General features: G+C 41.6%; 1 protein-coding gene and 3 long non-coding RNA genes across 6 annotated transcripts; 2 read left to right on the top strand and 2 right to left on the bottom strand.

Annotated features, from left to right (window-relative positions):
• The first annotated feature begins 4,554 nt into the window (after positions 1-4,554).
• On the top strand, positions 4,555-7,992 carry LOC131308173 (uncharacterized). 3 transcript variants are annotated; one of them, XR_009194359.1, is made up of 2 exons: positions 4,555-6,186; positions 7,752-7,992. It is a non-coding gene; the product is annotated as an uncharacterized LOC131308173 (long non-coding RNA). The 3 variants fall into 3 exon arrangements; XR_009194360.1 differs by having other exon boundaries at positions 7,031-7,992; XR_009194361.1 differs by having other exon boundaries at positions 4,555-6,210; positions 7,031-7,992.
• A 13,029-nt stretch (positions 7,993-21,021) lies between these two features.
• Positions 21,022-21,276, top strand: LOC131308172 (uncharacterized). Its single transcript, XR_009194358.1, has 2 exons — positions 21,022-21,079; positions 21,159-21,276. It is a non-coding gene; the product is annotated as an uncharacterized LOC131308172 (long non-coding RNA).
• A 17,677-nt stretch (positions 21,277-38,953) lies between these two features.
• On the bottom strand, positions 38,954-41,044 carry LOC131306792 (uncharacterized). Its single transcript, XM_058333221.1, has 4 exons — positions 40,706-41,044; positions 40,176-40,616; positions 39,756-40,076; positions 38,954-39,655 (listed from the first exon to the last, which is right to left on the bottom strand). Exons 1-4 carry the CDS (start codon positions 41,042-41,044, stop codon positions 38,954-38,956), a joined length of 1,803 nt encoding a protein of 600 aa, XP_058189204.1.
• A 13,937-nt stretch (positions 41,045-54,981) lies between these two features.
• Positions 54,982-57,830, bottom strand: LOC131308170 (uncharacterized). Its single transcript, XR_009194357.1, has 3 exons — positions 56,613-57,830; positions 55,522-55,598; positions 54,982-55,217 (listed from the first exon to the last, which is right to left on the bottom strand). It is a non-coding gene; the product is annotated as an uncharacterized LOC131308170 (long non-coding RNA).
• Positions 57,831-60,948: the final 3,118 nt, after the last annotated feature.

Below are 60,948 nucleotides of genomic sequence, written 5' to 3'. Positions count from 1 at the left end.
AACAAGAAGGTTTAAACCGAATAAGGAGTTTAACGCCCAATCGATACCATTTCTGCCTACGTTCCATCTTTTACATATGACTTTACGAACTTAACGAAACGACCCAACACATGACTTCGCTACTCATCTTTTTCTACTTCTATCGAAGTACCACTACATCAAGCATTTCGAATGTATCATACATCTCATTTTCGTATCCTTGTCATACAATTTTAATCCGAGCATTTGGGACCTCACGCTATCCCTTACCAAGCATTTGGGACCTTGGACTATCCCCATTTCATCATACACAATCTCATGTCCAGGCCTATTGACCTCATACCACCGGCGTATACCAACAAGTACTAAACATATAATAAAAGCTCAATGTATGAAACCCAAAGGACTACTTATCCCAAGCCATCACCCGTTTCATTCGTAATTCGCACTATTAGTCGTTTGCTATACACAACTTGTCTTAAAATCACATTTCTCTTGGCACGAATCCATTATCGTTGTCATACAATAAGTTAGTAGATAGTCTAATCATTCATCCATTTCAACCGTAATTCCCATTATTAACCCCTCATCGTTCATAAAGTGTTACTAGTTCACATAATAACCAATACAAGTTCGCAAACGCTATCAATACAACGAGTTGGTTTGTATTTTGAAAAGTGTTTTGAAAAATAGTAGGGGTAATAAGTGGAGAGAGATAGAGAGAGAAATGTTGGAAATAGGGGGGAATCTAGGAGGAATTTTTTGAAAAATTCTTTTTGAAAAGGGAAGAGAACAAGGCAGTGTTTCGAGTTTCTCAGACTGATTTCAAGCCCATTTTGGTCCACCAAACCTCAGAACCCGAAAGCAAGTATTCAAACAGAGTTGTAGAGGATCGAATCAGCTGTCCAACGCAATTTGAATCGAGTCTAACGGACATCGCATGTAAGAGTTATGCCCAAAATACAAACTGCTGTCTGGGAACAAAAACAGGACATCCAGATCTGGAATACAGATTGGATAATGGACGTTTCTGGTTTTAATTTATCAGTATGAATTTATGTTCATATTTTTCCTAGATTGTAGACTCAAACACGGAACTTTTGGCGCAAGAATCAACCAAAACGGAGCTTTGTAGAGTCCTAGGGAATTTCTGCAAGATCTGTCAAAAAAACTTGAGCCAGTCCGGCTAGGTGCAGAACAGTGACGAAAATAAGGGATTTTCAAGGCCAAACTTCAAACAATCAACAAGAGTAAGGTCAACCACAATATCCACACATTACACTAACTCAAAAACACATAAAAGTAGTTAGATTTCTCTACCTCAAGCTTGAGAGCAAATCCAAAGCTTCAAACCCAAACCCTAGCTTCAAGTCTTCCAACAAACCTCCTCCAAGCAAGATTAACAACCTCAATGACTAGAAATCAACCATTGGTGAAGGATATGTGAAGGATCTTCAAGGGTTTGAGGTGTGTGAGCAAGATTTTAGTGAGAGAGTGGGTGAAAGTGCAGGAGAGAGAGAGAGAGAGAGCCGAGAGAATAGAGGGATGGCATGAGAGAATGGGGAGTGAATCTTCTCCTGTACTCAACTCTCTCTCTATATACATGTATATTACACATTTCACCCTACAACACTTAAAGCATTAACTAATTTTTTTCTCAATCACCAATTCCTTCCACATTGGGCCCCAAAATACCACAACTTACGTCACTATTCATATTTGAAAGCATAATTCCACATAAAATTTATCAAATAAAGGAAATTTAAATTTACGGGTCTCTACAGCAGCATGGAGCCAGTGACTGGGGCGTGGAGCTTGAGAGAATCGAGGCGTAGAGCCGGTATCAATCATAAGGCAAGAGCCTGAGAGTCTGAGCTTGGAGCTTTGAAGCAATAGAACCGAGGTGTAGAGCCGGTTGTATGCAGTCGTAAGGCAAGAGCCTTGAAGTGATAGAACCGATGTGTAGAGCTGGTTGTATGCAGGAATGACCTGTTTCATGAGTGAGAAATAGATGCAAAACATGTATATGTATGATGATGGTTAGATGTGATGATGGTGATGCAGACTCAATGATGACAATGGTGATGCAATTGATGCTTACGTGCATGGGCCTGTGCATGTGTATTGTTTTTAAGAGTAGAGCTTCTTTCAAGTTCTAGACTTGAGCATTCCGAGTGTAGAGCTCAAGCATTCGGAGGGTAGAGTTCGAGCATTCAAAGTATAGGCTTTGAGCAACCAGTACACGATGGTTGGGCATTCAAGCATAGAGCTTAAGTATTCAAGTGTAAAACTTGAGCATCCAGTACACAGTGGTTGGGCATTCGAAGAGTTTCGAGCATTCAAAGTGTAGAACTTCGACCATTCAAGCATAGAGCTTAAGAACAGATGATGTCTTGTTGATTGTTATGACATAAACCCAGTTGAGATAATGAGTTTATGGGCGTAGAGCCGCTGAGATGGTGAGCTTGGAGCTGCTGATAGTGACTTGAAGTAGTAGGCGTAGAGCCGCTGAGTAGCTTATGGGTGTAGAGCATGGAACTATTGATTATGAACACAAAACTGTTGAGATAGTGAGCACAAGGCTACTGGGGTAATGGGGATGGAGCTTGAAATAGTGAGTTTACGGGCATAGAGCCAATGGGTAGCTTGATGGTAGTGAGCATGGAGATTTAGCATAGGATGTGACTGTTGTCGTACTTCCGGGGCATAGTAATTAGAGTGTAGAGCCTGAGTTTGAGGTATCAAGGATCCTTGGGTTCTACGAGCAAGAGCTTGGAATTCATATTCCTCAAAGGTCAAGTGACCAGTAATTGGTGAGCTTGTTGCTATAGAGAGAGCCACGAAAAAAGTCCCGAAGTGGGTCCAACACCAGCAGCTTGAGATTCAATATGCTCGGGGATGCCCCCAAGGCTAATTCTGATCATATTGTGTTTGCTAGGGATGCCCCCAAGTATATTTTACATGCTCGGGATTGTCCCCAAGGCTAGTTCTGGCCATATTCCACTTTGACTCCGTCGACTTGTTGACCCAAAATGCCATAAGGCTTCTTTGGGTAAGATTTGTTGGCTATTATTGCCTTCGGAGATTTCCATCGCCTCCTTCAACTTGGTGCGATGGAAAGTGACTGATGGGGTGATCCGCACATACGCTCTAGGAGATTTCCATGGCCTCCTTTGGCCAATTTAATTTGTTTGGAAGATTTCCATTGCCTCTACTAATAGGGTGCCTTCCGGAGGCTGAACGCTTTCTGGAAGCTGGCCATACAAATGCTTTCTGGAGGTTGAACACTTTTCTGTCAACACAAATGCCTTCTGGAGGATGTTAGCAACCAAAAATGCCTTCTGGAGGTGGAACTCTTTCTGGAACACAAATGCCAACATGGATGACTTCACACAAGCCTTCTGGAGGACTTTGGTAATACGGGTGCCTTTTGGAGGACTTTGGCTTCTTTGTAGTTTGCATTTCTAATCATGACAACTCTGAGTAGTACATAACATCCTCGAGCGATTGTGAAGACTGAGAGCCTACTTATCACTTGAATGTGGAGAACATTCAGAATTACCTGCAATTCCACATTCAAATAGTTTAGAAAATGATATGGATAAGAAAACAACATGTAACAAATTTGGAATCGAGCACGAGCCGAAATCCTTTTATGCTGACTGCTAGGGGCAAGGCCACAACACTTTTAAGGACCCTAGTTTAAACATTGAACCATTTTGGGTGACATAGTGCAACGCAACACATATGCATATTAATTTGAGTATTTTAAGAAGAAACATAAGCCCCCTGTTTAGGACATGAATGCTTGACCCTAGCTCAAACGTGCATGACGACAACAATCTAATTGCCCCTAGCATAGAAACATGCGATGTAAATAGCAATGAATGTGAGTGCAATGTTTCTCTTTCTGTTTGGCAGAGATTTTAGCATGCCCTTGACAATGCTGTGTGACAGCCATCCACAAAAGAGTTTAGGTGTTCTTCCAGGATATGACACCCTTTAGGCAGAACTTTCTCCTTCCTCTTTAAGTGTGTTGGCAGGGAGATAGACTTTAAAGTGCATCCCTTTGTTGCCCCTACAAAATTGTTAGTAAATCCAGTAATGAAGGTGGGTTAGCTATAGCAGGGAGCTTTCTCAACCTTGGGTCCACGGCTCGCTTCACTCCTTGCATTGATGAACCTACTTTGCTTGAAAATAAGAACACCTTATACTTGGAGTTAGCTTGTGCAACCGAGACAACTACTTTTGCTAAGCAACCATAAGGATCAATGCAAATGACAGGGTCACTACAACAATTATGAGTTTTAATAGCATTAGATAATAGCATTCTTGTAGGAATGCTGTTGTAGGGATACATTTATAGCGTTCTACTAGGAGGAAAAAAGAAAACGCTCGCACCTAATATATAATAGCGTTTCATTTGCTCTATAACAGCGTTCCACCAAAAATAAAAGGCGCCCTGATCACAAATGGAGGCATATCTCCTCTCTCTCTCTCTCCCCCCGTCAAATTTCAACCCCCGGCGACCAACAACTGCCATTGGGAGGAAGACCAAATAGGTGCTTTGAGGAAGACGAAATAGGTGCTTTGAAGATTGTTGAAGCTACCAGTCTCGAACCCTAGGAGGCGATTTTCCCCAATGCTCGAACCCTAGCCGTCGATCCATCTCGGGCGGCTCACGCCGTCGCCTTACACCGAGCCCTCTTCTCCGGCGTTCCCATATCCTTGTCCTTTCGCTTACCCTTTGCCGTGGATCGCCGGTCGACTTGGTTTTCCGATTGAGGGGGCTACTTCAGCTTTTGCTTTTGATTTCACCAGGTGCCAATCTCAATCATCGGGATTCTTTAACGTTTTCAACACTCACCGATCTGTCTAGATGAAGGTATGTGCATTGCTTTTTTCTTAGGCGGCTGGGCCCTTTTCTTTGCATGTGCTTTCTGTGTTCGGGTATTTGATCTGAGGTTGAAGGAGTAGACTGTTGTTTGGTTTATGGGTGTGTATATGCCTGGAGGATATCTCTTCTAGGGTAGACTGATTGCTCCATTGAAGAAATTACGTTTTGTTGTTCTATTTGTTTGTGTTGTTTGTTTGGCTGTTGTGGTGGTGATCTTGGTTTCGACAGATAGGTAGGAGGTATTTTGGTTTGTTATTAATGGTATAAGTTTCCAGTGTTCATGGCTGTGAGGGATCGTGATAGAAACAGTGGGGGCTGTGGATTCTTGTCCTTGATAAGCATAAGAAACAGGGGGGAGGGGGTTTCAAGTAATCAATTAGTGACTGTTTGTGGACAATTTTCCAAAGGGCGTAAGTATGAGATGGGTAAGGAGCCTTTTTCAACATTTTGGGGTAGTGAAGGATGTCTATATTCCTAGAAAAAGAAGTAAGGTTACATGTAGTATCTTTGGAGTTAAACCTGTAGTATCCAGGGTACTCTTAAGATGTTCCTTTAAGTTAATAAACCTGTTGAATGCCATTGTTATACAGTATACACTATGCGCCAAAGGTGTTTGACAAAATGCCTGATCTTTTTTTCATCGGCTTCTCCATTATCCCCTCGCGACAGCAAATAAGTTCTGCGGCCGCCATTACGGGTCGTTGCCTAGAATACTCTCCAACTGGACCTTTACAATTTTGCATGGTAAGCATTCCCAAAGGTAATAATGTGACGTCGAGTTCCAGATCATTATGCAATTGGTCATAACGAAAAATTGTTGCACTAAAGATGTTTGATGAATTGCTTCAATTGGCATTGTGTATGATCCAAACATGTTTGACATATCACTTATTTTCTTTTTCTGTCTCTTTGATGGTAAATCCACATTGACGATCTCACTGCAATGACAAACTGATGAAAGGCAAAAGAGGACCTAGCATTAGATGCTATGGGTGGTTAACTCCAGTTTGTTTTGGGCCAATAACCAAATCCCTACTTCACTGTGTAATTCCAGTTGAGTGCCTACTGTGTTCATTATCATGCTTTCTATTACTTTCTTGAAGTCGGTGTTCCTTTACTTAACAATTGTCCAAAGAACATATAAAATTGTGCATAATTCTTATGTTTAGCTTTGGTCACATTGGATGTCATCTGTTGACCTACTGTTTTTGGTAGATATTCCACATATTCATCCATCAAAATTGGAAGCCAAGAATAAAAAGAGATTGAAGGCAGAAATTCTTGGAAGGGAAACCCAAATGTGTTTGAAGGTCATATTCGAAGACCATAAAGTGGTACTTACATTTCCAATTGTTTACCAGCATGTACGATAAAAATTTGCACCCATTTTTCTTTCTTTCTTTCTTTCCTTCCTGTTTTTGTGTTTAAAGTAGTTAACTCCGTGATTAGCTTAGTGCCTTTCAGCTATATTACATTAGACTACCGGCTACTGGAAAAACTATTAGACTAGATCAAAAAAGTAGATTGATCATCAGCTGTAGGCCATAGCTACAGTATAAAAAGTAGCAGTTGGAGTTTGTTCTTCAACTGGTGCTTTTTCAAGCCCACCTTCATGTTGATTCGAGGCATTTTCCTACTTCTAGGTAAAAAAAGAAATGGTTGGTCATAGATCAGGTCTTTTTATCCCCAATTTGGTAGGATACCAAAAGGTTAGCGAGTTAATGTTCCAAATATTACGTTCCTCCATTAGTTTGAGAGTGTTGGTTTTTGAAAAGCGTCTGACACTGGGTCATGGACTACGATGAAGAGTCCATGCTACATAGGCTACATTGGATCACTTTGAGTGTACTTTCTTCCAACTTGTGCAATCACAAAAATTCATTAAACAAAGTATTCAAGTTTAAAGATAACAATCTTTGAAATGCTCAATCAAGAACAAGGACTTACTATGTCTACTAACTTTGTTGGTCGATCAATTTCAGTCATCTGTTTTTACTGGGAATTTATCGTCTTCCTAAAGGTGGGGATTCTAATTGTTAAGGTTTAAATCTCACGTAATGTCACCATGTCATTGGTAATGGTTGTGTTCCGTAGCCTGAATGATGTCTTTTCTAACTGTATTGCTTCTGATGTTTTTTTGATGGACCATTCTAGGGCAAGTTGTTGGGTTAAAGCATACGATGGATACACTATTTTCCTTGTTGATGAAGCTGAACCAGCTAGAATCGGGTGATGTTCAGTCCACTCACAATTGATGTTAAACCAATTCTGAATTCTTAGTGAAGTTGGTCCATAGCTTCATTCTTAGACAAGCTATTGGTGCAACTGTAACAAGTCCTCGGTTTCCTTGTAAACATACCAAGTTTCTTTTTCTTTTGGGATAGATAAGCAGATGATGTTTCAAGGTAGTTGGAAATGATTGATCATGCGAGATTGTGTATTCATTTATTGGCGCGAAAAATAGATTGCCACATTCAGCATTTGTTGCGAATTTTTAGGTTCTAATACCATGTAAAAACATAAGCTGGATTTTACTTAAACTTTGGAATGATATGAATAGGGATTATCCCTCAAATTATCAGTCTCTAAATCTTAGAAACATTGATGCATACTTACCGACTCATTTGCAATCTGAATTTGAAGAATTCCACGTGCCTTGCACGTGCAATCTTACTAGTTATCGCTAAATGGGTGAATGTTGATCTTTGTTGTCTGTTTATGCTGCTATATCCTTGTTAACTACTGGTATATTTGAGATTTCAGTGCATACTTGCCAAAATCGAAGTTCTACTGTTCTAGTCTTCAATTCATATTGATGGTTGGTTGGCTATTTGTAATTTCAATTCATATTGATGTTGTCTTCCACTCTATGTAGGTCTGCGGCTTGAAAGAGAAATTGATGGTTCGTGACTTTTTGTCGGAGATGTAGATACGATCTTGCCAGTGCTCGTTGGAACGTCGAAGCCTATCGTTCTTATGATACATGTTCTCGTACTGATATTCTTGTATATAAGTTTAGCATAGTACTTGATGCTGGATCAACTTTTGTTATTTTGGAGATGTAATGCTTTGAACATATTGCTAAGGAATGAGTAATAAATTGTGTCCTTCAGTTTTTGAGTAAATTTGTATGAGCTTGCTATGAAATGCCATTCAAGTTTTGAGTGTTAGCTATGGAATTAATGCTATTAATTTGAGTTTAAAGAGCTACAGAAATAGCTTCAAGATATACTTGATTCACAAAAACCAACCATAGCATTCCAAACATGCTATCAAAGGCAAATTAAATACAGCAGGCTAAAAATGCTATGGAAGGTAGCTTAAAGACAGCATGCCAAAAACGCTATGAAAGGTCACATATAGATAGCGTTCCAAGAACGCTATTGAAAGCAAGGACTTTTAATTGCATCGGCTAATAAGGCGTTCTTTGGAATGCTATGTATATCAAGCTATAGCATTTTTGGCACGCTATAAAAGGCCTTATTTGTTGTAGTGGGTGCATGTAAATCTGCAATGCATTCTGGATATCTCAACTTTGGCGTATTTGATCCAATGCTTCCCAAAGTGACTCACTACTGACAAAACTTCACACCAGCCAAGCAGCTATGACAAGATAATATTTAAAACGTCACGACGTTCTAATGATAATACTGCTTCGCCAAGAGACCATCTTGCTACATTCTTTATAAAATGGGAAACTCATGTTATCTCCTCAAAAGTTTGCAGACAATAATTATGCTCGTGTTGCTGTGTCAAGAATGCTTAGGATAAAATTTAATTTTGAAAACTTTTCCTCGAGGATTTCAAAATCATTCCATTCCATCAATCATGCTCCATATCCATACCACTCAATTTGCCATGAGACATAGCTTTACAAACCCATGGCCCTAGTCATTTTAGGTGAGTTCGTTGTTTTCAGTCGATCATCATGAGTTGAATTGTTGAGTGGCTATCCTCACGGGAGGTTAGATACTTCTGAGAGGAGAATAGAGGAGGGCGTAGTCGTGCCCCTTATCCCATATGATTCTTCATGATGTGTACTTTGCCAAAGTGATACGCACCCCAAGATGTTTGCTTATCACGTCACTTTTCCACACTGGTTATGCCCCTAGTGCCTAGGACCCTACTGCTAAGTCGTGTTCCTCAATCTGAAAGGACTTTGTTATGAACCATAATGTAGGTTTGGGGTTTCGGCTTAAGAAAAGAAGCGGATGTAAAGGCTCAAACCTAACTTCTACTCACGCTTGGGTTTTAAAAGCTAGCAGCCATAGTCAACATTCTTGTCGCCTTTTGTCTCACTTTGTGTGAAAGAGTTATTTTCTTCAAAATATCCTTTGTATGGATTGGAAGAAATGTTTCCATCAAAATGCCCTATGTATGACGGGGTGCTTATTTTTTTTATTCATTTTTCCTTGTACTTTTTGTTTGCCCCAGCATAGGGGATGGCTGCCTAGCAGGCTTTTTAAAGGAATTATCCAGAGGCTCAACGTGGTTAGCAAGAGATAAGTGTTTGGATAGATGAAATGAATGCTTCTCTTCATTTTGAATCATACGACGAAGTGATAGGGATCCTAGCTAAGAGATTAAGAGCTTTGATGTTTAACCAAGTGGATTTTCTATGATTGAGGACAATCCTTTGAGACACATAGTGGATGCATGGAGACATGGCTAATTTCTCACTTTGTTCGTGCTCTAACTTTTGCCTAGACCTCCCTTGCGGGTTTTCAATCCAGCGAGCTCATCTTTTTTTTTTTCTCTTCATTTTTCCTCTCTTTTCTTCTTTCTCCTCTTTTACTCTTCATATTCAACAGCGGTCCCACAAGTGTAAAGAAATATTTTCCAATTCCTCAACTCAACAGAAATGACATGGGTCATAGTTTTGAAAACTCATTCTTTGCATTGAAAACTCATTCTTTGCATTTGACAACTCGAGTGATTTATGATGTGTTTCAAAAGATATCACGAGATCACTTTGAAATCCCTAAGGATTGTTTTCAACATTTAACGTTATCATGAACATTCTATAGCAGCAACTTAGCACAAGAGAAAATATTTTCAAAAAATGTGGCTGACCCTAAGGTGTCTATGTATCTCTAAAGAGAATCAGGCCATTCGTAGGTAATGTCTAAGGAGATTCACATTTCGGAAGAGATTCACATTTCATGTTGAGCGCAAAGAGTTGGTCAAAAACTATGTTGAACAAAATGACTTTAATTTCAAGAGAAAATAAACTCAAGACTCAAACTCCTAAAAGAAAATAAACTCAAGACTTCAAATTGTAAAAAGAAGCTAAAAAAAAACATTGACTCAACACTAAGACGAAGACATGACAGACTTGGCTATTGCTGCTCAAACATTCAACTTGGCCGGATCAAAACACCTCTTGATCAATGAGTTCTTGGATATCACGTGGGCCTAATGGTGGGCAGGGTGACTGAGTTTCTAAAGGTTCGAGGAGTCCTTGTTCGACAAGGGTAGCCAAGGCTTGAGATGGGGATGAGTTAAGATTTCGGTGGTGGCGGAGTGCATGACGTTTGGGATTTCTTGAAGTGGGGTTCTGGTGAGCAGGGGTGTGTTGGGATGGATTTAGTGGAAACATGGCACTGCTAGCATTGATGACAACGGTATGGTTGGGAAGGCTTCTTTTTGGTTGGGTGATTTTTCCCTCGACTTGTTCCATATGTTGAGGCTGCAGGTTCAACATTGTTCTTCCTTGTCTTTTCTTGGCAAAATGAATTTCCGCTTGTACTGCTTTCTCTGTCCATCTACTAGGGGGAGGTGGAGGTGGAGCTTGTGGAGAACTTCTTTGCAAACTGTGAACAATGGTGGCTAGGGCAGCCACTAATTCAACCAATGCATTAACTTTAGCGGCCAGAGCTTCAATCTTCTTGTCAGCCATCGCAGTCACGTCTTAGACCAAACCCAAAATTTAGGAGAAGCAAAAACCCGATTACACTCAAGCGGAGATATCCAAAATTAATTATCTATGCAATGCACACATCAGACACACTTATTGCCCTTAATATGCAAATCTAGTATGATGGGGTGGCTAAACCAAATGATACTCGATGTTGACATGTGATCATGCAATGTGCTATGAGAAGAAATGAGGGTGATGGACTCCTCTTTTGGTTTAGTCCCTTGCATGGTTAGAGAAAGGCGAACAAAATAATATACATAGCACCATAGTTACTTGTACAGATTATGGATGAGTCATGCATAGCAATTTGTGTTGATGCATGAGTTTATCGGATAACATGGATAGCCAACAATTTTTGATATGGATGATTTTTAAGACTCGTTGCTTATAAATACTGCATGCCACTTAAAATCCTACTTCCAAGACAATCCACACAATAAAATAGACCGAAAAAGCTAAGCAGATGACTACAACGGAGAGTAGACTCAGAGTCCACCACTGTGCTAGCGGCTATTTGAATGTTCCACCTTACATAATTTTTGGTTTTAAGAAAAACTTGTTGTTTGAGGATTTGATCATCATTAGCCATTTTCACTAAGAAAAGTTTCAAAAGTTTTTCTCTTTTTCAATTCTTGGTTAGGGAAGATTCATTCACTCCAAACAATGCTAACGTGATTTTCTACAAGCTTCAGGTTATTCTTTCAGCAAGTGTCTATCAAAACTCATTTTTACCAAAGCACATCGGGGTTGGTCTTTCATAAACTCATTCAACAAGTTTTTCCTCTTTTTTCTTTCTCAGAACATGATTGATGTAACTAGGATCCACATGATTACTTACTAGCACATTGATAAACTCCTAAATCTTACCGGCTTGTTGCAGTAAGCATACTCAAAATTTTGAATGTTAAAAGATGGGTTGCTAGGCCGATATGGAAATATGAATCAAAGTCCTAAACTTGTCATGTTGAATCATCCATTTGAATATTGCCACTTCTATCAATAATATCATCAATTTTGCATGCCATCACCTACTCTTCAACTTTACACTTCTCCTTTCTCTTGGCCTTTCAAAGCAGCGATTGCTAGAGCAACCTCAATTTAATTTCCAGCGGTCGACTTACGCTACTGCCATTGTTTGATGTTGCTTTATAGAAATCTATGCTTCATGTTGCTTCAAGTGAAGTAGGAGTAGGAAGTAAGCAGTGGTGCTTTCAACTTACCAAAAACACACTTGCAGGCAATGCTATGCCTCAGTGCTCAACTATAAAGACTTAGAAATAGGGCTCTTAGTTCAAGCCCCAACCCTTCTGCACAGAAAGCGATGTTACAATAACATATACAAGGTGTGAGGAAGAACTTCTAGAAAAGATGCAAGTAGATTCCTAACCTGTGGGATCTTGTCTTATTTTGATAGGTTTTATGGCTTTCTAACACATGTAAGGTTTGGGTAGTCTCAAGGGTGCTCTGTTGTCAAAGGGCACCAGTCCTCTCATCAGCCCATCATAGGCAACAATTGGGTGATCCCCTCTTTGATATGCCACTAGGTACAAGTGACTATGGAGTTTGCCGAAACCCCTAACATAGCCTGTGACATGCCAGTTTATTAGGTGAACTCAACGAGGTTGCCAGTTTGATGCATATGATAAAAGAACTAAATAAAGCAAATATTAATTTTATGTTGAATTTTTTGGTTATGGCTCTCAAGTTCCCCAGCGGAGTCGCCAAAAACTATATACACCTCCCAAGCGGGGCATTGCCATATAGATGATCCTCTTCTGTTTAATTCCACTTCATAAACCAAGATCGTGGATATTCCCATGGCGAGGAACATCTTCACACGATAGCAGTTATCATCAAAATAGAGTCGCCACCTAGTTTATAAAAACTAGAAAAAAATAGATAGAGATTCCGGGTACGAGAGCCAAAAGTAGAGTAAGGGGAAGGTGTTAGGCACTCCTCTTTGCCCAGTTGTAAGACTAGCCCATAATCATTTAGAATACGATTAATGTATAGAGATATCCCCGAACAGACACAATTGATGGCTGAACACATACTATCTAGGAAACACGTGGTAGATGAGACAAGTCGTATTGCTGATGAGGACGGTGGTTGGCTGAAGGAACAGATGACATAAAGAGGTCACATGAAGGATCCGTTTGTTTGGCTAGGAGATGACCAAACAGAGGGAGATCCTGTAAAATGATGACCCTAAGCAATAAGGCGGAATGAGTATTCCAGAAGAGAAAAGACATCTTGTAGGAAGGGGAACCGAATATCCAATCAAGATAAATAAGGAAGCAACACTAATTTGGGAGGGGCTCCATAAGGAGAAGAATCCCTACGAGTATCGGATCGCAGCTGATTGGGAGAGAGGATCCTCGGAAGGCTAGGTCTTTTGTATGAGACAGGAGACCAAGGGCAACAAGGGTGCTTGGAAATTAAGCAAATATGTGCCTATATAAACAGGTTAGCCTAAGGGCAAAATGTACGCAATACACTGCATTCATACTTTGAGGATCCCCGGAAGGCTAGGTTTCCTATATGAGGCAAGAGACCTAGGGCAACAAGGGTGCTTGGAAAGCAAGCAAACATGTGCCTATATAAACAATGTTAGCCTAAGGGCAAAACGTACGCAATACACTGCATTCATACTTTCATACTGATAATTAGGGTTTTCAACAAGTATGAGATACTAACTTAGGCATCGAAGGGCCTTTGCCACAAGAGGCAAAGGTGAGCTCACCCTTTGTCTGTTTTGCAGATTAGGATTTCGACAAGAAATTAGGGTTCCGAGCAGAAGGCCTACGGTATCTGTCGCGTTACTCTAGCAGCTAAAAGCACCATTAGATTTTTCCCACCTACAATTAATACATGCTTTATTTAATTCTAAACACAGAACCTGTTTTTATCCTTTAAGGAGTTAATGGTGAGCTAGACAGTAATTAAAGCATGCATAAAAAATAAGTTGAAAACAAACAGGCTGTCCTAGAGAATGGATCCCACAGTCGGTGAATGGATGTCACGGCCGAGGGATCCTTCTGGACTGATATACCGGCCGTGGGAACGATGTCCCAGCCGGTGTTCTTCCTCACACCAGAATACGAACAATTAATCAAAAATTCAAGATACTTATGATTAAAATACAGAGACTAAGAGTAATTCAAACCATAGGCCCTTGGGTCTCACCACCTTAATCCTTCAGTGCACAATTGCTTGGGATTGAGGGTGATTGATTGTCCTTCTTCTCGAAACCCTAGGGTTAGAGTTTGTACTTCGGGTTTGATTGCTCGGATTACGGCTGCCTTCAGGATGTTAGGGCTTTTGTAGAGGGAGTATGAGGGAGTATTTCTGCGGGGTTTCGTGGTTGACAAGGGTGAATTATGTTCTGAATTTTGGAACCCTAAGGCCCCTTTATATAGGCATGGGGTGACTCACTCCAACCAATCACAATGCACGAATTAATGGGAAGTATATGATCACAAGATTTCTTCTTAAAATCTCCTTTCATAGCCCTAAAGAATTGAAAAATGCCTGCTAGGGTTTTGAGCATCAGATCAAACGATTGACAAAACATTCCAGAATCTGGAAAAAGGACGATCTGGTGGCCAAGGAATGGTTCTCGCGGGTGAGAGATCAATCTCTTAGGGAGATTTTCAAACAACATGTTTCACAAGTGAAAGAATGATGTGGAGGCCGAGAGATCAATCTTGCGGCCGATAGATGTATTTTCCTAGGATGCTGTATTTCTGTCTGAGAGGTTATTTGGCTCTGAATTAGGTCCTCTAAGTGTCTAAAAGTACTCACCAGAAGTCCATGGGTTTACGAGAAATGAGTCAGCAATCACATGTATCCATTCATCATCGGGATGGTCCCCAAGGTGGGACTTGAAATAATCGTTAGGCCAAATTGGGGTGTCTACAATTGCCCCCAAGGCTAGATTCAGGCATATTCCACTTGCTAGATTCAGGCACATTCCACTTGCTCGGGAGTGTCCCCAAGGCTAGATTCCACATGCTTGGGCTGCCCCAAAGGCTAATCTTGATTATTTTCCACATGCTTGGGAGTGCCTCCAAGGCTAGTTTTGACTATATGCCATAAGACTTGTTAAATGCTTTGGGTAAAATTTGTTGCCCGTTATTGCCTTTGGAGATTTTCATCACCTCTTTCAACTTGGTGTTTTTAAGGAAAGTTCCATTGCCTCCATTGATGAAGTGATCCACACGTACACTTTAGGAGATTCTCATTGCCTCCTTTGGCAATTTCATCTTGTCAGGGAGATTTCCATCACCTCCATTGCTGGGAGTGCCTTCCGGAGGCTGAACAGTTTCTAGCGACACACAAATGTCTTCTGGTGGCTAAATGCTTTCTGCAAGCTGGCAACACAAACGCTTTCTGAAAGCTAGCAACATAAGCACCTTCTGTAGGGCTTTAGCAACACAAATGCCCTTTTTTTTGTGTGGAGGATTTTAGCCACACAAATGCCTTCTGAAGGACTTCAACAACACAGATGCCTTTTGAAGGGCTGAAGTGTGCACTAGGTTATTGTAAGCTTTATGCAGGTGTTTTTTTTTTTCTTGTTGGCTATTGACTCAGAACTGTATAAATGTTCACTCAATGCATTAAGTGGAAGCTGCAGGATTGTTTCGCTGGCCTAGAAGTGGCGAGGCTGCTTAGCTTCAAGATGTGAGCTCGGGTAGCTAAAGTAAGCCCTGCACTATTGAAATGGAACCTGCTGAGCGCGAGGCTGTGCACATGGTAAGGCCTAAATGTAGAGTTGCTTGGAGTTCTACAATAAGCTAGACAAGGTTGCGAATATGACGAGGCATGTGCACGGGGCTGCTGAAGAGCGAATGCGAGGCTTCTAAGTTATGATGGCATAGCTGCTGACATGGAAATTGAAGCGTGAAGTAAGTATCTATGGAGATGCAAGTGTGAAGCCACTTAAGATGCAAGCTCGGAACTGCTGACATGGTACTAATTGTAGAGTTTGCTCAAAGCCACTTAAGGTGCATTCATCAGACATGTCTATCACCCTTAATATGCAAACTGCCCCCCGTATGATATGGTGGCTCAACCAAATGAGGGTGATAAACTCCACTTTTGGTTTTGTCCCCTGCATGGTTAGAGTAAGGCAAACAAAATGATAAACATAGCGCCACAGCTACTTGCACAGATTATGGATGAGTCATGTATAGCAAATCGTGTGCATGCATGAGTTCATCAGATACCATAGACAGCCAGCAATTTTTGATATAGATGATTCTTAAGACTCGTTGCTTACAAATTCTGCATGCCACTTAAGATCCTACTTCCAAGCCAATCCACACTAAAAATAGACCGAAAAAGCTGAGTAAATGACCACAATAGAGAGTAGACTCGGAGTCGACTGTTATGCTAGTAGCTATCTGAATGTCCCACCTTACACAACTTTTGGTTTCAAGAAAAACATGTCATTTGAAGATATCATCAGGCAAAATGTTTTGAACGTTTTCTCTCTTTCGATTCTTGGTTATGAAAGATTCCTTCACTCCAAGCAATGTTAACACGACCTTTTACTAGCTTCGAATTACTCTTTCAGCAAGTGTCTATCAAAACTTATTTTTACCAAAGCACATTGGCGTTGGTCTTTCAGAAACTCATTCAACAAGGTTTTTCTTTTTTCCTCCTTCTCAGAACATGATTGAGGTAATTGGATTCCACATGATTATCTGCAAGCACATTGATAAACTCTTATATCTTACCTGCTCGTTGCAGTAAGCATGCTCAAAATTTTGAATTTAAAAGATGGGTTGCTAGGCCGATTTGGAAATAGGAATCAAAGTCCTAAACTTGTCATGTTGAATCATCCATTGAAAAATAAGTAGTGCAATCCTCATTTGAATAGTTTAAAAAGAAATACTCAATAGGAAAAACATCATGCAATGAATGTGGAATTAGCCACGGGTTGATAATCCTTTTATACTATTTGCTAGGGCCATGACCACCATACTTTGAGAACCCTAGTCCATGTGTTAAACCACTTTGGGTGATATGGTTTGCAACCATGACACATATGCATATTGAATTTGAACTTTTGGAAAGAAATAGAAGCCCCCTGTTTAGGCAATGGATGCTTGATCCTACTTCAACTGTGCATGACAACAATTTAATTGCCTCTAGCATATGAATAATGAACATGAATGCAATGCTTCTCTTGTTGCTCGGCGAAGGTTTTGGCATGCTCTTGACGATGTTGTAGGACAGCATTCCATAGAAATGTTTGAAGCATTAGTGACTTTCGAAGATATGGCACCCTTTAAGCTAGACTATGCTCCTCGAAGGCCAAGTATGTTGGCAGAGAATGATGGTGAGGCAGCCTGGGCTAATATAAAAAGCTTGTCCAACTTATGGCTTCATGCTTGTTTCCTTTGCTTTACTCCACCTAGATGCTCATGCCGAGGATAGATGAATTCTACCAGAAATCAATTTGCTACTAATAGCAATACTCTGGCTTGGAATAAGAACATCTCATATTTGGACTTAGCCCATTTATGTAATCAAGAGACAACTACTCATCACAGAATGTTAAGGTCAAGAGATTAATGCAAATGCCCAAACCAAATCATAGGGTGATGCAAACAAATCCACAATGCATTCTGAACATCTCAACTTTTGCGTATTCAAGCCAATGCTTCTCCGATAACGACTTATTGCCCACAAAGCTTCCTACTAGCCAGGTGATTTTGAGAGACCGCAATACTCTAGCGGCACCATTGAAAAAAAATTTGTTTGGCCAAGGGACAATCTAGCTACACTCATGAAATGGGAAACTCTCTGCGAAGGTTTGCAAATAATAACTGTGCTTCATTTTTATTGTGTCAAGAATGCTCAGGATAAAATCAACTTTGAAAACTTTTCCTTGAGGATTTCAAAATCATATCATTTCATCTATATGTTCCACCCTCGCGTCATTCAATCATCAAAGGACACAAAACTATTTTGCAAACTCATGCCCTTAGTCAATTAGGTGAGTTTGTTGCTTCAAGTTTGATTTGGTTGACTTGAGTTAGATTGATAATCACTTACTGAGACCCACATAAGAGGTTGGATACTTTCAAGAGAAATGCATAAAGGGGGACATAGTCATGCCCCTTGTCTCACGTAACTCTCCATGTTGTGTGATTTGCCAAGATGATGCATACTCCAGGATTCTTGCCCTTCGTGTTAAGTCCCACGTTGGTGATGCCCCTAGTGTCTAGGACCTTGCTACTAAGTCGTGTTCCCCAGTCTGAGAGGACTTTGTTATGGACCATAATGTAGGCTAAAGTTGTTGGTTTGACAAAGAAAGGGATATAATGGCTCAAACCTAACTTCTACTTATGCTTAGGTTCAAAAAGCTAGCGGCCATCTCATCACTTTTATTATCTTTGTCCCTGCCTTCATTTTGTATGAAAGAATTGTTTCCTCAAAAAGGCCCATTTGCCTACTTGTTTGGATTGGAAGAGATGTTTTCTTCAAAATGCCCCTCACATGGCGGGCTGCTTATCCTTAATTTGATTTTGCTTTCATCCCTCTTTTCATTATTATTTTTTCCCTTTTACCCTGTTGTGGGGGATAGCTATCTAGAAGGCTTTTTCAAAAGAATTATCCAGAGGCTAAACGTGGCTAGCAAGGGAGTAAATGTTTGGTTAGAGAAATGAATGCCTTTCTTCATCTTGAAACACAAGACAAAGCGGCAAGGATCCTAACCAAGAGATTAGGGGCTTCAATGTTTAACCAAGTGGATTTTCTTTGATTGGGGATAAGCCTTTCAGACACATAGTGGATGCATGGAGACAAGGCTGATTTCTCATCTTTTCTTTGTTCATGCCCTAACTTTTGCCTAGACTGCCCTTGCGGGTTTTCAATCTAGCGAGCTCATCATTTTTTCCTCTTCATTTTTCCTCTCTTTTCTTCTTTCTCCTCTTTCATACTCTTCATCTTCAACAGCATGTTTTGCTTATGAGTGATCTCTGTGTGGGTGCAGAAATGTTTCAACTCATTCTCTACTCAACAGACACTACAACAAAATACACAATTCCCGACTAAAATTTCCCGACTAAACAATGTTTAGTCGGAAAATATAAGCAAATCACCGACTAAATAATTTGTAGTCGGTAAAATATAAAACAATTGCCGACTAAATTATTTTGGTCGGCCAAAACATATATTTTTCCGACTAAAGATAAATTTAGTCGTTAAATATCATTTTTCGAATTTGATAGAATAGAAAATTAAGTCCAACTAAACAAATTTAGTCGGTAATTTCTTTTTTGCCGACTAAAGTGGAATTTAGTCGTGAAATATTATTTATTTGAATTTAATAAAATACAAAATTAATTCCGACTAAAAAAATTTAGTCGGTAATTTCTTTTTTTGCCGACTAAAGTGGAATTTAGTCGTGAACTATTATTTATTTGAATTTAATAAAATACAAAATTAATTCCGACTAAAAGAATTTAGTCGGTAATTTCTTTGTTTGCCGACTAAAGTGGAATTTAGTCGTGAAATATTATTTATTTGAATTTAATAAAATAAAAAATTAATTCCGACTAAACAAATTTAGTCGGTAATGTCTTTTTTGGCCGACTAAAGTGAAATTTAGTCGTGAAATATGATTTTTTGAATTTCAAAAAAAAGAAAATTAATTCCGACTAAACAAATTTTGGTTGGTAATTGCTTTTTTTGCCGACTAAATTTAAATTTAGTCGGAAAATATCATTTTTCGAATTTAATAAAAAAGAAAACGAAATTACATTTTCTGACCAAATATATTTAAGTAGGGTAATATAATTTAATCCGAATTAAAAAATTAAATACATTTCCCAACTAATAGATTTAGTCATGGAATATCAACTTTTTCCCCTTTTTAAAAATTTCAAAGAAAGAAAATATTTGTTCCAACGACATTAATCACGATGCAACCTTTTCGGTCACTACCACTCATTTTTTCCAACGACATTAATCCGAATTAAAAAATCAAATACATTTCCCAACTAATAGATTTAGCCACACGATTGCAAGACAATCATGACAATCGAGACCGTTGATTTTGTTGCACTTCTTGAATTATTTATTCTCAAAAATTTGCAACTTGGTCAGATTTAGAAAACCCTTTATCAAGACATGAACTCATTAGAAAAATAGGATTTTCCTTTCGATCAATTGTCCAACGAAAAGTTATCAACTATAATCTCGGTAAGAAAGATACAACCCGTAAAAAATTAAAGATATATTGTTTTGATCGGGTCAAAAGACCTCAAGTGGGGCTCGGGTGGTGTGCAATAAGACTTTAGTTTTTTAGATAACATAATAATAATAATAGAATGAAAACAAAAGCAACGGGAAAAAAAAACCAAAAAAACTTGCCTTTGCAAATGGTCAAGATGAGTCCGATGACTCAAACCCATGTGGTTTTGGTTGGGGCATCAAAGCTTTGCCACCGTACCCAAGCATGAGTTTGTGTCAGCTTGTTCACATATATCATATATATCACCTCTAAGTTTATATAAGTAAACTTTTAATATCTGATTAAGTATGTAAGGATGAGCAATTTACTTCATTCTTGGCATGAATGATCTAACCTCTCTCACGTAAAAGTTAGACGGTTTTGATTTTGAAAAAATAACTCAGACGTCCATCAAATGGTGCATTATAGCGCTTTAATGCCTTTGGGAGCACCGAATATGTTTCGATCATATGGTTTTTGACATTCGATTATCACCTATTCAGGGGAGAATGATAAATTTGATAAGACATTAAATCGTAACGGTTTAGATCAAATATTTGAAAAAATGAGTCTGCAATTACCTTTTAAATCTATACATTAAACTTACTTGGTTCTAAACCAAGGTATTCTACTATAGTCTAATGGACTCTAACCACACGATCATGACAAATTTATGACGATCCATACCGTTCATTTTGTTGTTATTGGTGTTTTAGTCATTCTCACTATCTTTTTGGTCTATCGGATTTTGGAAGTCCCTTTATCGGGACGTAGATTCATTAATAGAAAATGTTATTATGTACGATCAAGTATATAACGATAACCAATTTACTTCAATTTTAGCACGTACGATAGAATCTCTCTCACATAAAGGATAGACAGATCCGATTTTCAAAAAAAAGCTCAGGCGGCCCTCGAGTGATGCTTATAGGACTTTACGAGAATTTTTTGTTATTTGGTGCATGGATCATGGTGTGACTGATGCCCTATTTCGAAGGAGCTCACGAGGGATCCCGTTATTGTCGCCACCGGTCAGGTTAGGGCTCATCTAGTAATCTGGATTTTCCTTTGATACGTCACAGAATTTATTCTTCCTTTTTCTTGTTTCTTCAAAGAGGTACACTGAAGCACCTAGGACGAAGCACCACGAACAAAGTTCCAAGGACAAAGCAGACGCCACCACTGAAGCCACTCCTTTTCTCCCCGACTCCGATCTCTCGCTCTTTCATAAGGTCAGTGTTCCAATTCCAGCCCTTCTTTGGGTCAAGTGTCTCAATTTGTATTCGAAGCACTTGGCTTGGTTCGAGTACAAATAGGATGCGAAATTTGAACTTTGTTGCTGGAAAATGAATTTTGAGTTGCTGAAATTGTGATTAAGTGCTGAAAATGTAGTTTTAAGATTAAAAAAACCCAGTGTAAGTGTTCGAATTAGGTGCTGAGAGCTGGTATGTGCTGAGATTGAGATACAGATGCTGAAATTACGTTCTTGAATGCAGAAACTAAGAGTTGTGCATAAATTGAAATTTTAAGTTGGATTTTGTGTTTTAAATTGAAATTTTAAGTTGGATTTTGTGTTTTAAGTGGTGGAACAATAAAATTAAGAGCCTTAGCTTGACTATTGTGTTACAAAGGGGATTGTGTGTTTGGTTTTGGTGATACCGAGTGATATAAAGATATCTTGGTGCTTTATAGTTCACAGAATCTTTGTGCATTAAAATCTCTGTTGTGTACATGAATCTCATTTAGAAGAACACCCAATGTTTTGGATGGCTAGTTAAAATGGGCAGGGTCAAATATGCAGGAAAGAGTCGAAAGACCAAATTTCTTAGTTACTCTATTACTTTTACTGCTTTTATGCTAATTTTTTTGGTCCTATTTTCGTATGTAAAATTTGGTCCTAGGAAATTAAGTTGGTTGTTTGATCTGAAGTTTTGGGATCCAGGAGGATTCTCTTTCGGAAAAATATCATTTCAGGTTGGTAGGTGCAACGTGTTTGATAAAATTTCTGACCCATATGTGGTGATTCACATGTTCAGCTTCCTATCCATATTGTGTCAAGTTCTTCCACTTCTCATCATATTTGGTGCACCTTTTTCATTAGACTTAGTTTTGCAACTATTGATTTGCCTCCAAGTCTTTGGCAACCAAAATATTGTGGTTATGCAATCTGGTTTTGAAAATGACCCACAAGAGGAAAGGGGTTTAATATACGAGAATGTTGAATTGAGGCTTACAAATTACCCATGCGAAGTGTTTGATAAAACTGCTCATCCATATTGGATGACTCAAATTGAGATTGATTTTCTTATTGATGGTGTTAGGTTTGTATGGGTTGTGTTTGATAAAATGCTTGATCCATATGGTGTGACTCAGATTGCAAAACTTGCATAACATCCATGTGTATCTACTGTAGAAATTGAAAGATTAGTTATCAACCAAATATTCTCCAAATTTTAAAAGAACAAGCTGTTCTACAGAAAAACAGGGCAGCCAAACATGTTTTAGTAGAAAATCCATAACTAATTCATTTCAACTCCAAAAATGTTGAAACCAGCTTTCAAAGTTGCGAAACGTAAAGTATTATTCTCAGTAAAAATATCAAGTTCATAAATTAATAGGATAGTTCCCAGAAATCAAAAGAAGATGGCTTTGCCCAGATTTCGAAACATGTGTATCAGTCCATATTCCAAAAAGCATAACTAATTCTGTGTTGACAGAAATACAGCATCATAGGAAATAGACTTTTAGACAGAAATACAGCATCATAGGAAATACAGATGGCTTTTGGTGAGTACTTTTAGCCACTTAGAAGACCCAATTAAGAGCCAAATAGACTTTTAGATAGAAATACAACATCATAGGAAAATACATCTGTCGGCCGCAAGATTGATCTCACGTCCTCCACTTCATTCTTTAACCCGTGAAACATGTTGTTTGAAAATCTCCCCGAGAGATCGATTCCTCGCCCTCAATCCAAAGCAATCAAGCAACTGAGGGATCAAGGTGGTGAGGCCCAGGCGCCTATGGTTTGAATCACTTTATGTTTCTGTACTTTAATCGTAGTATTTTGATTTCTTGATTAATCGTTTGTTCTGGTGTGAGGAAGAACGCCGGCTGGGGCATCGTTCCCACGGCTGGTATATCAATCCAGTGGGATTCCACGGTCGTGACATCCATTCACCGGCCGTTGAATCCATCTATTGGGACAGTCCATCTTTCCTGTTTATTTTGATACATGTACTGTTTAGCGATCTGGCTCACCTTACTAATTGTTAAAGGGTAATAATCAGATTATGTGTTTAGAATTAAATAAAGCAAATACTAATTGTATGTCAAATGATTATGGGATAGTCTCACGACTGGGCAAAGAGGGGTGCCTAACACCTTCCCCTTATTGTACTTTTGGCTCCCATATCCAGAATCTCTATCTGTTTTTCCTAGTTTTTATAAACTAGGTGGCGACTCTATTTTGATGATAACCGTTATCGTGTGGAGATGTTCCTAGCCATTGAAATGTCCACGGTTCCGGTTTATGAAGTGGAATCAAACAAAAAGGATATCTGTATGGCAATGCCCCATTTGGGAGGTGTCTACAATTTTTGGCGACTCTACTAGGGACTTGAGAGCCATAACCAGAAAGTTCAACATAGGATTAATGCTTGCTTTATTTAATTCTTATATCATATGCATCAAGCGGGCAACCTCGTTGAGTTCACCTAATATCCTGGCATGTCAGGGGCTATGTTAGGAGTTCCAACAAACTCCAAAGTCACTTGTACCTAGTGGTATATCCAAAAGGGGATCACCTGATTGCCGCCTGTGATGGGCTGGTGAGAAGACTGGTGCCCTTTGACAATGGAGCACCTTTGAGACTACCCAAACCTTACATGTGCTAGAAAGCCATAGAACTTATCAAAATAGGGCAAGAACCTGCAAGCTAGGAATCTACTTGTATATAACTTTGAAGTTCTTCCTCACACCTTGTATAAATTTTTATTGTAATATTTCTTTCTGTGCAGAAGGGTAGGGATTTTCAGCCCAAATCCTAACCCTATACAGCAAAGTACTGACTTGCAAGTATTCTATTTTTAAGCAGGCACGATAGGTAGTTCAAGGAAGCAACCACATACAGTTTTATACTCTTACAACACCCGAAGCCCCAAACAAAAGTCTTTGCAGCCATCCCGCCTGTCATCCTCGCCTGTCAAAACACCCCCATCGCAAAGGTCTCAATCACTTTTTGGGTCTTCGCGGTCATCCTCTTAGCAAACCCGATCATCTACCAATCCTTGAGTTTCACCAAGCTCCTATCCCACTCTCATTTCAAAAATGTCAGACAACGACGCCATCATTGTCGAGCTCCAAGCTCAAATTGCCACTTTGCTAACCGAGAAAGTAGCAAGAGATGCTGAAGACAAGGAGGATGAGGAGGAAGACGAGAATCCTCACAAAGTGGTACTGGCGGAAAATCCTAAATTAGCCAAGCAAGTCAAAGAGATCAAGCATGCTCTGGCCCATTCATAAGGGGATCAAATTCTAGACTTTGAAGGACTCTGCCTTTTCCCAGACTCTCGACTGCCCAAAAAGTTCAAGATGTCAAACATCGAGAAGTTAAATGGGACTGGTAACCCTACTAGCCATGTTCGCCATGTTATCAACACCCTGAAGCTGATGGGCTTGAGTGATGAGCTCATCGATCAATTGTTTCAAGATGCCTTCGGCAGTCTAATAGCGTAGGAAAGACTTTACTATGCTCGAATACTAGCTAAGAAACCTAAGCCTGCTCTGAAGCACTAAATGAACCGAATGATTTTGAACTTTCTGAACGAATGCTTTGAGCCACAATGATTCTGAACGAGTTGAAACCTATGGAGGTAAGGGTTTTATGTAGGGTGAATTTGTGGAGGAAAAACGCTGAGTTTTCGATGTGGGACTGCGGAAAAATACGGTAAACATCAATCCCAAGGTGGCAGAACACAAAAGGACGCCGTGACATCACATCAAGGCCGGCCTAGCCTTCGTGGAAAGCTGGCCTGGCCACAGCTCATGCTTATGGGTTTCGGGTAGGCCTCCTGTGCTCCAGGCCCGTTCCGGGTCCGTTTCGATGCTTTCCGGACTGATTTTTGGGGAAAAACAACGACTATTCTGGCTAAAAACAGAACTTTTGTGGGCTATAAATGATTTTTTTTATGGATTAAAAGGCTCAACATTTTTGAAAAGAATATTTTAAAATGAAACGTAACACAATTTAAAAGAACGTTTGGAACTTGATAGAAAACACTTTGAAAGAAACAACAAAAGGCTATCTCCGAATATCAATGCATCAAGATCACTTCTCTAGGATAATCATAATCAAAAGCAACATTCTCATCATTGCGTGACTGCTTGGCGGGAGGCCTAAGCGTTACGGACTACCAAATGAGGTGTCTACAAACGTATGACCCAAAGGGTGAGGTCACAAAGAGATTCGTGGTTTGCCACAACGAATTGGATTTAGAATTTTCCATCCGTGTGAAAAAAAGCAGAGAACATCATATAATAAAGACAAACTTTATTATGTCGGAATAATAAAGTTGGGTACAAGAAAGAGTAAAAACTCGAACTACTTGATGAAGTAATTGAGTTGGGTACAAGAAAAGTAAAATAGATGCTTCGCTGAGAAGATTTTAGTTTAAGCCCTGGGCTTTGAGGTGTTGTACCCCTTTTTCTCCTTCGGATCTTTTATTTATAGCCGAAATCCCACACCAGCCGAGCCCTGGAAATCAACTGCCTCCTTCGAACTGGACAAGTGTCCCATGCACGTTGCAGCAGTTCATGGCCGTTAATTGAGATCATGGGTAGCAGTTGGTGGAAAACCAATTGGACGTGGTTTATGAGAATAAGCTTGCCACTTTCTTTTCTAATTAAACCCCATATTGGTTTCCACTTTGGAGGGATATTCCAACTGCATGTTAGCTATATTGGTGGCCCACTCCCATCTTTGTAGCAATAAACTGAACATGCTCGAGTCATTTCCAGTATTTTCATATGTGCACATCTCTGAATAAATCACCATGAAGAAAAAGTATTCGGCGTATCTCGCACCACTTGAATTTTAATTAATCGGGCCTTGTTTCAAGTCACAAAATTAACGTGGCCCATTAATTTTTAGCCCAAGAAACTCATAAAAATCGGCCCGATTTAATTAAGAATTTAATTAAATGGCCCTCCAGCGCTAGTTCAAGGTTTGGTGCCAAAAACAGATGTTAACACCTCCACAACCAACATATCGATACCGAAGGGCATAGCAAAGTTTCAGATGCAAGGGTATAGATATGTCCATAACCAAGGTATCAATACCAACAGCTTTCGAGCAGCGATTTTTCAGATTTTGATAGAGCTCACTAAGGCATGAACGGGACGATCAAGCACGAATTTAAGCACCAAATCAACACATAAACACATAATAGGAGTGAGAATTCCCTACCTCAAAGATCAAAGGCCGAAATAAAAAATTCCAACCGAGCCCTAGCTCCAAAAGCTTTAATCAACCGAAATACACCACTCCAAGCTTAACCCACTGAGATACAAATGGATGATCACGAATAGAAGGTGGGTTGGAGGTTGATCTTCATGGGTTTTGAGTTCTTAGGTGATATTTTGTGGATGGAGAGAGAGAGAGAAAGAGAGAGAAATGTGAGAGTGGAGAGAGAGAGAAGAGTTGGGTCTTTTTATTCCCTACACTCACACACAACTATTTATATTAGCACCAAGACAAATCAAACTTACACCCCTCCACTAACAATCTTATCACATTAACCTCAAATCACATAACCACATCATATTTCACATTTTTCTCAAATTCCAGCATTTATATAACCTTTAATTAATTAAAATTATATACGGATCTCTACATGGTTAATCATAAAAGAATTAACGAAAAACCTAAACAAAAGATCATTAGAAGTAAATAGTACGAACTGCTTTTTATCACAAATTAATTTAGATCAAACACACATATTCACTACAAGAAAAATTACATTGGGTGACGAACGAAAATCATCACAAATTGCATGTTTTTTGTCACAAATAATATAGGTGACGAAAAAAAATTTGTCAACTAAAAGTTGTCGAGGATTCCTACCTTCGTCACCTATGGTGCCTTTTGATGACGAAATATTTTGTCACCAAAAAGTGAATAATTGGTGACGAATTTTTTTTCCTTGCTTATCGTGGTTTTTGGCGATGAAAAAATTCGTCACCGATGGGTCACATCGGTGACGAAAATTTTCATCACCAATATAAGAAATTGGTGACGAAATTTTTCGTTGCAAAAACCATTTTCATATGGAAAAAAAATCCTTCTTTCTTGCTCCTGTTAGGTTTCGAACCCAAGTCCCTTGAGTTTTTCACGCAAGTTCTGACAAACCACAGCACACACACTTTTCAATTAATATTTGAAATATCTAACATATAACACAAACTTTTTGTAACAACTCCGATTTTTCGTTCAATAAAAATCTCGTTGTTATTTGAAATTCCTTAATTTCTCTTAATTGCTCGTTGATTTTCTTATTTGATTTCCTTGTGGTTTGTATTTAAGCAATCGATCGCCTTATCATCGTATTTCTCGACTAGAAACCCTAATTGCACTTTAGCCCTCAAAGATCGTTTCTTGACTATTAAGTCCGACTTAGCAAGCCTAGTTAGCTTCTAACCGGCTTGATGGAGTAACCAAACTAGGAAGTCACCTAGTTACTTTCCCTAACCAAAGATGGACCGTTTTGCCCATCTTGAACCTCTTGAACCTTTTGAACCCTAGACTAGAAATGGTTTAATTATTTTTCTTTTATTGTTTTAGTTTTATTCTTTATCCATTGGACGATAAATGTTAGGGGAACTATTATCCATTGGATAATAGAAACCCATTTCTTTATATTAAAAGGATTTTGAAAGATTTGAACAAGTACTTTGATCTTTTAAAGAAATGACATTTGAAAAGTACTTTTGATTATTTTTTCTAATAAAAGTACCCAAGTAACTTTGGACCATTGGACAATAACCATTAGGGTAATCTTTACCCATTGGACAAAAGCCTTTTCTTTATTTTATTTGGTAAGTACATATATATATATATATATATATATATATATATATATATATATATCACATGTGTATTTTCAAAAAGGACATGTAGTCTTTTCCAAAAACTTAGTTTAGTATTTAAAGTACCCGTACTTTATTATCCCTTGGATAATAACCGTTAGGGATTCTATTAACCATTGGGTAATAGGCTCATCTTTCAAACAAGGTACTTATCCCATTAAACTAATATTTTGTTAAGATTCCCGGGAGTACAAAAGTACATTATTTTATTAATTAAGTACGGTACCTTTTGTATTGGTTTAAAGGGTGAATCTTGACCCTTAAAGACTAAACTGCCCTTTTGTACAAAAGTACCTATTGTTTATTTGTATTCTTACATGTTTGTACATACTTATACATATATATATAGCTAGGACATGAGAGAGAGAGAGAGGAGAGAGGAGAGAGGAGAGAGAGAGAGCCATGAGAGAGGAGAGAGACAGAGGCCGAAAGAGAGAAAGAGGGAGAGGGAGAGAGAGAGAAGGAAGAAGAAGAAAGATGGGACTTGTACTTGGTGATTCTTCATCTTTTCAAACTTGGAAGATGTATATCTTCCATATCTACCACCATTGTCCTCCTTTGTACCAATTCCAATTGTTTAAACCATGAATCTTGTACCCATGTCTCCCCCTTTCCAACATATCTTCCAAAGATCATATCCAAGGACCAAAGTAGCCATGCAAGCCTACCATTTAGCCATTGATCTTCCAACCAAGCCTTAACTTCACCCATCAAGCTTTCAATCAAGCTTGACAAGTGAAAGAAATCAAAGATGTAGAGAGAGAGAGAGAGATTCGGTTGAGAGAGGGAGAGGAGAAGCCCTTGCCTATAAATAGAAGCTCATTCCAAGCTTAAACTCACACCTTCAACCAGTGCTCCAACTTCTCTCTAGAAATTCCAAAAGTTCTTGCTTTCCAAGTTCTAGTTTTCTTGTGTTCTTGAGTGTTCTTGAGAGAAACCACCAAACCACCTCCCAAAACCACCGTTAGATCTTTTAAAGTAGCTTAGTTAGTTAGAAAGTTGTTTCTAGGAAAAGAAAGTACAACTCTTTTCCTTTCGAAGCAAAATCGACGCCGTTACGCCGTCGAAATCCAAAACCGACGACCGAATCTTCTTAGCCGACTACTACCACCAAGAAACAAGGTAGGATTTCCTTAACTTCCATCCCGGTAGAAATTCCTTATCCCTATTCCTAAGTATAACGTAGTTTTGTATCATAACCCTAAAATAAGTTCATTTGAAAGTAACTTTGATCATTAAGATTATGTAGATAAGGTTATCTTTGTTTAAGAATGTATGAGATGCATGATGTTGTTATTATTCAAGCATGTTATGTGATCAAGAGTTGGATAATATTGTTGTATTCATTTTGGAAATTTATAAATGCTTGTTTATGTGGAAAGTCCTACACCACGGAGTCTATGCATGATAAACGTGACACGAGAAACAAGATAGTAGAGACATGGCACCTAGGGTGTGTTAACAAAGATAAAAATGTGTATCCGAGGGAGGAAATATTTTGGAAACTACATAATGACCGGTTTTAGGTGCATTATGTGAGTTATGTGTGTGTATGCCAATGGGAACCTGGCGCGGCGGAACCATTGTGAGGATACTCGGGAAACCGGCGCGGCGGAACCGAGGTTGGGTGTGTGCTTGGTTATCCGCGGTATGGAGCCAATGCGGTTGTGTGCCAATGGGAACCCGGCGCGGCGGAACCATTGTGAGGATACTCGGGAAACCGGCGCGGCGGAACCGAGGTTGGGTGAGTTAAAAAGGAGTTTTTGGGTAAAAAGGAAAGTGAAGTAAAAACATGGTCTACGATGAGTCTAAGTAATGAACACAACGTTAGTCAAGTAAGGATTGTGGATTTGAATACTTGTTTGAACTATATGCATGATCTAAAGTAGAATTGTTGTTATGATCTTTCATCATAAGTTAAGGGTTAGAGGGTTTGGATAGTTCTATTGAGCGTTATGGCTCACGGCGTTGCCTTTTTGGTGACCCTGGCCTATTATATTGGTGGCGACGCTAGTATAATATGTCAGACTTCATAGACGAACAGGGTGAACTTTACACCTTGGAAGCCTTCGGAGCAGAGGAGCTAGCTGTGATGGAAGAACAAGCGGAGCTGTAGTTAGGAGCCTTAGTTTCCTTCCGTTTGTAATAAAAGTACTCCTTTTATGTTTTGATGTAATAAAAGAGCCGGACTCAGCTTTTATTTCAATTAAATGTTTTATTTAACGTACCCAAAATTCGGGGCGTTACACTTTTAACATAAAAATATATTTCGAATGTAATTTTGAACATTTAAACATTAAAATTAGTAATTTTGATAAACATGAAAGTGGTAGACAATTGAGTTATTGTTCAAACCCAATTTGAATTATCTCAATCGGAGTTTTTAGTAAAGAGTTATGTCCGAAATACATTTAGTGACAAAACGCAATTCATAAATTTTGTCACGAAAGGTACCCATTTAACGACGAAATATATTTTTCGTCGCTGAAAGTGTTAAAATGGTGTTCGTCACCAAAGTTTAAGCATTTGGTGACGAAAGAACTATTTTGTTACTAAATTGGTCTCATTTGGCGATGAAATATATCTTTTGTCACCAAATGCTTAACTTTGGAGACGAAAAATAATTTCATCACCTTTTTTAAGCTTTCGGAGACGAAAAATGTATTTCGTCTCCAAATGGGTACCTATGGTGACGAAAATATTTTTTTCGTCACTAAACATGTATAATTGGTGATGAAATTATTTTATCATGGAAGTTGTCAAAATAGTGATGAATTTATTTTTTCGTCGCCAAATATACTCATTTAGTGACAAAATTAAATTTCACCGCCACTTTTTCGTCACCAATTTTCATTTTTCTTGTAGTGATTCCTACTACTTTTTTTCTTGTACTAACCGTACAATTTTCTTTTCATAATAATTAAATGTCGATTCTTAATACTATCATACTCTATCTCCTCTCTTGTACGTTATATAGTGTAAGGGATTAAAAAACAAGATTTTATACAAGTTGCGCACATCAATAATTACAAAGGAACAAATAGACATAAAAAAATTCAAAATTCAAATAGTTATTAAATATAAATAAGTATTTTGTGCTTTAAACTTAGTAATATATATTGTGATATCAGAATCGTTGGGTGGTTTTTGAGTTTATTTTCTTCTGGATTTTATTTACATCAACAAAACGTTGTAATTATGGAGGGACATACGTCTCCTCATCATGGTTCAGTGCATTGTATCTAGAAACTAAATAGCCATAGAACTGCGCTAGCTAGGAACATTATTTTTTTTGGTAATCCCCAACGTATCATTTTATTGGTTCTAGTGATAGAATGGGTAAGGATTTACTTTAAATAATTATTTGTGTTTGTAAAGAAGCTGTAATATATAAGAGTCACCGTAACGCCCCGATTTTTTGGGAACGTTAATTTAATAAATTTCTAACATTTATTAAATAGAAATGAATATATGGTCATTACAAACTCAAAATCCTTAATTTCAAATCACATATATTTAACAGATAGAGGTGGGCATTAGGGTAATCTACTTTTGGTATATCCTTCTTCCTCCTCTGTAAGTCTCTAATCAACACCGTACTCTTCTGACGGATAGTAATATACCTGTACATCTCTAAACTCTGGCATAAGATGCCAGAGCCACAAACATCCTGTATTCTATCGAGTGATAATTGATCCCTTTGATTGCCTGTCCTTTCGATCAATCTAGTTCCATTCTTTGTGGCCTATTCTATTCTAAGTCTTTTCGGAGGATAGTCTCAATGCTATCTTCAAAAGTCTTGGCCGCGATAGCCCTTTCTTTTCCAAATTGGATCTTTCTAAAAGAAACCACCGCCCTTGATCTGGGACCTACCTACCCACTCATCAATCACGGTGTTCAGCTGACTATCAAAATCTACTAATGACAACCTCTCTTTCTTACTGATTGAAACCACTTTTCGAATCACTAAAGAGAGTTAGGAAAGGGCACCCCTTACTCTATTCCCTACTCGATCAAGTCAGGAATGTAGGGTGGAAAAGAACATGAACTAAAGAAAGATTTTCAGATGACCACTCCTTTTCAGAAAGGGAACACTCAAAAGAAATGAAAAAAAGCATGACTTCCGGGAATCGATAAGAGTCAAAGAAGGTCTTTACCTTAGGATAAAAGTCAAAGAGGACAGTCCAATCAAGTCCGTAGAATAGTGTCGCGCTTGCACGCCCTTACTTATAGAGGTAAGGGTTCTGTGGTTCGGCGGGTAGAAGAGATCACTATGCCCCCCGCACCTTGTCCCAATCGTTCCACCCCTTACAATTGCCCAACCATTTTAGGTGCACATTTACGCGAGGTCAAATCAACCTCCATAGTGTTAGTGAATCTTCATTGTTAGTGAATCTTCATTCATGTTGGGCCCCTTTCCTTACGGAATGAAATAATCAAACCCTAACTTTTCCATTCACAAACTCAACCTTGCCCAAAACTTGAACTACGTTGAGGTTGGGACTGAGAAATTCCTTTTAGGTGTGTAAGGCGGTGTAGGAGGAGGTGTTGGCACATACTAAAGATTGTGCCTAGTATGTGGCGCCACCCGTTACCGATAAAGACCTCTGGGAAGCAAAGCTGAGCTCAATAGCTAACTCCTAACCCTATGTCCCATACTTTAACAAAAATAATATATAACTTTGCAAAGTAAAACACAAAGATTTAACAGTTCAACATATAAATACCAATTCAACAAAAAGTGTCAATGCCTTTTTAGAGTCAACATAGCGTATCGTAATTCGTGTCATCATTTTATCAGTATCGATTTCACTTTTCATTTTATTTTCTCGAGCACTAGTTTCGCTAACCGTCTTTCAGATTCCATCGGGCTTCCAAGCTAATTTGTTCCACCCAAAAGCATTGATTCCGCTAACCGTCTCTTTCAAATTCCATCGGGCTCTCAATCTTATTCATTTCATTGGCTTTTTCACCATTTTCACATGACACTAGTTTTACTAACCATCTTTTCAGATTCCATCGGGCTCCTAGGTCACACACACCCAAGTCATGATTCCACTAACTATCCTTTCAGATTCCATCAGGCTCTCATACTCACACACGCACACCAAGCCATGAATCTGCTAACCATTCTTTCAAATTCCACTGGGCTCTCATGCTCACACAATTATTAATCCTATCACATTCCGTTTTCTCGTTACTATTTCTCATTTCTCGTGTCTCATAAACATGCATCATTTTCTCGCGTTCACATTATTCTTTCAAAGCTTGCTTAAGTCATGCGATATTATGTAAATCATATTCTCATGCTTTTGTGATTTTCAATCAAAAACATGACAACATATAATCTAGAACATGCAACGTTACTAATTTTTCATTGATAGCCATACTTAATCCATTCATTGTAAGATTTATCGTGCCAAATCAGTGACTTCATTTCCAATAGTTAAATCCTAGCCATGCGGGGGAAGACTACAATAATACACACCTCTTATTTGGGTGTGAATCATATGCACCCCCCAAAATATTACGAATTGTAGAGAAAATGTTACGAATCATATTGCTTGTGTGGCCCATAATCCTTGATCTGAATCCTTTTTCCGCTGGTTAGGGGATCGTCTAGCCTCCTTGCCCTATCCTGCACAGTGAACGCAGGACTAAAGACCTGGCCGGGGTAGCCCGGCAAGGCCCTCTGACGAGAGGATGAGAATGTGCTGAGAGTAAGGCCAGAGACTAAGGTTTAGGTGTGTAGAAGCTTACCTTTTAGGGTTGTGAACCTTTGATATTTATAGAGTCCCCTTAGCTTGCTCCCCAAGCACGGGCATGTGTCCTGCCCGAGCTGAGTGACGCTGCCGTGACGTCACTGAGCAGATTTGATAACCATTCTAGTATGAGTTGGCACTCCCATGGGCACTCATCATTATCCTTTGGCGTAACCACCTCAGCACGTGATGAGATACATGTGCATTTAAGTAGCCAAGCCCAATGCCTGGACGAGCCCATTAAGCGATTTGTGAGGAGAATACGCCGATGAGACTTTTTCACTGTCGGTGGCTGAACATGAGCTGTCTCCCATGCCGAGCTTGGAATAGGCATAGCGTCGACGGATGTGCCTTGGTTATTAGCCGAGCTCAACTTTCAAGTACAGTCATGACGGCCAGTTGCGAACGGTAACGTTCGGCCTACTACAATAGCCCCTCAATCTCTGCCAACGCCGAACGTGTGGTAGAGATTGATGTGAATTTTGGCCGAACTCGCCAGTTGCCGATCGTGAATCGACGATGAGATTTGGTCAAGCATCGATCGTTTTTCCATTGACCGTCATAAACAAATCCCGAGAGGGGGGCGCCAGGTGTCCTTCTATGGTTGAGTACGGTTGGTGGGGCGACGGCTGGCACGCGTGAAAACTTGCAAGGCCATCCTATCATTGCCACGTATCGATTGTTGAATGGCCGTTAGTTCGGCGGTGTAGTACTGGGCGGGAGTTTTGAAACCCTAACCCACCCCTATATAAAGAACCTCCATTGCAGAGCCCTTCTCTCCTCTTCCTTGCTCCAGATTTGCCCCAAAATCCAGCTTTGCGGCGAATCTTGCTCTGAGATCACCAGGTATGCTTCGTTCCATGCCTCTCTTCACATTTCTGTTGTTTCGAAGCTTTTCAATATTGTTTTTCTAGAGTTTTTTTGGGAGTTTTTGTTCTGAGTGAACAGTGCAATGCTGGGGATGAACAGTCTGTTCATCTTCATCTTCAATCTGTTCTTCCGAGCCCTAGTTTTGATGCTGGTGGTTTGGCCGACACTGATGTTGGCTGAGCCTCATGACTCGAGTTTCTCACGTTTCCTGAGCTTGAGTCTTTATAGGATGAATTCAGGGTGGGCCAGTAGGGTTGCCAAGCATAGCGAGATCCTCGTTCGTTGCCAACGATAAGGTTTCTCATTACTTTCTTTTGTTGATAGGTCTGGCTCACCCGGTTATTGTCATTTCTTTCGACTTTGAAAGCTCAGGGGACGACTCTGGGGATTTAGTTATTCGAGAGTACTTGGAGAAGCACAAGAGCCAACGTCAGACTTCTTCAATTGCTTCGAATATGTCAGGCACCTGTGATTCTAACGCCGAACGTGACTATGAGTACGACGGCGGGTTCAACACCGAGCCTAAAATATCCTTCACCCCTTCTACTTATTCCGATGCCGAACATGAGCTGGGGCCCGAAGCAGAATCCAGGTTTCGTTCGCGGGCTGAAGCCACTAATTCTTCTTGGTCCAGGCCTAGTGAAACCCCATCCGAGAACAACGAGGTCGTCGACCTTTATGAGAGGGGCCGGGTTGGTCCTTATGCCCACTATTTTAGTGGGAACCCCAGAGAATATGAGAATTTTTGCCGAGAGTACAACATCCCTGATGATGTTGTTGTCAGTCAGGTGGCTAGCAATTGCATACGAGATAAGCGACAAGACTGCCTCGAGCACATTACTGTTCCCTTAATGGCCATTTGTGAAGCCGAGCTCCGGTTCCCTCTTCACCCATTTCTGAGGGAATTGCTTGCTCGGTTTGACCTGGTGCCTCATTATTTTGCCATTAATAGCTATAGGATAGTAATGGCCGTGATTAAGTTGAAGGAACTCCACAACCTTGAGTTCACGGTGGCCGACCTTTTTGATACATACATAATGTCTAGGCACAACAAGACTGAGCGTAGGTATCTGTCGATGCGTAGTAACAAGGAGCCGTTGACAGAGGGGTTGCCCGATACTGATAAATGGGCCAATTTTTACGTCAAAGTTAGTGGTAACTACGAGTTCGGCGATCAGACGATGCGGTTATACAGCGTGCCGAAGATAAAACATTTTCGAGGTTGTCTATCTTCCTGTACTCCGCCGAGCCCGACTTTCACTTTGTATTTTCTGAGTCTTCAATATTGATTGGTTTGATACTTCTCACAGATCATCGTGCAATAACTAAGAGAGAGCAATCGCTGGCCGTTGAGCAGAATGTTGAAATTTTGAAAGCTCAAATCTGTCATGATGCGCCGACTCTGTTGGGCTACATTCCTTCGTACAAAGGGAAGTTGAAGAGGAAGGAGAAGGAAAGTGTGCCGAGCACAAGGGCCGGAGGTAGCAAGAGAGTTGCTGAACAACATTCAGGAAAACCTAAGCGACCGAAGCTGAGAGATAAGGTAAAGGAGCCTAGGGTAAGATTCCCTACTTTCAGGAAGCCTGCCGAATTTTGGTTTCAAGAAAGTCAAAAGGCCGACCTCCTAGGTATCAACGTCCCTCTCCAGACACTTGTACCTGAATTTGCCAAAGACATGTCTCGACGGAACGTGGTCTGTATGAACATCAGGGATGGTGCCGCAGCCCGACAGAAAGTGGCTGATCCAACTAACTCCACCGAGCTTGCCGATAAGAGGCAAAAAATAACCCACGAATTTTTCCCGAGCAGACCACCAACGCTTGTTACAAGGGAGAAAGAGCAGACCGAGTCGTCTGCTGCCGGTGGCTCGAAGGCTGTGGAGAAGCCCGGTGGTTCGGTCAGCCGAGCGATGGCCCAGGAGTTCGCACCCTCTTTTGCTCTGGCCAATGGTAGGGTGGTTTCCGTTGAAGATAGTGTTAAGCTGGAGCCTAGGTTGGCCGTTACCATGCTCCACGGCCTTGCTCTACCGAACGACATGATGAAGGTTCCGGACGATCTCCAGCTGAGCCTTGTCCATGGTCCAAGTACTTCCCAACCTGGCTTGTTTGAACTCTTTTTCTTTATGTTCATTTCCGAGCCTGTCTGTATTTGATAGTTTCCTTGATTGAATTTTTTTTTTTAGGCTGGGCAAGCCTTGCTTCGGGCATCTAACAAGGCTGAGCTTGTGACGGCCGAGAGATCTCGCTATCATGATGACCTCAAAGGCCGAGCATGACAAAGTGAAGACGTTGAAGTCTAGTTTGAAAGCGGCGAAGGCTCGGTTGGTGGAGATGGAGAATGAGAGGGATAAGGCTGAAGGCAAAGTAAAAGTCGCCGAATGCGAGCTTGGAACGGTGCTGAGAAAAGAGAAGAGGAAGATGAAAGAGGTGGATGGGAAGGCCTATCAGGCTGGTTTCGACCGAGCCGGTGCCGAGTACATCAGAGATGCTCGGAAGATGGTGAATGAGGAAGTGGAGAAGAGGATGCCTATTGCTTATAGTAAGGGTTACAAGGATGGCGTGGCTGCTGCTGCTAACGCACTTCAACTGGAATCTGACTCCAACTTGTACAAGTCGATTCCTGCACCTGTTGTTTCTAAGCTCGTCCTGCCATATACAGAAGAGGAATGTGCGCCGCTTCCTCCCGAGGAATTCCCAAAAAGTGAAGAAGAGATTGAAGACATCTCTGGTGATGATGTCGAAGGTGGAGATGGGGTTGTTGGGCACAAGATTGGCGAGGTTGAAGGTGGGAAGGCAGCCGAGGATGTAGGGTGTGAGACGATGAATGTCAATAAAAATGCCGAGGGCAAGGCTGATGTAGTTGCTGAGGACACTGCTCAAGTTTAAATAGTCTGTCAACTTTCTTGGATTGTTAGTTTGAATTTGGAACCTTTTGGACTGGACGGATCCGAGCTTGGATTTTGTCGTACCTAATGTAATAGTTTGTCAGAGTTCGGTACTGAATGATTTACCATGCCATACCTCCTAGCTTTAGGGTTTTTCTTCAACACTTGCTTCCTTTGAATATATGAATGGTTTGTTTACCTTTTCTCGATGTTTCAATGTTGCCGAACTTGATTGATCTATTCTGGCTCTTGGGACAATTTTGTAGGTTTGCTAGTCTGGGTGGTAGTTGTCTGTAGCCCCCAGTTTGGTCTGGGTTCGGTTGAGTAGTTGGTCGTGGATATAAAGTAGGAACTTGTCGGACTTTTGTTGTTGGATTGTAGGCGAGCCTTGACCAAAGTAGGAAGGTTAAGCTAAGTTGATAGGTGGCCGAGCTTGGCATTGCCTTAGGCTATTTTGCCAGGTTATTATATAATGCATAGGTTGGTAACCAAAAGTTGTGGGTGCCATTACTTGCTGTTGGGCTTCGGGCACGGTGCCAGCCCCTAGTCAAGGTGTTTAATGCTTGAGATGTGGGACGTTTATGAGTGGTTTGCTCACCAAAGCGTGAGTATAACCTGGCGTTGGCCGACCTTACTGTCTTGCCAAACCGAACCAAAGTCTAAGTTCCAGCCGTAATGTGTGCCTTAGGTTTGGTGGACCATATGTCCTATTTTTGCTTCTTTGGGTAGCGATTATGGCCAAACTGGGGGCGTAAAAGCCGTTTGTGGGTGTGACCGAAGTCAATGTTTGTTTGTGGTAGAGTTTGCCGAGAGTGAATTGTGTTAGTGAAATCAAGCCAAAAATGCAGAAGACATCAATTACCAAACAAGATTCTTCTTTGTATTGATAAATGTGGGGAGTACATGAGAGAAAAAAACTGAGGGGCCGAAGCCATACTAAAATTGAAGTAAAGTAGAAAATGGCGCCGAAGCCATTCTTGGAAAATGTTTGTCACATGTATGCCTTTTTCAAGTTTTGTGCATTCCATGGGTTGGTGAGGATCTTTCCATTCATGTCTTCTAGTACGTAAGCACTTTCACTAGCAATTTTGACAACACGAAAGGGACCCTCCTAGTTGGGCTTGAATTTCTGCTTCTTGCTAGCTTGCTCCACCTTTCGCCGAACTAAGTCATCTGGCTTGAACGTCTTGGTTCGGACACTTCAGTTGTAGCCTTTTGCCACTTGCTGTTGGTACTCGGTGAGCTTTAGCTAAGCATCGTCGCGCTTCTCTTCTGCCAAGACCAGTTCCTGCTCTACGGCTTCATCATTAGTCTTTGGATCAAAGTTCTCTATTCTCAGAGTGGGGAACCTGGACTCTAGTGGGATTACGGCCTCCATGCCGAATGCCATTGAGAAGGGCGTTTGGCCTGTTGAGCGCCTCGGGGTAGAACGGTAAGCCCAAAGAACACGTGGCAGTTCCTCAGCCCATTTTCCTCTTTTGGAGTTTAGCCGATGCTTGATCTCGGCACAGACAGTCTTGTTTGTGGCCTCAACTTGGCAATTTCCTTGTGGGTAAGCTGGAGTAGAGTTGAAGAAGCGTATACCAAATTTGGCACAGAGAATGGTTAAGTCTTTGCCGACGAATTGGCTTCCATTGTCTGAGACAATTTCGTAGGGGGCACCGAATCTAGTGACGATGTTTCTCCAGACGAATCTTCTTATGTCGGCTTCAGTGATTGTTGCCAGAGGTTCAGCCTCTACCCATTTTGAGAAGTAATCTGTTGCTGTGATCAGAAATTTGAAGCCTCTAGGGGCCGTTGGTAGCTTTCCCACAATATCAAGCCCCCATTGTGCAAAGGGCCAAGGACTTATGATGGGGGAAAGATTCTGGGCTGGTTGCTTTGGGATAGGGGAGAAAAGTTGGCATGGTCGGCATTTGTGGGCGACTTCCCCGCAGTCTTTCTTCATGTTCTTCCAAAAGTATCCTTGACTTATTGCGTGTTGGCAGAGTGAACGGGCCAGAGTGGCAACCACAGCTACCTGAGTGAAGTTCGGTGAGAATTTTCGGTACCTGGGTTAGGTGGACAACGAGGAGATAAGAGCTCGAGAAAGATTTCCTATAGAGTTGGCCACTTTCGGAGAGCCAGTAGTAAGCGGCTTTGTTCCTGATGCGGTAAGCTTCCTTCTTGTCTACTGGTAAAGTGTCATGCTTGAGAAACGTAATGATCTCGTCCATCCAGCTTGGACCGAGTTCGACATTGAGGACCTCTGGAGTGGTGTCAAAGCTTGGGTGGTCGATACTGCCGAAGTTGATAGTCCTAAATTCAGAGGCCTTAGAAGCTGAGGCAAGGCCGGCAAGTGCGTCTGCATGCGCGTTGTGTTCACGGTTGATCTATTCGATTTTGAAATTCTTGAAGTGCGTGAGGAGTTCGGTTGCCGTTGCCTGGTATTTTGACATTTGCGGGTCCCGAGCCTCATAGTCCCCAAGTACTTGGTTAACTGTGAGTTGGGAGTCACAATGGACAACAAGATCGGAAACTTTCATCGCAACTGCGGAGCATAAGCCAGCAAGGATGGCTTCGTATTTAGCTTCATTATTGGTGGTGGGGAAGTCGATGCTTAGAGAGCTTTCATGAAGTGTGCCACAAGGGGAAACTAAGACAACTCCTGCTCCGGCCCCATTGCTGTTGGAAGCCCCGTCGACATGTAGTCGCCAGCTGTCACCATGAAAGAGTTGCCAAGGCATTGGTACTTTTGTTGATTCTGTGATAGGTTGAGGAGTGGGAGTGTTGAGAGTATCCGTACCTTTCGGTGTTAATTCTGCGATGAAGTCAGCGAGAATTTGACCCTTAATTGTCGTTCGTGGCTCGAAACGGATGTCGAAGTTTGCTAATTCGACTGTCCATTTAGAGACCCTATTGGAGAGATCAGCCTTGTGGAAGAGGCTTTTTAGAGGTGCTCTGTTAAAACAGTTATGGTGTGGGATTGGAAGTAAGGGAGGAGTTTCCTGGCTGCCGAGACGAGAGCGAGTGCCAATTTCTCAAGTGGTAGATATCGTGTTTGCACTGGGAGGAGTGTTTTGCTTGTGAAGTAGATGGGCAAGTCATCTGTGCCCACTCGCCGTACCAAAGCTGAACTGACTGTGTGGGCGGAGACGACAAGGTATAGGTACAAGGTCTCGTACTCCTTTGGTTTCACAAGTAGAGGGGCCGAGCTTAAGTATTCTTTAAGTTCGGTCAAGGCGGAGTCGCAATCCATGGTCCATTTAAAACTGTGTCGACTCTTGCCTTTCAAGGCATGGAAGAATGCGTAGCATTTGTCTGAGGATTTGCTGATAAACCGGTTCAGAGCCGCTGCCATCCCAGTGAGCCTTTGTACTTCCTTGATTGTCCTTGGTGGGCACAAGTCTTTAACGGCCTTTATCTGGTTAGGGTCGGCTTCAATACCATGTCGGGTGACTAGGTGTCCAAGGAATTTCCAAGCGCTCACGTCGAACACGCACTTTTCAGGGTTTAGTCATAGCTTGTGTAGTTTAAGGATTTCAAAGACTTCCGCTAAATCTTGGAGGTCGTTAGATTCCTTCTGGCTCTTGACAACGAGGTCGTCAATGTAGGCTTCCACGGTGTGGCCAATTTGTTCTTGCAACATATTGAATATGGCTCTGTTGAATGTGGCGCCTGAATTCTTGAGCCCAAAGGGCATGACTCGATAGCAAAAGATGCCATATGGTGTGATAAAAGCAATTTTTTTCATGTCATCCGGGTCCATGGCAATTTGGTGGTAGCCACGGTAGGCGTCTAGGAAGCTTAACCGAGCATGCCCTGCCGTTGCATCCACAAGTTGATCAATCTTGGGGAGTGGGAACCAATCCTTTGGACAAGCATCGTTGAGATTGGTATAATCCATGCAAACTCGCCATTTTCCATTTTTCTTCTTAACGACCACTGTGTTGGACAACCATGTTGGGTATTGTACTTCTTGGATGGCGTTGGCTTCCAGCAAACGTTTGACTTCTTCAACGATGGCGTCGGCGTGTTCGGCTGCAGAACGCCGCGACTTCTAGATGACATGCTTGGCATTTTTCTTGATGTTGAGAGAGTGACTGATAAAATTGGGGTCGACCCCTGGCATTTCGTTAGGGGTCCAAGTAAAAACTTCTATGTTTTGCTTGAGGTATTGGAACATTTCTTCGCGGTCGGCTTCACTGATGGAAAAGCTGAGTAAGAAGAATCGGGAGCCATCCTCGTTGATGGGCATTTGGACGAGGTCCTCTTCTGCTTTGTCTTCAGCTCTCTGGCCGACGTCATCAATCACGGCAATGTCTGGAACTTCGACCCATTGCACTTGCTTGGCTTTGGTGGAGTTGTGGACGGCTGAGATGTAGCATTTTTTCGAGGCTATTTGGTCGCCTCGCAGATCTTCCTCTCTCAGATTGGTGCTGATGAAGCGAACGACCAGGTGGTAGGTTGAAACGATTGCTTGCATGCTGTGCAGCCAAGTTCGACCAAGAATTGCGTTGTATGGGCCTGGTACGTTGACGACGATGAATTCGACGCTCAATGTTTTCGAGCCGACGACGACTGGCAGGAAGATTTGACCAAGTGGCCAGATAGGTGCTCCGTTGAATCCGATGAGGGGTACTTCGGCGGGTTGCAAAGCTGACTCTGGGAGATCAAGCTTTTTGAACAATTCATAGTACATGACCTCCGCCAAGGTTCCTTGATTGATTAGAACGCGCTTGACATCATGGACTCCAATTTGGATAGTTACGACGAGGGCATCGGAGTGTGGGGTTTGCACACGCTCGAGATCGCGCTCGGTAAAAGTTATTGTCCATTTGGGTTATTCTAGTGGACGTGGACATTTGGATCCAGGTTCTACCGCAAGTACTTGCTTGGAAGTGGAGGTGCGATTGAGGTCGGCACGAAGGTTTGTTTCAGATTCCTTTGTCATGGGGCCATGAATAACGTGTATCGTCGGTCGCGGCTCATTTGGGTTGGGATTTCCAGCAGGTTGACGGGTGGGTGTTTTGGTTCGATCGATGTACTGATCGAGATGGCCTTGGGCCGCCAGACACTCCAATAGTGCTTTGTACGGTGCGCATGCCGTTGTGTAGTGACCGAGCTCGTTGTGATAAGAGTACTTTTTCCTTGGGTTCTGATCTTCTTGGCCAGTGTCTGTGCCGAGCTTTCCCGTTGGCCACTTGAACCATGGTTGCCTCATTATCTCCTTTAGGAAAGACCAGATGGGTTCTTTGAAGTACGTGGTCTCAGCTACGTAGTCGTGAACTTTTGGTGGTCGTTTCTTTCTTTCCTTCCTTCCTTGATGTTGTTGACGTGTTTCTTTTGCTGGGATTGATGGGTTATAACTAGTGCTGGCAGCTGAGGGGTAACCATTGCCAAGGGGGTAGTTGAGTTCGGAATTCCTTGTGCCGCTCGGTCTACGTAAAATTCTTCAAGGGCGCAGAATTGCTCCACTATGCGCATCAGCTCTCCCATGCCATGTGGAGGGCGTATGGCCAGTTCGTCCAGGATTTTGCTACCAGACTCCAATCCATTTTTGAAGGTACATGCGAACCAGTACTCGTCGATCCCTGGAATTTCATTGAAGAGTTGCCAGTAGTGTTCGGCGTATTGTCTGAGTGTTTCGCCCGAGAGCTTCCTCATTTGAGACAGGGATTCAGGCTCCTTTGCCGTCCTATTGCTTGTGATGAAACGAGTGTTGAAGGCGCATTCAAGGTCGGCCAAATTCCATATGGATCCAGCGAGCAATTTGTTGAATCACTGGAGTCCAAGGGAGCCGAGGCTGGATGGGAATGCTTTGCATTTGATTTTGTCTTTTGTGGTGCACAGCTCAATGGTTTGACGAAAGTGAATTAGGTGGGTGTATGCTTCGCAGGTGGCTGCATCGAACTTTGTAAACTTTGGCAAGTGAAAGTTGGGTTCGGCAATCGTGTTGATTATATGGGATGTGAAGGGGGAGACACCGAGGTCTTTTAACTGCCCCTCAAAGCCTGGGCGCGGCGGCTTGTCGTGCCCTTCTGTCTTCGTTCTTTTGTATTCTTTGCCAGGTGATTTCTCGCGGGCTCTGTGTCGAAGTTTTTTGCGCAAATCTTCTGCTCGGTGTGGGCCGTCGACAGATTTTTCTCTATTTTGTCGGTTCCTGGCGTCGTTGTTCGGCCCTTCGATCTATTCGCCTTTCCTGTTCCGCCAAGCTTGACTTCCATTGCCCAAGTTTGCTGGTGGGATTTCTCCGAGAAGTTCAGAGACATGGCACCTGGTTTGTACGGAATCTCGGCTACGGTGGGAAACCGTTGTGCGAGAGAACTCCGCGCGACCAGTCGAGTATGTGCTTGTGACTGACTCGGTGTCCCTTGTGTCGATGCGATCATGGTGGCTCTTTGAGCGATGTGTTCCAGATGTTGTAGGCCACTTGTAGAGAATTATCTCTCTTGCATCGCCCGTGTCTGGTGTGAATCCAAGGTGATCTTTGACAGAGCCACGATGGCCTTTTTCGTGAGGACGCTCCAGTGGTGGTGGGAGGGGTGGTGGAGGCGGTGTTTGTCTTCGTCGCCTGCCGCCTCCAGCAGATCTGGATGTGGCAGGAGCGGTGTCTTGATGCATTTGTTGTTTCATTTATGCCACTTCCACCCTCAGAGCCGCCAGTTCGTTGTCTCTCTCATCGTCACGACGCTGTAGCAAGTGGATGTAGGCCGTCGTTACGTCGTCCGCTGCTGGGGAGAGTCCGGAGTTAGGGGGATTGAGATGGACATGTGCCTCTCAGAGAACGGTGGAAGGATTGTGTTTCCACTGGCGTCTTTGGCTCCTAAAATAGTAGCATCTGGTAGATCTTCGCCCATGGTGGTCAAATTTGCGATTGTCTTAGGGAGAGGAAGGTGGTTTTTGAGAGAGTTTGAGCCGTTTGGATCAGAAGTTCTGAAGGTTCACGTCGGGTTCACCAATTGTGTGGCCCGTAATCCTTGATCTGAATCCTTCCTCCGCTGGTTAGGGGATCATCTAGCCTCCTTGCCCTATCTTGCACAATGAACGCACAACTAAAGACCTGGCCGGGGTAGCTCGGCAAGGCCGTCCGGCAAGAGGATGAGAATGTGCTGAGAGTAAGGCCAGAGATTGAGGTTTAGGTGTGTAGAAGCATACCTTTTAGGGTTGTGAACCTTTGATATTTATAGAGTCCCCTTAACTTGCTCCCCAAGCACGGGCATGTGTCCTGCACGAGCTGAGTGACGTTGCCGTGACGTCACTGAGCAGATTTGATAACCGTTCTGGTATGAGTTAGCACTCCCATGTGCGCTCATCATTATCCTATGGCGTAACCACCTCAGCACGTGATGAGATACGTGTGCATTTAATTAGCCGAGCCCAATGCCTGGATGAGCCCATTAAGCGATTTGTGAGGAGAATATGCCGATGAGACTTCTTCACCGTCGGTGGCCGAACCTAAGCTGTCTCCCATGCCGAGCTCGGAATAGGCATAGCGTCGACGGATGTGCCTTGGTTATTAGCTGAGCTGAACTTTCAAGTATAGTCATGACGGGCAATTGTGAACGGTAACGTTCGGCCTGCTATATTGCTAAAAAGTTACGAATCGTATAAAGGTTACGAGATACAATCATAATGAAAATGTTACGAATTATACTGCTGAAAGGTTATGAATTCTAGAATAAAAGTTACAAAACACACTAAAATGTTATGAATGAACCATAAAATAGGTGCGTATAGTACACCCTTTTAAGAGGAGTGTATTGTAGACTTTCCCTAATTTTCTAAGTCTAAATCTGAATAACATAACTTCTAGAATTCATTCTTCATACAACCTAGTATTAAATTCCAAGCTCCCAGGAACGTATATCTACATACTTTTTTTTTTTTTTACATGTTCACATTTATCATTTTCCAACACCCTAAGTTGACATGCGTTATCATTTACAACCTATGTCCAGTGATCAAGTTCCTAACCATGCTTTTCTAATTTAAATAAACAGTACATCAATAATTTGGCAAACACCCCTTCTTTTAACATGAATGTCATTTCCAACCCCCCCTCCCCGCCCACCTCCGTTTTTTTATATCTCCGTTTTTTTATATGAGCATCTATCAAAAAAAACAAGAACCGATTTTCAATATTATAACGACAACATACTTAGGTAGGTAGATAGGTGGTTTCTACCTCGCGATCGATAATAACAATACTCACATTTAAATTTTCAAAATCAACATGCAATATCATAAAAATTCTAATTTCAATATTTATTTTTATAGCACATTCACATTATACTTTGGTGAGCACGTAGGAGGTTTCTACCATTCTTTTTGGTGGTAGTAGTGGACTACGGAAACGCCAGATCGAAATGTGGGCAGCGTAGCTTTGGATTGATCGAGTAATCGTAAAAATCTTAGAATAAATATGAGAAGTTGGTGATGAGGTGGCTGAAAGGTGATGGATGTATATAGTAAATTTCTGTCCCTTTTCCCTATCACTCTTTCGGCTCTCTCTCTCTTTCTAAAAGTGGCAATGGGTGAGGTGGTGAGAAATGGCAAAGAATGGATGGCTATTTATAGGCAACTCATCTCCTCTCTCTCTCCCTCCAAATTACTCTCTCTCTCCTGCCTTGGGCCCAATGAAAAGGGAAAAACATGGCATGTGCTTCCCATAAATGCAATCTTATCTCATCTCTCTCTCTCTCCCTACTACATAGGATAATATAGAGTGCATGTGATGAGGTTGGATGGAGAGTACTGATCCAAACTCTTCTCTCTGTCCTCTCGGCAATTTCTCTCTCTCTCTCAACACACACACTATCCCGTTCAACATTTGCACAATCCAATGGATTGTTTGGTACAAAATCTAGTCAAAACCAATAGGATTTTAGGGTATATAAAATAGGGTTTTTAATAGTTAGGGTTAGATTATAGTAAAAATACTTTCTTTATTTTAATGAGTAATGACAATTATAAAAAAAACTGTTAAATTTTATTCGAAAAAAATTGGCCAAAATTTCGGGTCATTAAAGTCACAATGGAACTACTAAACTTTTGGTATTTTCATTCATCTTTTTTTATCAGTTTTATCCTACCAAATAGCTAGTATTTGGTCCAATACTCAAGTGAGGTTTCATGTTCGAAACTACATAATAAAGTTCTATCATTAATTCTGGTAAGATAGGTTCCCCTGGGGTTTTACCCGAACTTTAATTTGCACCCCCAGAAGACGGTGGGCCTGGTTACTCAAGAATTAGTTGAGGTTGCGTAAGCTAGTCTAGAGTCTTGACACCTTGAGTTAAGAAAAAAAATTCCCTTAAATAGTGTCACTGCAATTGTCGCATATGGCCCGAAACCCATCATTAATGCTAGGGACACAACAGTCCATCACAACGCCAGCCACACCCGCCTGTTTGGCATTGCATAATTGGTAATTAGCCTAACCCCCTAGTTTTTTAATTTTCTGAACGAGAATATACAGAAGGTAAGTTTTATAAGTTATTATTAATGTCCAAATCCATAACTTGGGCCCATCGGTAAAAAAAATAAATCAATGTTTTGTTGGGCTGGCTTGTAGTGAGAGATTTACCAGCCGGTCCCAAAAACTTCTATAAAATTCTTATTAAGGATGAACTCAATCTTTATTTACCTCTAAGGATAATCTCATATGAAGATTACCCTTTTACCCTTCATTAAATACAACCACCCCTCCCACATCCATTGCCCAACCACTTTCAGCTGCTGAACACCTCCGGCTGGCAACTTTTCCAGCGACCACCTCCGGCCGGCGACCACAAAATTCTCGGTGTTTTTTCCGGCGACCACAAATTTGAAGTGCTTTTTTTGGCGACTTTTGTTGGAAATTTACGGAATTTCGGGTGAATGAAACCGGGATTTTGGAGGGTCTTCCGAGGCAACCGGTCCCGGGTTCGTTGTATCTGGACGCACCATAATCAATAGACATATTGATGTGTGGGATTTCGTAACTCCCGTAACCCCTGCCATGATGGTGTATTCAATCCCGTAACCTCCCTAGTCATTACCAGAATTGATTGGCAGAATTGATTGGAGAATTCATGGCTCTGCATTCATCATCCTGGAGTTACTTTGACCTCCTCCACTCTATATAAAGGAGGCTCCACATTTTGGAGGAGCACAAGCAATTCCACAATCCTCCTGCATATTCTGAAATTCGTTTTTGAGAGAGAAAGGCAGACGGTAGTCAGTTCGCCCAGGCGGTCGACGGCGGTGTTCCGACGGCTTGCGGTTTAGCCGAGCCAACCCTGGGAGGAAGACGCCGAACACGAACCTACAACACCGACGGTAGGCGGCGAATCTTTCTTAAGAAGACTGTGGTATCACACAGGACTCGGTTTGTTTTCTTGGAAAAATCGTTTCGTATCTTGACTGTTCCATTCTGTTTTGTTATTGTATTATGCTTCGATTATGTAATTGTTAAAGTATCAATGAAATTGTTCTCTGGAATTTTCTGTTATTGCCGATTTTTTTCCAACAAGCTTAAGAAAGATTTTGATCAATTGATCGGCAATGAATTCCAGAAAACAGTTTCTGTTTTGGACTAACATTTGAGTTGCAAGAACAGATTCATGACTGGACAGATTCATGATATAAGGAGTTCGATCAATCTGCCGATGATTCATATGAGATTATCATAGATTGATTATTGGATCGTAACGTGATACGATAACAGATCCACTTGGCTACGGCCATGGCTTGTTGTGCGCGACATGGCCACTGCTCGGAGATGGAATTAACAGAAAGGCTACGGCCTAAGGCAGTCGTGCGCGGCTTGGCTTTGGATCAATTTTGGTTGGCCTCTGGGGTGATCTACTTGGCTTCTGCCTTGACATCGCCTGGCCTTGATCCCACTGTTATGATCTGCCTGGCAGGGGCAATTTAGGTGCTAGGCATGTGATTAGCCAGAGGTGGCTTGCGGCCTTGTGTGCCTTGCCTGAAGTGATTAGCCAGTGGTAGGCGTGAATCACTCAGCCTTGGTGCGCGGCCTATGTGGTGATTAGCTGGTACCCAAATTACGCTGCTTTGCAGAAGGGGAAGTCAGATTGCCACAATCATGCTAGTAGCAGAAGGGGAGGTCGATCCCCGCTGAGGGCGCTGCCCTCAGACTCCCGCCCGGGGGCGCTGCCCCCAGGACCCCCGCCGGGGGGCGCGCCCCCTGGGACCCCCAGGTTACATGGTATTGTGGGGAATGTTAGACATAGCTTATCTGATAGATTGTTAATCTATGCTATATAGCTTGTCATTTTGATATTGAGATTTGTTCTCTTATATGTGGTTGTTCCTAATTTCAGGAAAACATGACAACTGAGCAAGGGAAAACTACTGGCACTGGCAAAGGCAAAGAGAAAGAGACTGGTAATGTCAGTGGCAATGGAAATGGCGGTGTGGCTATTCCAATTCATGCTCCTATTCCTGGGATTCCCTCCGTTCCAATGTCTCACGTGGAGAGACCGGGCAAATTTGTTGGGGTCGATTTCAAAAGGTGGCAACAGAAGATGTTGTTTTATCTCACCACCTTGAACTTGGCAAAGTGGCTTGTCGAGGAAGCACCCGTTATTGCTGAGGACGATCCTGACACTCAGAAGCAGATTGATGTGGCTAGGTGGAAAGAGCATGACTACATGTGCAAGAATTACATCTTGAATGCTCTAGATGATTCGCTGTATTCTGTGTATGGCGAGGCTCCGTCGGCCAAGGAGTTATGGGAATCCTTAGACAGGAAATACAAGATCGAGGGTGCTGGGTCCAAAAAGTTTGTTGTGGGCCGGTTCCTTGATTATATGATGGTGGACTCCAAGTCTGTGGCAGTCCAAGTCCAAGAGCTGCAGCTCCTGCTCAACGAGATCAGGACTGAAGGGATGATTCTGAGTGAAGCATTCCAGGTGGCTGCGGTCATCCATAAGCTACCTCCAGCATGGAAAGAGTTCAAGAGCTATCTCATGTTCAAGAATAAGGAGATGACCTTGGAGGCTCTTTTCATCAAGCTCCGTATTGAAGAGGAGAATCGAGGTATGGATAGGAGTACAAAGGCCTCCTACATGGCCAAGGCAAACATGATGGAGCATGGCCAATCTTTCGGTGGGAGGAAAAATCAGAATGACAGGCATTTTGACAAGCGTTCTGACAAGCGGTCTGACAAGCAAGCTGGCAAGCAGAAGGACAAAAGTGTCAATCTGGGACCGAGAGGTGGTGTTGCCAAGAAACCAAGAGAAAAGTTTTAGGGTACTTGCTTTAACTGCAAGAAATTCGGGCATAGAGCTTCGGAATGTACGAAGCCACCAAACCCTCGCACTCAGGCGCATTTGGCTCAGGTGGAGACAGGAGTGTCCGATATCAACCTCTTGGCTATGGTATCTGAAGTGAACATGGTTGGTTCAAACCCGCAGGAATGGTGGGTAGACACAGGGGCTACACATCATATCTGTTGTGACAGGCAGTTGTTCACTACCTTCGAGCCGGTTGCTAACGAAAAGTGGTCCTGAAGATGACTTCGGGAAAAGAGTTGACTCTGAACAATGTGCTGTTCGTGCCAGATATTCGTAAGAATTTGGTTTCTGGCTCACGTTGAGCAAGCACGGTTTCCGCTTGGTTTTCGAGGCTGATAGGGTCACTCTGACTAAAGCTGGAATGTATGTAGGGAAAGGTTACATGACCGATGGTCTCTTTAAGATGAATGTAATGACTGTTATCCCTACTATCAATAAAAAGAAATCCCTTGTTGCTTATGTGCTTGAGTCTTCCTTTTTGTGGCATGGTAGACTAGGTCATGTTAATTATGATTCTATGCGTAGATTAATTAACTTGGACCATATTCCAGCTTTCCAATTTGATTAAAAACATAAGTGTGAGACTTGTGTAAAGGCTAAAATGCCGAGAGCATCTTTCAAAATAGTAGAAAGAAGCACAGAACCTTTGGGTTTAATCCACACTGATGTGTGTGATCTGAAATATGTCCAAACTCGGGCCGGTAACAAGTACTTCATTACTTTTATCGATGATAGCACTTGGTTTTGCTATGTGTATTTGCTGAAAAGCAAGGATGAAGCCCTGGACAAGTTTGTTCATTACAAGACTCAGGTTGAGAATCAACTGAGCAGAAAGATTAAGGTGGTCAGAAGCGATCGTGGTGGTGAATTTCAGTCACCATTTGGAGAATTTTGTGCCCAACACGGAATTATCTATGAAACCATGGCACCTTATTCGCCTCAGACTAATGGTATTGCTGAGCGCAAGAATCGTACATTGAAGGATATGATGAATGCAATGTTGATAAGTTCTGGGTTGCCTCAGAACATGTGGGGAGATGCTGTTCTCACCGCTAATTATATCCTCAATAAAATACCTCGCAAAGATGTTGGTAAAATCCCGTATGAATTGTTTAAAGGTAGGAAGCCTACCTATACATTCTTACGAACATGGGGTTGTCTAGCGAAGGTGGCTGTACCTCCTCCTAAGAAGGAGAAGATAGGCCCTAAAACCGTTGATTGTGTGTTCATCGGTTATGCAGACGATAGTAGTGCCTATCGATTTCTTGTGTATGAGTCAGATATACAAGATATTCACAAGAATACTCTCATGGAGTCTAGGAATGCAGTGTTTTTTGAACACATATTCCCTTATAGATCCATTGGAGAGTCAAGTTCTGCTAAACGGACCTTGCACCTGGCTAATGAAAGCAGACAAGGCCAAGAAGAGGAAGTTGATGTTGAACCACGACGTAGCAAGCGAGCTAGAACATCAACATCTTTTGGTCCAGATTTTTTGACTTATCTGGTAGAAAATGAGCCTCGGACGTACCAGGAAGCTGTAAGCTGCCCTGAGGGTCCTTTGTGGAAAGAGGCCATTAAGAGTGAGATTGACTCCATACTGCAAAACCATACGTGGGAACTGGTGGATTTGCCACCAGGCAGTAAGCCTCTCGGCTACAAGTGGATCTTCAAAAGGAAGATGAAAGCAGATGGGTCAATTGATAAGTACAAAGCTAGGCTTGTTATCAAAGGATACAGACAAAAAGAAGGCCTAGATTACTTTGATACTTACTCACCAGTCTCAAGGATTAGTTCCATCCGGATGATCATCGCGATCGCAGCTTTGCGTAACCTTGAGATACATCAAATGGATGTAAAAACAGCTTTCCTGAATGGCGATTTAGATGAAGAGATCTACATGGAACAACCCGAGGGTTTTTTCGCGCCAGGCCAACAAGGGAAAGTATGTAGGCTTGTTAGATCTTTGTATGGTCTAAAGCAAGCACCGAAACAATGGCATGAGAAATTTGACAGTGCTGTGCTGTCAAGTGGTTTCAAGATCAACGAATGTGACAAGTGCATTTACGTCAAAGACACAGACAAAGGGTACGTCATTTTGTGTCTCTACGTTGATGACATGCTCATTGTTGGTAGCAATGAAAGGGTCATTCAATCTACCAAAGACATGTTAAACTCAAAGTTTGACATGAAGGATATGGGCCTTGCAGATGTAATTCTAGGTGTCAAGATCACCAGAACATCTGTCGGACTTGCATTGTCTCAGACACATTACGTTGACAAGATTCTTGAAAAGTTCAACTCGTCTGATTCAAGTGTCGCAAGAACCCCTGTGGATTTAAATCTACATTTATCCAAGAATGGGGGGGAAGGCATATCTCAATTAGAGTATTCTCGGATAATTGGGAGCCTGATGTACCTGATGAGTTGTACAAGGCCCGATATAGCTTATTCGGTCAGCAGACTAAGCAGATACACGAGTAATCCAGGTCGTGATCACTGGAAGGCAATAGTCAGGGTTCTGCACTACTTAAGATATATTCGTGATTTGGGGTTGCACTTCACCAGATATCCAGCAGTACTGGAAGGGTATTGTGATGCAAACTGGATATCCGATATGAAGGACTCAAAATCCACAAGTGGATATGTCTTTATACTTGGTGGTGCAGCTGTTTCTTGGAATCCTCCAAACAGACATGTATAGCATGTTCAACGATGGAATCAGAGTTTATTGCTCTAGATAAAGCATCTGAGGAGGCCGAGTGGCTTCGTCAGTTTTTGGAGAATATTCCAAGATGGCCGAAACTTGTGCCAGCAATCAGTATCCATTGCGACAGTCAATCTGCAATTGGTAGGGCACAGAGTAATATGTATAATGGTAAGTCTAGACATATTCGACGTAGACATAATACCATTAGGCAACTACTCTCAAGTGGGGTTATCGCTATTGACTATGTGAGGTCAAAGGACAATATCGCGGATCCGCTAACCAAAGGGTTAAACCGAGAGCTAGTTGAGCAAGCATCGAAAGGGATAGGGCTGAAGCCACTACGCTCATAGTTACTGTGGGGGTAGCCAACGTAGCTGACTGGAGATCCCAAGATCTAGGTTCAATGAGACTATCTTTCGTGAGTAGCTGAGAACGATCGCTGAGGAGACTCGGTCTCCTGCCCATTTCTATGGTGTAAAACAGTGATACCTGTAATTGGAAAGAGGTTAAGCATTGCTTTTAATGACTCCTATGCGCTGGATTACCAGGCGGGGTATAGCAGGATACCCTTTATAGGAAGGTCACCTATGTTAGTATGAAGTGGGGCCGCTTCTTTAAGAATTGTGGCAAAATTCTCGAGAAAATACTCGCAGAACCAAGTAGGGGGTGTCATGGCCAAAATGAACCCAACAGTGAGAACTGAACTACGTCAGGAGAAGTCTTGTGTGACGTCTATTGTCTCGGTTTACATCGGCGGCGGAACAGTTCAAAGCGGGACCGCACACTGGTTTGCCAGTAAACCCGATAGGCTATCACAAGGGAAGGTTCCAGGTCAAAAGCCACCTATCCTATGCAGGAATTATCCATTGTCTCTCTCTCGGATCAACTTTGTACTCTGCGTCAGCTTGCTTGCCAATTCCATTCATGGGGGGGATTGTTGGAAATTTACGAAATTTCGGGTGAATGAAACTAGGATTTTGGAGGGTCTTCCGAGGCAACCGGTCCCGGGTTCGTTGTATCTGGATGCACCATAATCAATAGACGTATTGATGTGTGGGATTTCATAACTCCCGTAACCCCTGCCATGATGGTGTATTCAATCCCGTAACCTCCCTAGTCATTACCAGAATTGATTGGAGAATTGATGGCTCTGCATTCATCATCCTGGAGTTACTTTGACCTCATCCACTCTATATAAAGGAGGCTCCACGTTTTAGAGGAGCACAAGCAATTCCACAATCCTCCTGCATATTCTGAAATTCATTTTTGAGAGAGAAAGGCAGACGGTAGTCAGTTCGCCAAGGCGGTCGACGGCGGTGTTCCGACGGCTTGCGGTTTAGCCGAGCCAACCTTGGGAGGAAGACGCCGAACACGAACCTACAACACCGACGGTAGGCGGCGAATCTTTCTTAAGGAGACTGTGGTATCACACAGGACTCGGTTTGTTTTCTTGGAAAAATCGTTTCGTATCTCGACTGTTCCATTCTGTTTTGTTATTGTATTATGCTTCGATTATGTAATTGTTAAAGTATCAATGAAATTGTTCTTTGGAATTTTCTGTTATTGCCGAATTTTTTCCAACAACTTTCATGAATTCGCAATGCTTTTTTTGGAAATTCGTAGTGCTTTTTCGACGACTAAAAGAAATTTGCAGTGCTTTTTCCGGCGACTTAAATAAATTCGCAGTTTTTTTCACATGTTTTTAATATATATTTTTATCCTCTAAAGTTCAAGTTAGGTCTAGAAGATGTTGAGCAACATCCTGTGATAATCTTGAAATTTAAAGCAACTAGAACATGATTATCCCCAGTAAAACAACAAATTGGCTACACTTGGCGGGACCTTTAAAACAACAAATTGCCGCATGTCGTGGACTCATCAGACCTCACCTGAAGCCCCACTGGGCACATCATGTTGAGATCGCTGACGCAGCTGGCGGGGCTACACTTGCCGGAACCTTCAAACGGTGTAATGGCAATGGCGAGGTTGTAGCCGTCAATGAGGCTGACATCGCAAAAGTCCTGCTCGTGGCTGAGCGTAATCTCAGCTAGGGTTGCTTGCCGAGGCCGTTGCAAAAGAGGGAGCCGCCTCAGTCGCCGGTCGCGCAGCATCTGTGGCCAGAGGCGTCGAAGAATCAGTCGTGGCAGCCTCAGATCAGGCCTAACCAGGCGGCGGGGTGTCACGCCCCGTTCCGGAATAGCACCTCAGCGGCCTATCCCGATACGACACGCGACAATAGCCCAACAACAACCAGTTACTAGCAATTCCAAGAATAACTAAATATTGAAGTTTAACAGCCACATTTTATTTACATCTCAAAAATGATTGTCATTGACAAACTACAGCGGAAGTCTGTCAAGAAATAAAAAATAACCAACTAATATCCAAAACTAAACTAAGCAAAAATCATCTACGGGCCAGGAGACAAGGACTCCCACAGGCCTCAACTACGCACTTCTCGAGCGAGTCACAAAATGCAAAACGCGACCTGTAGTGGACACCGACCTATACCAGCAAAACTGGAACCCAAAACGAGTTCCAGGAGTGTATATGAGACATGGATGTTGTTCAATATAGACAATAAATCCAAGTTCATCATTAATTAAGCATTAAGCAAATAATCGACACGAAGTCTTTAATCCGACACAAAGTCACTAGCTCGACACAAAGTCATAATTTTGGCATAAAGCCATTGAATCGACACAAAGTCAAAGGCACGACGCAAAGTCCGGCCGTTGGCCGTTGTTGCCCACCGACACGAAGTCACAGTCCAAAATCACAGATTCAATCCAATTGAAGAACATCTATGAATCGAACACTCACCTCGGTCTCCAACAAAAAAGAAAACCAACACTGTCACTCCCTACGTGGAGCTGTGGTACTCGTTGTCGCCTCCGAACCTACCAAATATTCCGCACATATGAGCTCAAAGTTCAATTCCAAAAACAAAGAAGTAAATTCACCAATTTGTACTTCAAAGCCGAAAATCTCACAAACACACACTTTCTAGCAGAACCATTGATCGAATTCTGACTATAGCATTCTATAGGTTTCAAAGAATACTACAAGACCACCACCACTAGCAAGAATACTTCTAGTACATCAATCTAGATATAAAATTTGCCCAAATTGGACTCCGAATGACTAAGATATGCTCAATTGAAATTACACATCTAAAACAGAAACTACAGACCCGGCAGAACAGTCTGCGATCGAATGCTCATTAAAAATCACATACTCAATCTTTTCCAATAATTCCAACACCAAAACATCACCGATTGATCAATGTTTGAGACTCAACAGCATCCATAGTCAGTAAGCATATTCAACTATGACAAAATTGATGAAGAACACAGCTACAAAACCTGCCCAGAATTTCAGAATCACCAAACTATTAACTTCGGAACCAAAACTGATTTTTCTCAGACCAAACTAAGGCACAATCTTTACAGATTCAGAAAGATATACAAGTCTAGTTTCGGAATCAAGAAACGGTGCGTAAAACCGATACCCGAGCAAGAAGTTATGCCCGTTTTTCCAACATGTGTCTGGGCTGTCTGCCCAGACGCGAATCTGACACCAGTTCAGTCCACGAATTTTGTAGGCCAAACCACTTTGTGTTATTTTCTGAAAATTTAACATGATGCAATACACTCACAGATAAACATTCAGGATTGTTTTCAAGAATTTAGAAGATTTCTAGGTACCTTGAATAAATTCGTCAAAAACAGGACAGACTCAACTCTGCTCAAAACACAGTTATGCATATTCATATGTTATACACGAATTTTCAGGAATAAACTCAACTCCAACCTCAAAAACCCTCTCAAGGCTTCAATTCAGAGCTAGCAATATGCCAAGTATGAAATTGAACAATAAAATCATAGATTTAAGTATAGGAAAACATGAATTACCAAAGAAGGTCTTCAATTCAAGTTCTAATCCTTAATTCCCTCTTCCTTCCTTCTTCTCCTTCTTCTCCCTCCACCATTGCTCTCTCTCTCTCTCTCTCTCTCTCTCTCTCTCTAACGTAAAACCTCCTGATGGGTTTTCTTCTTCTTCTTTTTTTTTTCCTTTCTTTGTTTTAAAGAAACCCACACACATCAGCACACACACACGGCACACATGCACAGTCTTAAAGAAAAATTGCACTCCAGCCCTTAAGTTATTAAATTTAGCATTTAAGCACCTCAAAGATAAAAGGATGTTACACCCTCCCCCTCTTAGGAAATTTCGTCCCCGAAATTACTCACCAAGTTCAAACAAATGCGGATAACTCTTTCGCATAGACTCCTCCGTCTCCCACGTAGCTTCCCTTTCCGAATGATTACGCCATTGAACCTTCACCAATGGTATTACTTTTGAACGAAGGACACTGTAACGCCCCGAATTTCGGAAACGTTAAGTAAATATCAAAAGACCAATTTCTCAAAAGATAAATCCGATTTACTGCGTCAAACGTTCCAAAAGCATACGTCATAATATTACAACCATATCGAATTAGGTTTGAAGTTTTCAAACAAGTCAAGTTATTACACTTTCCAAATTTAAACATTTAAGCTTTCAAAATTAAAGACCAAATTTTCTGCCAGAGCATCTAAGCGTACGGCAACCAGGGTTCCTCGCCTCCGTCTGTAGCAGGGTTAAAGTTAGTCTCCTCGAGCGGCACTTTCGCTCCGTCTTCCGTACCTGGCGTTCGAGTTACCAGGGCAACATAGTACCGTAAGCGATGACGCTTAGTAGCCAAAACCTACCCGAAACCCATAACTTACACATAACAAGATAAGGAAGGCAATGCAATAATTAATGGCGCTTGATTTCAATTACTATTCTTTAACTTATGTGAAATCTAGGATCTCACCTTGAGATCCATCCTACCCTTAACCTCCAGCGTAAGGCAAACCAGTGTGATTCAGACAGCTCCTTATTGTGTCCCGCTGATAGCTACCAAATTATTTATTCGGATCTACAGTCGACGCAACCACACAAGGAAGGAACCAAATCTGTTCTCGCAGCCAATCACCACTATGCCCTACCTAGGGTTACGTTTCTTAAACAACCTGGGCCCCTGTTAGCACCCATCTTAACACAAGACTGGGCCCCTGTTAGCACCCATCTAAAAATCATAACTCAACCACCTTCCGATTTTATCCTTTACTTATCAACGTCTATAGGATCCTCTAATCGTATACCACCCCGTGATTCTAAGTCCGTTCTAAGTTTTCGAAATTGTGCATGTCCACGGTTAACAGAAATTAAGCAAAAGACAAAATAAAATTATGTTTCACAAAGATTAATAGCCACGTTGACATATCAATCACAAGACTAGAACAAGACTAACTGTAGGTCTAGATGTTCAAGCCATTTAACTATATTCAAAAGAAGCATACCAACTCCCCCACTCTTTTACTTGAAAAGAAAAAAAATGGAAGTAGATTACTGATCAACAACCCCTTCTTCTTTTTTTTCGGAAAATACTAATCGACCACTTTGTTAATTCAACATATGTGTACAGTAAAATATCTATTAACTAGTGAATAACATTACCTGATTCACAAACTAGCTTTTACCCCAAACACAGTTCATCTTTTGTTTTCTAATTACTCCACGGTTTTCTCCTTATTTTCTTTTTCCTTTTTCGTTCTACTCCGTTTGTTCCGAAAATAAAATACATACGTACAACATTCAAATCTCTACATTATCCAACTATAGACAAATATATTTAGGGAGATAAGTTTTAACTACCTCTCTTCCCGAAGAATAAGCGGTGATTTGAAGAAAAAGAAACGGAGCGAAACGGCGGTTCGGTGGTGACTCGGTTGCGGTGACTTAGAACCCAATGGCTGATTTTTGGAGTTGGTTTCTATACCGTTTTAGAGCTGAAATGGAGTAGTGGTGTTCGGGTTGTGTTGGACCGAAATTGGATGGTCCAAGCTGCAAAAATTATAAAGAAGGTATGGTGGACTTTGTAGTTGGTAGGAAGCGTTGGAAAAGAAAGTAGTGTTCACTTCTTACTCTCTTTTTCTCTCGAAATATCAAAGAAGAAAAGGGGACTGAATACTCCTTTTTCTCACTCTCTCTGTTGCCGAAAAGGAGGAGGTGGGGAATGGAGAGCAATATAGAGGTGTGATTAGCAAGCATTAGGAAGAAGTCTCATGGGTAATTTAATGTGTGAGTTTGGCATTAGTTTAGTGGTTAAAGGAATGTGTTTAGGTGGTGTGTTGGGCTCCCATTGGTTGGAGGAAAGGAAGTGCCGAAAATGGAGGGGCAATTTTTGATGGAGGGATATTTGATGGATGGATGGCTTGATGATGGGAGGAGGTGATTATCCATGGGATTTTTCGGGTGGTGATGGTCATAGAGATGGGTTTAGTTGGCTGGAAGTGGTTAGAGTTAGGGTAAAATGATGCAGGGTACACATTCGCACACAATAAAGAATATACTCTCACCAGCAAGCGTGCACGCACAATCGATTATTGAATAAAATTTTGTATGACGACATAAATAATTTTTTTTTTAGCAAAATAATTGTTTTTCTTTTGATAATTAGTATTATTTATAAAAAAAATATACCGGGTCTTTACAGACACGCTCCTCTCGCTCCAAAATCTGAATAGGTTCCTCTACATAGGTCAAGTTCCCCTTTAGTTCCATCGGTACCGTACCCAAGACATGAGATGGATCTGGCATGTACTTTCTTAACATTGAAACATGGAAGACGTCGTGTAATCGTGCCAACTCCGCTGGTAGAGCCAAACGATACGCTGTTGCTCCTACTCGTCGGATGACCTCATATGGCCCAATATACCTTGGAGCCAATTTCTTCTTACCCTTGAAACGTACAACACCTTTCCAAGGAGACACACGAATAAATACTCGGTCGCCAACTTGAAACTCCAAATCTCGCCTCCTTTTATCAGCATAGCTCTTTTGCTGATCTTGCGCAATTTTCAACCGTTCTCTTATGAGTTTAACACCATCAGCAGTTTGTTGTACCAATTCCGGTCCCAATATACGCCTTTCTCCCACATCGTCCCAATAAAATAGGAGTTCGACACTTTCTGCCATATAACACTTCGAACGGTGGCATGCCAATGCTGCTATGGTAACTGTTATTGTAAGCAAACTCCATTGTCGGCAAGTATTTATCCCAACTGCCTTTAAAATCACGAACACATGCCCTCAACATGTCCTCCAAAGTCTGAATAGTTCGTTCAGATTGCCCGTCCGTTTGAGGGTGAAAAGCGGTACTGAATTTCAAAGAAGTACCCAAGGCATGCTGCAAACTAGCCCAGAATCTAGAACTTAGGATCTCTATCACTAATAATAGACACAGGCGCCCCATGCAATCTGATAATCTCATCAACATAAATCTGAGCATATTTATCTGTAGTGTACGTAGTCTTAACTGGCAGAAAATGAGCTGATTTTGTCAATCTATCCACAATCACCCAAATGGAATCGTACCCCTTCTGAGAACGCGGCAAACCTATCACAAAATCCATTGTCACATGCTCCCATTTCCACTCCGGTATAGGAAGATTTTGCAATAAACCTGCCGGTCGTTGATGTTCTGCCTTAACTTGCTGACACACCAAACAACAAGCCACATACCGAGCTATCTCCTTCTTCATCCCATACCACCAATAATGTTCTCTAAGATCCCGATACATTTTTGTACTTCCCGGGTGCATTGCATACGGTGAATTATGAGCCTCCTCCAGAATTTCCATCTTTAAGTTTAAATTCCTAGGAACACACAACCGATTCCCGTACATTAATACTCCATCATCCCGAATCGTGAAGTCTTTCCGTTTCCCCTTTCTCACCTGATCTCTGAATCCCCTCAACCTTCGATCCTCATACTGTGTCTCCCGAATGTGATCAATTAACACAGGCCTCACTCTAATTTGAGCTATCAAAGCATCAGTTCTTGTTAAAGCCAGCTTTACTCCCATCATAGCCAACTCAGTAAAGATATCAACGCGTGTACATTGAACACAAGCCAATCTCCCAGCTGTCTTTCGACTCAGAGCATTAGCAACCACATTGGCTTTCCCCGGATGATAGTGTATAGAACAGTCATAATCTTTGATTAACTCCATCCACCGCCTTTGTCTCAAATTCAAATCCTTCTGCGTAAACAAATATTTCAAACTCTGGTGGTCTGTGTAAATTTCACAAGTCACCCCATACAAGTAATGCCTCCACAATTTTAAAGCAAAAACCACCGCCGCCAACTCTAAGTCA

Source organism: Rhododendron vialii, chromosome 11a (genome assembly GCF_030253575.1).
Source record: "Rhododendron vialii isolate Sample 1 chromosome 11a, ASM3025357v1".
NCBI classification, from domain to species: Eukaryota; Viridiplantae; Streptophyta; class Magnoliopsida; order Ericales; family Ericaceae; genus Rhododendron; species Rhododendron vialii.
Note: the sequence above shows the minus strand (reverse complement) of the source record. Positions and strands in the feature narration are given on the sequence as shown.

Bases quoted from the DNA above. Each gene is read 5' to 3' on its own strand.
- LOC131306792 (XM_058333221.1), bottom strand. From the start codon at position 41,044: ATGGCAGCGGCTCTGAACCGGTTTATCAGCAAATCCTCAGACAAATGC. The intron at 40,077-40,175 runs GTACTTGGGGAC...AAAATCGAATAG, and splicing joins CCCAACTCACAGTTAACCAA to ATCAACCGTGAACACAACGC. The intron at 39,656-39,755 runs GTACCGAAAATT...TACTTTTGGAAG, and splicing joins TCGTTGTCCACCTAACCCAG to AACATGAAGAAAGACTGCGG.